At 38.8% G+C, this 72,089-nt stretch overlaps 1 protein-coding gene across 1 annotated transcript; it reads left to right on the forward strand.

Annotated features, from left to right (window-relative positions):
• Window positions 1–7,265: 7,265 nt before the first annotated feature.
• On the forward strand, window positions 7,266–21,805 carry LOC309799255 (ferritin light chain-like; the record flags this gene model as incomplete). The annotated part of the gene is made up of 2 exons (XM_082612229.1): window positions 7,266–7,344; window positions 21,129–21,805. 2 exons carry the CDS (start codon window positions 7,266–7,268, stop codon window positions 21,803–21,805), a joined length of 756 nt encoding a protein of 251 aa, XP_082468355.1.
• Between the last annotated feature and the right edge of the window lie 50,284 nt (window positions 21,806–72,089).

A 72,089-nucleotide genomic window follows, 5' to 3' on the forward strand; every position in this document is an offset into this window, starting at 1 on the left:
ATTTATGCTTTCCTTGAAATTATCTGTCAAGACCTTTATCAGTTAGGGGACATTATATTCTTAAAATTGACTTTGCTTTATGAAACTTTAATAATGTTGGAGTTCTCTGCTCTTGGTACCACCTTTGTGATGATGGGAAATACTGTGGATGATCAAGGACTATTTCAAGAGATCATGGAGAGAAACCGTCTGGATTCAATTTCATTATGAGGATGTCAAAATGTTAAACTACTTAAAATAAAACCCATACTGTTTTTATGCTAAGTTATATTCTACATGTAGCTGGAAAAATGTTAAAAATATTTTTAAAGAACTACACATCTGGGCTTCCCTGGTGGTGCAGTGGTTGAGAATCTGCCTGCCGATGCAGGGGACACTGGTTCGTGCCCCGATCCGGGAAGATCCCACATGCCGTGGAGTGGCTGGACCCATGAGCCATGGCCCTGGGCCTGCGTGTCCGAGCCTGTGCTCCGCAACGGGAGAGGCCACAACAGTGAGAGGCCTGCGTACCACAAAAAAAAAAAAAAAAAAATTAGAAGTATCTGAAATAAGCCTAAATTCAGAGTTAATCAGATTGGCCTGCTTTCTCAGGGGGACTGGAATTCACTGCTCTTTCCCCTCAACTCCCTGATGTCAGTGGCACTTTCCACAGATGAGGTGGCCTTCTCTGCCTACTGTGGAAGCTCAGTTCCCCCAGGCCCACTCCCTGTCTGAATCCCACACTTGAGGCCAGGTGCCACCCTTCCCAGAACATCTGTGGTCTCATTTCAGTTTTTGACCTGCTCAGATTGAGTCCCTGTAGACTCTTTCTCAGCTTGAAACCTGATCTTCAACCCCTTTCCCTGACCTCGATGGTTACCTTCCTACTTTAGGTCTCAGGTGCTTTAGCTATAAAATGATATAGTTGCCCTTAATTCTAAAGTCTTCTTTCTAAAGCTCTACAATGTGGTGGCTCCTTGAAAATGTTTCTCTTTGCTGGTTTTAATTTTGTAGAGAATTAAAACCACAGCTACTCTAAAAGACAGTATGTTACATTGGATAAGGAAAGTGTGTTTTTGTAGTTAGATTAACAGGGATGGAAGATGACTTAGTATGTTTTAAGACACTCATGATCCATTCCCGTGAGAGTCAGGGGAAGAAGGGGAAGGGAGTTAATAAAATACCAAACCATTGTGACAAATTAAGTTAACAAAGATGTAGCTGATTAGTTACTACTTGAATAAGCCACACATATCCAATTCAAGTTTTCCTTTATTTTTCTAAGGAGGGATCCCAGTGAGCTGAGTCCCATGTTCAGGAACTCCACGTTCAATGGCTTAGTCTTTAAAAACTGTTATGTTGCTGGAAGAAGAAATATTTCCCATCAAGTCCTAATTGATGTTTAGCTATCACGCACATTTGAAATAAATTTATTACTCTGTCTGATCTCAGTGTAATACATTCCAAAGGGGCAAAGAGCACACGAAAATTTATGGAGTCTCCATCTTCTACACTAAAGTGTGCAATAAATTACATAATATTGGGCCGTGAAATTCACAAGCCATAGAAACCACACCATTAGCAATGTATACAGTGGTAAACAGCAGGTAATGATAATCATATAAAACAAAATAGACTGTGAGTGTTGGCACTGCTGCCAATAAAGCAATCATTAAATGCATTCATATGCATCTACGCTAGGTAAGCTCTTTGAGGGCAATTGCTATGAATTCTACATACCTGTCAGGATATTATATAGAGCCCAGTTTCTATGGCCTTTATTCAGAGAGGCTGAGAAACGGTTACTGTGGGTAAATTCAGACCTTTTCTCAATATAGAATTTGGCCAACATGCATTCTGAACAGCAAAATTTCACATTGCTTTCAATTTTCCTACAGTACTTGCCACCTCAACAAATGCAGGATTAAGTATAATGGATTATAAGAAGTTAGAAAGGAAAGATGGAAGAAAAGAAGGAAGGTGGAAAAAAGTTGCGTATGGAGTACATCAACATTTACGTAAAGAGTGGACCTAAAACTAACCTGAGGTTACCCTAAACTATTAGCGTATGATATAGAAGCGTAAGTGAAAAAATAAAAAAAAACCAGCAAGGAAAACTCAAAGATTCTTTGTTTTTTCACTTTACTGCATATACACGTCCATCTTAAACAATCGATATGCTTATATCCAATAAGAGCATTGTTTTGCAAGGCTATTTGGGTTCTATCAGCATGTGAAGGTCGGACAACTCAACTTTAGCAGAGTTAGCCTTCAGGTGAATAATTGCTTCTTTCAGGTTGTGAGCATTTCAATTTTCCAGAAATGTTCCCCAAAAAATGAAAACTAAAAGAGTCCTAGGACAGCGTCCTTTAGAAGTTTTATAGTATCAAGGTTTTTGGAGGAAGAGTATCCTTGTCGATTATCAACACAATGATTCCAAGCAGGTCAATTTATGCTGAGAATATTATATAACAGACCCCACTTCACCTCCATTATACTGACAATGATCTTCCTTACTTCAACCTTGTGCTTCTTAGTAAAGTTGAAAATACTGAGCCAAGAACAGACAGTGACAATGCCAGAGACTCAGATGTACCTATAAGGTGCCTTCAGACAACATCAGCCACCCAGGCTAAAGTCCTGGTTTAAAACATCCCAACATGAATGAATCTCAAAAACCATATGCTGAGCAAGTGAAGCCAGATCAAAAGGGCACCTACTGTATTATTCAACTTACATGAAATTCTAAACTGGGCAAAATTCATCTCTAAAGATAAAAATCAGATCCGTGGTTGCCTTGGGGTGGGAGATGGGGATACTTTTGCAAAAGCCTAGGAGGAAACTTTCTAGGGTTTTAGAATTGTTATCGATCTTATGGGGGTGGTAGTTATACAAATGTGTACATTAATTAAAAGTCATTGAACCGTTGACTAAAAATGTCTGCATTTTATTGTGTGTAAATGATACCTTAATAAAGTTGATTACAAAATGAACCAAAAACAAAACAAAGAAGAAGAAAAACCTCTCAAGACCTCAAAGGAAATACACTGTTTTCTTCCAGCGTACCAGATTGGAAATGAGGCACTAGTCTGTTCTACCCTCAGATTATCCCGAGGATTATCTAGTCTATTTTAAAGCACTAGAGTCCCCTATCAGAAAAACTCACCCCATGTTTAATTACTTTGATTTCTTCTCTGCCTCTTCTCTCACACGGTGAAGTCATTTACGGAAGAAAAACCATCTTTTTCCAACTTTGCATCATCACATATTCTTTCCAAAGCTACTATTTATGAAACAAAATTTGGCTACACTTTGTAAAAATCTAGTTTTTTGAGCCTGACAAATCTTAACAGTTAACCTATTGCCTCCTTTGGAATTTGGAAAAAAAATTATTTTGAAAATGAATAGCTGAGATTTGACATTTTTGTTTTTTGTGATTTTCTCTTCCCCTAAGAGAGAAGTGAGTAGGAATGAGAAACACATACATAAAGAAAAAACAAGTTATCTTGCTGCCTTTGCACGGTTATAATTTATAGGAGGCCCTTTTCAACAATAATCTATTATCAGAATCAATAAAAATAATCTCCATGAAGGCCAGGCCAGGATATTTGTCTCTTTTTCAGCAGATTGCAATACAAACCACATTCATGGATATGCTTCTTCATGATCTTTGTAATACTGTAACAGCTGACCATTTCCTCATGCCTCTTCACCTTAACTTAAACCTGGTTTTTCATTAATGACCTCACATTTCCTTCTCTATCACTTGGTTGTCGGCCTCTTTTCCAACTCCAACTCCAACTCGCATTTCACTCTGGAACCAAAGGAAGACTCACACCTTCCTGCTTTTTAGTGGTACCTCAAGGTCATTACCATATTGTGATCACCCTGAAGAACAGCCAGACAATTGTTATTGCAGAGCCATCTGACAGTTTGTAGCTCTAAAAATTAACTAAGGACCGCATTTGTCAAAAATACCCTAGTTTAAGATTTTGGTAATATAGCAACAATAATTCCGAAGTCATTTATGACGATCAGTGTGGGAAGCACCTTCCTTTGGGAAGATCCTTTGCCATACAATACACTTACCCTGTCAGGTAATAAGGAAGCACGGCCGTGGAAATTAAACTTTTGTGGAAAGAAGTACTTGGCTTCGAGAAGGCTTGAAGTTCATACATTTTTCTTGAATTAGATTCCCCATTAATTACATTATCCACAGAGAGGTAATTATCAGAATTATGTAAGCAATTAAGGAGATGCTACTCCACATTCTTTCAGCTTGTTGACCTTTCTCACTTTATTTCATGTGGCTATCTGAAACATCAGTGATTTACATGTCTTTTTTTTTAACAGATTTCTCTGTGTGTGTGTGTGTGTGTGTCCCCATGATGAAAACATCATTAAAATAAAATATCATGAATAGCCTCTTAAGAAGCAGAGTCTACTTAAAGTCCTGGAAAATGTGAAAGCACTAATATTCATGGACAACTCTACACTCTGAACGCTACTCCAAATTTTATTGATCTCTATTTTGTCTAGGAGTTTTTCAAATTTTCTACCATGATCATTTGTTAGTTTTATAATTACATAATAAAGGCATTACATCATACAATCTTTTGTTATCCATTGCAGTTTTAAAACTATTCCTTTCCTTGTCCTCAGCAGATATGTCATAGATTATTAGTACACAAGCAAAGACTTTCAACGTAACAGTACTTTATAGTGAGAAGAACTATACTGAGCTATCTCTATCCTAAGACAATGCACTAGGAAAGCACTAGGAATTCTTAAGCACTAGGAATACAGAGACAATCAAGGGGCAAGTTCCTTGCCTTCGAGTATACATAATCATTATAGCAAATGCTTAAATAGCACTTAGTATATAACTCACCACAGCAGTCTTATTATACTCCTTTTAAATAGGTTAGCAGAGGAAGCCACAGGGAAGTCATAGGGTAAAGCCAGAATTTGAACCTAGGTAGACTAGTACACTGTCCACGGCTTTAACTACTATGATAAATATATATATATATATATATATATATATATATATATATATATGCCATATATATATATATATATATATGACTCCAAGTATTCCGAAGTTACAAAACACTTATCTACCAAAACTCAAAAAGGAGCACACAAAATTGCATAGAAAATAAACATGTAAAAGGTCATAAATAAACCACAATATAACCTGCTCCACATAATATACTGCCTGCAGTGTCCTGGGCCTCTCCCATCCTTAGGTAGCTGGAAATTACAACAAAATAATACTTTTCACTTTTGGAAGCCACACTATCTCTCATACCAACCAACCAATTACTTCCTTAGAGAGAATAGGAAATTAACCTGAATATCAGAAAAAATATATATATATATAGCATTACTGATGTAGAATCTTTATTTAAAGACAACAACTTCAATAGCAGAGGGAACTTTACCATTGCAGGCTTCAGATAACCTCTATATTTCTCAGGTTTTATGCTAAATCATAAAATGCCATATTGTGTCTGAAGCTATTTTTTCAATAGTCGATTTTCTTAAATGGACTAGCAAAGTAGTAAATACTGAGGAACATTTTGGCTCCCAAATCCTAAAGCCATTCTGATTATGCCTGGGTCATCATGGGGACATCATCGGAACTACCAGAGGACTGGCAGAAATACCAGTGGTCTGGCCAGCTTATAAATTAGAAATTATACAGAATCCAAGTTTATTTTTTTGTTAAGTAATTCCTATGAGGTTTTTGGGATGTCAATGTAAAGTCCTTTGATGTGTAATCTTTATCCATTAGATAGGGAACAATGCCAATCCCCATCATAAATACGTTCCCAATCTGACACTGAAAATCCACTGTAGGGCATAGGACCTGCAAATAGGATATGAATCACACACATCCATCCACTCAGAGAATCCACAAATATTCATTTTTAAGTCTACTATATGCCAATAATGTACCAGGCTCTAAGATGCTAAACCATGCTAAATGCTGAAACAGACATACTCAGTTCTGGCCCTCCTGGAACTTATGACCTACAGAAGTGCCTTCATTGTAAATGGTCAGGACTCAGCCAATGCTATTATCATCAGCAGGTGACCAAATGATAGAGCTTGCTTTCTAAACAAGCTCCACACTCTTTGCTTTCAACATTTTTGCTTTCCTTCAAGCCACATAATCCAGTGGTCAGTTTCTCCCAGTTAGTGAGGTTTGGGGAAAATGTACCCAGTGAACAATTCCTTGTGGCCTCACTCTTTCCTCACACTCTCCTCTGTGCTCTTGAGCTAAAGAGACCTGGATTCAAGTCACTTGCTCTAACCTTATTATTTTAAAATAGGGCTGCTCCTGCTTTGAGGATTTCCACGGGATCAACACAGTAGCAAAGCAGCACTGAATCAGAAGCAGGTACATTTCAAAATGACAGCTCTAAAAATATCCACTCTCCTTTTGTTCTCCTCCTATCCCTTTGCTCTGAACACCTCTGCTCTGAGGCTTTGCCTTTACCCTTCTCTGATTACTGCTCCAAAAGGGTTTCCAAGAACCGGGAGTATTTATGGTTTCACTTGCTCCCAAGTCCTTGGTGGAAAAGGATGCTTGCTTTCTGATTCTTACTAATTCCACACTCACATTGTTAACACAAAAATCATCACTTAAAAAAATTTCCTCAGCTTCATATTTCATCTGGGCCAACACTGAAAGAATATTTTCAAAGAAACAATATCCTCTCTCCTTTGCTCTTCTGAGTTTCACGTTTTTACCTCCAGTCTCATTTTCAACCCTTATTATGGGATGCATCACCAAAATAGAAGAAAGTTCTTTCTGCTTTCCCTGTACCAGCCAATTATTCTACTTTGTTCTGTCTCTAACGAACAGAATGCGAAATCAACACAAAGCCTGATTATGCGACCTCTTCCAAGGGAAAGGTCTGAGAGTTGTCTATTTACTAATGAAGCTCAGTGTGTATTAAGGGTTGACTGAAGCAATCATCAGGAATTTTCATCCCTTAAATTAGTGTTTTCCACCAGAGGCACATCGTTCATTTCAGATAATATAACTTTTAAGTTCAGGATACAACTGGACAAAAGAAAAGAAAAAAAAGTAACCAACACAACATTTGCAGTAATAACACAGTAACAGCTATCATCCTTCCCTGAGGAATTCAGCCTACTTTATGGACACAATTTAGTACAAACTCACAAGAAAGCTAACAAAGCCCAAAACCACTTCACAAGAGTGTAGAGAGGTAAAGGTCAAAACTTATTACTGCCAGGCCCAGCAGACAATGGCACCTACCGGAAAGAGCACAGGACGGGAAAACCTGGAAGCCTGTGTTCCAGTTTCGGTTATTCCTGTAAGCATTGGTATGATCTGAGTGAACTCAGCCTGCTCTGCTTTTTCCGTTTATAAAAACCTACATCATCCTCTCATTAGAATGAAATGCCGCATCTGAAAAGTTGCAGATCTCTTTAGGAAAGAAACAAAACTCATGTTTCTAACCAAAATGGAATAATTCAGTCAATGGAGACATAATAAAAATCTGCCATAAAGCAACTGTTTACTTGAAATCTATCTTTTGTGGTGTATTTATATGGGTAAGGAGTGTATGGATATCATAAGTAGAGTTACCAATTCTTCCAGAAATCAAGGTCATTGAGTTCAGATTCCAACTTTGACCTTGACCCAGGCTTACAGAGATGTAACATGTGCCAATACCTCATATCCACCATACATGGGAGAAACAAGGTATGCAGACAGATCTTCTTCTAAGTACCCCATATGTAGTGGTTTTAATACAGGGTCTCAGATTCGTTGCCATTCTTCACATCCAGACGTGGGCATTTCCCCTTGAATTTGGGCAGGCTTTCCATGGCTTCAAACAGTAGAGCAGGGGTCAGTAAATTATGGCTGGTGGGCCAAATCTAGGCCTCTACCGGCTTTTATAAATGAAGCTTGATTGGAACACAGCCATGTTCCTTAGTATATGTATTGTTTGTGTCTGTTTTCACATCACAGCAGCGGAGCTAAGTAGTTGCAAAAGAGACTGTATGGCGTGTAAAGCCTAAAATATTGACCGTCTGACACTTTATGGAAAAAGGTCTCCAACGCCTGCAATAGTATAAAGTGATGCTATGTAACATCTAAGACTAGGTCATAAAAGGTCATGCAGCTTTTGCATGATTCTCCTGGAATGCTTCAACCCTGAACGCTCATTCTTGGGATACTCTATCTTGAATCCTAACTACCACGTTATGAGAAGTCCAAGCCACATGGGCAGCCATCTATAGGCACTCCAGGCAACAGTCCTTGTTGGGCCCAGTCTTCAAGTCATCCCATCTCAAGGGCCAGACATGTGAATTAAAATTATCTAGATGATTGCAGCCCCAGCCATTTGAATCCTCATGAGCTGAGGTTTCAGACATCAGTCACAGAGTAGAGACAAGCCATCTCCTCTGCGTACTGTTTGAATTGCTGACCCACAGAATCTGGGCACATATTAAAATTTTTGTTTATTTCACCACTAAGTTTGGACTTCTTTTTTTTTTTTTTGCTGTATGCGGGCCTCTCACTGTTGTGGCCTCTCCCGTTGCGGAGCACAGGCTCCGGACGCGCAGGCCCAGCGGCCATGGCTCACGGGCCCAGCCGCTCCGCGGCATATGGGATCCTCCCAGACCGGGGCACGAACCCGTATCCCCTGCATCGGCAGGCGGACTCTCAACCACTGCGCCACCAGGGAGGCCCTAATCAGTTATACATATACATATGTTCCCATATCCCCTCCCTTTTGCGTCTCCCTCCCTCCCTCCCTATCCCACCCCTCCAGGCGGTCACAAAGCACCGAGCTGATCTCCCTGGAGCACATACTTTTAGATGTGAATGTTGACTGCTCAATTTCTAAGAAGAACGTATACACACATATAGGTACAAAACATTTATGTATATGTAAATATTAGACCTATATAAACTAATCTATATTATCCATAAAATGAGGGGCCCTTGATAATGGCTAACATTTCTTTTCAGTATTTATTGTGTTCCAAGAACTGATAAATTCTTGCATTGTATGAATTTTCTCTTTTAACCCTCATAGCAACTCGCTGAGAGAAGTAATGTTATCTCTATATTATAGATGAGAAAACTGAGGCAAAAACAGATAACATGCTCAAGAGTACTCAACAAGTAAATTTTAGAGTCAAGATTGGAACCCAAGTTCTCAAGGTTTAGATCCCTTACTCTTAGTCACCAAGCTATATACTGAGTAAGGAGATGAAAGCTGAAGCCATTACCTCATGCTCAAGAAGTTAGACAGAAACTTAGCAGGCATGGTTGAAAGAAAACAGGACTTGGAGTCGTAAGTCCAGAGCCTGAGTTATGAAATGAATTCTCCTCTCATCTAGATATAGGTTTGTTTTTAGAAAATGAAAAAGATCACTGCATATTTTGATGGTTAATTTCTGTACTTAATGATTACAAAAGAATGGAATTTTACCAGGGAGCTATTTTGTAATGACATAACTTATTGATTCAAAATCAAACCTTTATTATAAATTCTTGATTCAAAAGCAAATCTTTATTAAGTCTCCGTTGCATCAGAAGTCTTTCCCATTCTTCATTTCTTTTAAAACCCTTTCCTGTCTACTCTTGGCCAAAGCTTGAAGCCTAATTTAACATTTGGAAATAAAATAATGAAATAGTCACAACACAGCAATGCCAATGCCTACTGAAATGGAAGCTCTAAATAATTTTTCAGATAATTTAGGAAATTAAAAATATTTACATCATAGATGCAAAGAGAGAAGTTACTTGTGTAATAAAATAAATGGTGAGACAAAAAGTTTCCGGTCAAGTAGGTTTGTTTAAATATGAACACTAATTTGAGCTCTATCCCGGTGCTAAAACCCAGTGACAGGTTGCATACAGTTTCTAAAGGGATAGTTCAGTGCATTGGGTCAAATTCATGCCATAAAATGTGGTATTATTAGTAGTACTAGAAGACAGAGTGTGACTGTCTTCTTTGGGACATAGATAAAGACCCCAAGTTAGACAATATCAAGGACAAGTTATGTAGAATAAGATATTGTCTCAGTCCTTGGAACATGTCATCCAGGATTGAACAAGAGGTAGATTTATTATGAAGTACATGAAGCCAGAGACAGTAAGCAATGAGTGGTAGTTGGTTAAAATAGACAGGTTTTAGAAGTAGAGGCAGGGATGTAGAAAACAAACTTAGGGTTACCAGGGGATTGTGGTGGGGAGGCTAAATTGGGAGATTGGGGCTGAAATATACACACTGCTATACATAAAATAGATAACTAATAAGAACCTGCTCTTCTTATTAGCACAGGGAACTCCACTCAATACTCTGTAACGGGCTATTTGGAAGTGACTCTAAAAAAACATAAAAGTGGATATATGTATATGTATAACGGATTCACTTTGCTATACATGTGAAATTAACACAACACTGTAAATCAACTATATTCCAATAAAATTTTTTTAAAAAATAGGTTTTAAGAACCATAGTCAGGGAGCAGTGTGGATTGGAAAGACCTGGCAAGAAATATTTCTGCATCTTCAGACAATGTTCCCCAAGCTGGCTATTGCAAGGGTGAGCATTTAAGAGATCTTTGACCTAAGGAGGACAGGAGATTAACAATCAACCCCAATGTGCATGAATTATTCTCCTCTGTGTTATCAGAAATCAGATGTCATCCTAGAGCAAGGGTCAGCAGATCTTTTCTGTAAAGGGTCAGATAGTAAATATTTTGGATTTTGTGTACCATACCTCTCCGTTGCAACTGCCTATCTGCTGCTGTAGCACAGAAACAGCCATGCACCATACGTTAATGAATGGGTGTGGCTGTGTTCAAGCAAAATGTTATGTACAAAACCAGGAGTCAAGCGAGATCTGATCAGTGGGCCAGAGTTTGTGGACCCCAGTTCTGGGTCAGTGTTCACAGCTGAATGAGTCATGAGGCCTTAAGTTCCAGTTCTCATTGTACTACTTTCTACCTGGGTGAACTTGGGTTCATCCTTTTATTTATATGGGCCACTATATTAGTCAAGCTTCTCCAGAAAAACAGAACCAACAGCATGTGTATACAATGTGCCCATATATATTGATAGATCTAGATATCAATATTGATACCTAGATCTATATCCATATCTATATAAAGATAGAGAAAGAGAGAGAGAGATTTTAAACAATTGGTTCACACAATAATAGAGGCTTGGTCAATTCAAAATCTGCAGGTTAGGCTGTCTAGAGACTCTAGGAAGAGTTGCAGTTCAATTTCTGTAAGTCTTCTGGCAGAATTCCTTTTTGCGACAGGGAGGTCAGTCTCTGTTTTATTAAGAGCTTCAACTGATTGGATGAGGCACACCCATACTATGGAGGATAATCTGCTGTACTCAAAGTCCAACACCAATTTAAATATGAATTTCATCCAAAAACACCATCACAGAGACTACCCTTGTGGCGCAGTGGTTAAGAATCCGCCTGCAAATGCAGGGGACACAGGTTTGAGCCCTGGTCTGGGAAGATCCCATGTGCCGTGGAGGAAATAAGCCCGTGCACCACAGCTACTGAGCCCGTGCACCTAGAGCCCATGCTCTGCAACAAGAGAAGCCACCGCAATGAGAAGCCTGCACACCACAACAAAGAGTAGCCCTCGCTTGCTGCAAGTAGAGAAAGCCCACGTGTGACAACGAAGACCCAATGCAGCCAAAAATATAAATAAATAAATAAATAAATACAAATTGTAAAAAACACGAAAACACCATCACAGAAATATCCAGAATAATATCTGACCAAATAACCGGGCATGGTGGCCCAGACAAATTGACATAGAAAATTAACCACCTAAGACATAGTTTTGTGATCTTTTATTGAGAAATTTGACTTATCTGAACTATTTTGATAACTAGAAGATACCTTCTAGAGGTAACACCCTCAGGCTTTTACATGGTAGGCAGTAGAGGGAAAGAGCCCATTTGTCCAGTCAGATGACACCTAAAGGATAAAATTCTGTCTTCTCTTTCCAACCCACAAGGATGAATGCCAAAAATACATCACTTATATCTGCTTTAGCTAACATAGGATAGGCCTGGAACAGACCTATGCTCCCAGTAAGCCTCATGAAATGCTATTTCATTAAGGGGAGACTTTACTTGCTAAGATTAGAAGCAAAAGAGAGTGGTGGATGAAACACTGCCCAAGGATATAAGTTCATGCAAGGAAGCAGGAGAGAGAATGGGTATCCGAAGATGTGCACTCTAAGCCAACACTAATTCCAAAGCATCAGGTTATAATTCAGGGAGCACAACTGCTGGGGTTTTTTTCCCCCTCTTTTTTTCCCCCAAAGAGGGACAAATCAAGCATACTGACAAAGGAAGAGCATTAGTCACCACAGATAAATTCCTTTTTAGAGGTGATCTCGCAAATAATTTGGCTCAGTGTAGACTATGATTTGGTTCCAAAAACCATAAGCTAGAGCATTTCATTCCAGGTCCCTCCTCAAATATCCATGATAGGTAGAAATTTGGCATCAGTAGTTCTTGAAATCTCCCCAGGTGATTATAATATGCAACCAGGGCTGAGAATCTGGAGATGTAGAGAGAATTTAAATTCAACTTTAGTTAAACAGTAAAACGAGCTCTGACTCTACTGGCTGGAGCTAGAAAAGGGATATGCATTTACTGGGATGAGAAGATAAAGAAAACCAGGGAGTAAATCAAATGCTTTACACCTGTGCTTAGCTAATTGTTACTCAGATAATTCAGACAATCTTACAGCACCTGAACCCTGAAATTCCTTAGTTCTGTTTAAAAAAAAAAGAAACTCTTCAAGTAACTGAACTCTGAGAATCATGTAAATCATAAAGAAAAAGAAGAAATCTTATTTTTTGAATTAGTTGATTTCAATATATACTGTTTCACTTTCATGATATTAACTAGTTAGCTTTCTTTCCATTTTATGTTTGAGGAAAGTAAGGCTTTAAAAATCTCAGTAATTTTCTCAAGGTCACTTGTTAAGGGTGTGGTAGGCAGCATAATGGCTCCTAAAAATGCCCTCACCCTAATCCCTAGAACCTATTAATATGTTCCCTTACATGGTGAAGAGGACTTTGCAGATATGACTGAAGTTATAGACCTTGAGATAGAAAGATTATCCTGGATTACCTCATGGAACAAATCTAATTGCATGAGTCCTTAAAAGTAGAAAACCATTCCCAACTGTAGAAAGAGAAAGAGAGAGATGTCCTAATAGAAGCAGAATCAGAGATTCAACATTTTGGGTTTTGTAGGTGGAGAAAGGGGACTCTGAGTCAAGGACTACAAGTGACCACTGGAAGTGGATAAAGTACAGGGAACAGAAACACCCCTAAGAGCCTCCAGAAAAGAATGTAGCTCTGCCAACACTTTCTTTTTCTTTTTTAACCATCTATATTGGAGTATAACTGATTTACAATGGTGTGTTAGTTTCTGCTTCATAACAAAGTGAATCAGCTATACGTATACATATATCCCCATATCTCCTCCCTCTTGCATCTCCCTACCACCCTCCATTCCCGATCGCACCCCTGTAGGTGGACACAAGGCACAGAGCTGATCTCCCTGTGCTTTGCAGCTGCTTCCCACTAGCTATCAATTTTACATTTGGTAGTGTATATATGTCCATGCCACTCTCTCACTTCATCCCAGATTACCCTTCCCCCTCCCTGTGTCCACAAGTCCACTCTCTATGGCTACGTCTTTATTCCTGCCCTGCCCCCTAGGTTCTTCATAACCATTTTTTTCTTTTTTTTAGATTCCATATATATGTGTTAGCATACGGTATATGTTTTTCTCTTTCTGACTTACTTCACTCTGTATGACAGTCTCTAGGTCAATCCACCTCACTACAAATAACTCAATTTCATTTCTTTTTATGGCTAAGTAATATTCCATTGTATATATGTGCCACATCTTTATCATTCATCTGTCGATCCTGCCAACACTTTTACTTTACTCAATTGAGACCAATGTCAGATTTGTAAGGTAATCAATTGACATTGTTTTGAGTCACTATATTTGTGGTAATTTGCATGAAAGCAATAAAAAACTATTACAGGGGTCCTACAGGAGCAAGGCTATATATTTATACTTAAGTATTTCTGAAATGAATTTAACCTTGTGATTGACAGCAGCTTCCAAGGGATCCCACCACACACCTGAGGCAAATGCAGCCTAATACAAAGCAGTGACAGCAGCAGGTCACTGCCCCACACTTGGGGTAGAGGGGGACTCGATCTACTGTAGCAGCAGCATAGCCTGAATGGGAACCCATCCTCCTGTGGCACTAGTCCCATCAACATTAGTCTAATCTGCTAGCACCTGCTGCACCAACAGACCCAACATATACAAACCCTCCAACTCAGCAGCATTAAGTGAGCCAGACTCAGTGTTTCCTGAAACTCATATCCAATGGCACTGGAAAACCCAGATATCACCTAATGTTATGAAAACATAAAAAAAAACAATAACAGAAGACTGGGAACTTCAGAAAGAAAAGGGGAACAATGGAATGGGTGAAAACAAATGGGGTATATATAAGAGACTATCATTAGCCTCATGAGTTTCTTAAATACTATCTGATGGTCAAAGCAAATATTATGACACCATCTGATGTGGTTCTCAATGTAGAGAAAGGAAATACTACAGAAAATCATACTTTAAAACTGGGGAATAGTAAGAGACTAAATGGAAGTAAAATTTTGAAACTTCACTTAAAGTAATAAAACACTGATTCCCGTAGGCTATGGTAAGTTACATATGTATACTGTGATGCCAAAAGCAACCACTAAGAAAACTATACAAACAGTATACACAAATGATTATAAATAAATTAAATTAAAATGGACTTATTAAAAAATGTTTAAGTAACCCACCAGGCAAAATAAGAGAAACACAGGATTGAGAAACTAAGGTAAAAGACAAAACAAAAAATAAAATGGTAGACCTAATCTTTAACATAGCAATAATTACATTAACTGTACATGATCTAAATAACCAAGTCAAAGACAGAGATTGGAAGAGTAGATTAAAAATTCACAAGCATGGGGCTTCCCTGGTGGCGCAGTGGTTGAGAGTCCGCCTGCCGATGCAGGGGACACGGGTTCGTGCCCCGATCCCGGAAGATCCCACATGCCGCGGAGCGGCTGGGCCCGCGAGCCATGGCCGCGGAGCCTGTGTGTCCGGAGCCTGTGCTCCGCAACGGGAGAGGCCACAGCAGTGAGAGGCCCGCGTACAGCAAAAAAAAAAAAAAAAAAAAAAAAAAAAAAAAAAAATTCACAAGCATGATCCAACTATATACTGTCTATAAGAAGTTTACTTTAAACATCATGATATAGGTAGTTCAAAGTAAAAGGAAGATAATGATATATCATGTGAACGTTAATCAGAAAAAGTAGGAATGGCTATATTAATATCAGATAAAGTAGACTTCAGAGCAAAGGAAATTATTAGGGGCAAAGAGGGTCATTACATAAAGATAACAGGAATAATCCACCTAGATGACCTAATGATACTAAATGTGTGTGCACCAAACAACAGAACTTCAAAATACATGAAGCAAACACTGAAAAAGTAGTAAAAGGAGAAAATTTTAAATCCACAATTATTATTTGAGACTTCAGCACAGCAATTTATAGAACTACCAGAGAGAAAAATCAGCAAGAATATGGAAGAAATGAAAACATCATCAATCAATAGGATATAACTGACATTTAAAGAACACACTCAGTAACAGCAGAATACATATTCAAGTGTCCATGGAATATTCACTCATATACTATATACTGGGCAATAAAAAGAACCTTAGCAGATTTAAATTGTAATGTGCCTAAGTGTTGGATGCTAAGACTCAGAGGTTTTCTTATTTCTTTCATTTATATATTCATAAAAAAATTAGCAGATTTAAAAGAATTAAAATCATAGAGTATGTTCTCTAGCCATAATGGAATCAGACTAGAAATCAATAACAGAAAGACAACAGGAAAATCTTCAATCACGTGGAAACTAAACATCACAATTCCAAATAACTCATGGGTAAAAAAGACAGCACCAACGAAATATTTTTTAATGCATAGAAAAAAAGAAAATGGAGATATAACAGATCAAAGTTTGCAGAATGAAGTGAAAGCAATGCTGAAAGGGAAGTTTATAGCACTAAATTGGGAAAGAAAGTATTTCAAAGCAATAATCTAATTTTCTATATTACAACAGTAAAAAAGGAAGAGGAAAAGACACTAAACAAGCAGAAAGAAGGAAATAATAAAGATGAAATAGAAATCCATGAAACTGAGAACAGGAAAATAGGGGGGAAAAATCAATGAAACAAAAGGCTGGTCCTTGGAAATAAACAATCTAATCAATAAAGATCTAGCAAGACTGATAAAGATAAAAAGATGGATGGCACAAATCACAGATATCAGAAATGCAACCAGGGATACCATGACATATCCTGCAGGTTAATAAGGGACAAGTTGCTATGAACAAGTCTACACTATAAATTCAAAAATGTAGATGAAATGGGCCAATGCTTCTACACTCAAAACTACCAAAACTCAGCCAAGATGAAATAGATAATCTCAATTTTCCTGTAACTATTAGAAACACTGATTTTTCATTTAAAAACTCCCAAAAGGAATATTCAGGCTTAGATGTTTCACTTTTACCCAAGACATAAAGAATTAACACCAATTTTACATGATTTGATAAGAAAGAGAAGTAGAAGGAACAGTTCCTAATTAAATTTATGAAGCCAGTATTACCTTGATACCAAAACCGGACAGGGATAGGATAGAAAGAAGAAAACTACAGACCAATATTTTTTATGAAATTGGCTGTAAAAATCCTCTGCCAAATATTAGAAAATTAAATCCAGAAATATATAAAAAGAATAATATACCATGACCAAGTGGCATTTATTCTAGTTATGCGAAGTTGGTTAAATATTTGAAAATCAAACAATGTTATCCACCATATCCAATAGATTAAAGGGAAAAGTCATGTGATCCTATCCAATAAGGCAGAGAAAGCACTTGACAAAATCCAATCCCATTCATGATTGTAAGAAAAGAAGAAAAAAGAACTCCAAGCAAACTAGGAATAGAAAAGGAACATACTGAAACTCATAAAGATGATCTACAAACAACCTATACCGACATTATATTTAACTGTGAAAGACTGAATGTTTTCTCTGTAAGATCAGAAACAAGGCACGGATATCTGCTCTCACCACTTTTATTAAATATATTACTGGAGGTTCTAGTAAGAAAATAAGCAAAAATAAATAAATACATAAATTTAAATGTTAAAGTTTTAAAAAGTTCATTTAAAAGATAAAAGGACTACTCCTACTATGTTGAATAGGAAGGAATATATCCTACTGAATGTTGAAGAGTAATATATCCTATTATATTGCCTAAGGAAAAGTAAAACTGTCTGTGTCTGAAGAGGAGATGATAATCTAAATGGAGAAAATACCAAGGAATCCACAAAAAGCTTGAGAAATAATATTAGTTTGTAAATGTTTTAGAGTACAAGATCAACACAATTTTATCACATTATATATTAATAACAAATGTGTAGAAGCTTAAATTAAAATATGTGATGCCATTTACAACTGACCTAAATAAATACTTAAATACAAGCCCAATAAGACATTTATAGGACCTCTATACTGAAAATTACAAAATGCTGATGAAGAAAAATTTTAAAGTCCCAAACAAATAGGGAGACATACCTTGTTCATGGATTAGAAAACACAACATAATAAAGATGTCAATTCTCCCCAAGTTAAGAGGCTTAACACAATTACTCTTAAAATGCCCTCAAGGTTTTTGCGGATATAGACAAGCTTTTTCTAAGATTTGTATGGTAAGAAGAGGCTGAAGAATAGCTAAAACAATTTGTAAAGGAAGATTAAAATGGGAGGAATTAATCCACCCAATTTCAAGACTTCGCAGTAATTTTGGAGGGTAGATACATAGATCAATGGAATGGAAGAGAGAACCCAGAAATAGACTGACATAAATACATTTAACCTGTTTTTGACAGCAGTGCAAAAGCTATCAAGGAAGAGTAGACATTTCAAAACATGGTACTGAAACAGTTGGACATCCCTCGACAAAAACAAACAAAAAATGAACCTTAACCTAAACCTCCACACCTTACACAAAAATTAAATCAAAGTGGATCATAATCTTAAATGTAAAAGCAGGACATTTTTAGAAAAAGAAATAGGAGAAAATCTTTGGCATCTAGAACTAGGTGAATAATTCTTAGACTTGACACCGAAAGTATGATCAATAAAAGCAAAAACTGATAAATTGGATCTCATCAAAATGAGTTAAAAATGCTTCATAGAAGATCCTTTTAAGTGGATGAAAACTCAAATTACACAGTGGGAAAACATATTGGAAAATCCCATATGAGACAGATGACTTGTATCTATAATATACAAAGAACTCTCCAAACAACTTAAAAAAATCCAACTAGAAAATAGGCAGAAGACAGGAACAGACATTTCATGGAAGAGAATATACACATGGCAAAGAAGCACATGAAAAGATGCTCAACATCATTAGCATTAGGGAAATGCAAATTAAGACCATAATGAGATATCAGAGAATAACTAAAATTATAGTGACAACATCAAATGCCGGCGAGTACGTAGAAAAGTTATATCACGTCACTGGTGGAAAAATAAAATGGTTTAGCCACTCTGAGAAACAGCTTGACAGTCTCTTTTAATCCTAAAAGTAGATTCACCCTACAACGCAGTACTTGTACTCTTGAGCATTTATCCAAAAGAAACAAAAACTTAATTAAGTTCCCACAGAAACTTACACATAAATGTTCAGAGTAGTTTTATTTATAATAGCCCAAAACTGGCAACTACCCAAATGTCTTTCAATGGATGAATGTTGAAACAAATTGTGATAAAATCTTATGATAGAATACTACGGAGCAACGAAAAGGAACAAATTATTAATATATGCAAAAATTAAAATGAACTTCAAGGGAATGATGCTGAAGAAAAAAATTTTAAAAGCCAATCTCCGAAGATTAAGTAATTCATGATTATGTTTACATATTATTCTTAAAATAACAAAACTGTGGAGATGGAGAACAGATTAGAAGTTGCCAAGGGTTAGAGATGGGGGTAGAAGGTACAGTGGGGAAACTTTGTGAGGTTTTTGTGGTCCCAGTACAAATAATACAGCACTCTTGGTTTTAATCCCTAAAGATGTTTAAAAACAATTCCTAATAAGAATTGTCCAAATATTTAGCAATGGCAGCAGATTACAGGTATAGCTCCCCAACATGACAACTTCAAAAGAGATTGTACTAATTCAATGCATATGTTAATTTTTAAAAGGCCAGTCACAGTACTTAAATGGTATATATCTTAACGATATTATTCTAAGTATCTAGTTATACCAGATGGACTAGCAGGATTTTCTGTACATTCAATCTTATTTAAGACAGTAAATCTTATAATAAGACAGTTAAAAAAAGAAAAAGAAAAAAAAACAAACCTCAACTACAGTTGGATATTCTCATAGGAAGATGAGGTGAAAATATGTAGCAGTGGTTCAAAAGCTTAAGCAGTGGCACCTAAATTTGGCTGCATATTAGAATCATCTGAAGCACTTTTTAAAAACCCTCACACTGACTGTTGGTCATCCTAGACCAATAAAATAACTTTAAATCTGCTCAGACGATGCCAGTGTCTAGCCAGAACTGAGAACCAGCGGACTAAGCAGAAGGGGATGTTTCTACAAAGATTTCTTAACAATAAGTCCTTTCACCCAATCAGATTTACCTTCCCACAAAGGGGTAAAGAAGGCTAGATGTTGTCCATACTTGCTTAGCTTTAATTAGCACTTGTGACTTGCCCAAATCCTAGATCATGTTTCCCCTAAATTTCATGTTATTCCCTAAGTTTTTCAAACCCAGGGCTAAGGGGTTTGCCAGGATGAGATTTTAAGTGTTCACACAGGGGAAGTCCCTGGCAAACCAGGACAGCGGTCACTCTACATTGAATTGTAAAGCATCCTAAATAACCCTGCCACTGCTCCCAGATACTAGTCTGTGCCAACCAGTGGAGAAAAGGCATTCTCCATTACTACCACGGCAAATGCTGCTGTACTTGCCTTGGCTACTCCCTATCTTTTCCAGGCGTCACTCCCCTTCACCTGCTGGTGGACGCTTTGGCCAGCTGACAATGCAGATATTTTCAAACTTTAAGGTGAATAAAAATCATATGGAGGGCCTGTTATAACAGAGATCACTGAGCCCCACTAGAGTTGCTGATTCCATAGGGCTGGGATAGGGCCCTAAAACTTGAATATCTGACACATTATCAGGGGACGCTGGTAAAGCTGGTCAGGTTGTTACCGAATGCAGGTTCATGTGTCTGAAGCACAGTGAGGCCAAACAAACCTAAAGGTTGGAGTCTGGAGAAGAGAAAGGTTTATTGCAGGATCGAGCAAGGAGAGGGGTGGTCCGTGTTCCAAAACCCCTGAAATCTCCAAAGGATTTCAGCAAAGCATTTTTAAAGGCCAGGTGAGGGAGGGACATCCCAGGGCATGTGATCAGCTCGTGCACAATCCTCTGACTGGCTGATGTTGAGGCCACAAGACAGGTAACATTATCCATCCTTAGGTGCCAGAAGGTCTGGGGGCTACATGCTCATGATCATCAAAGAGTTCATTTCTTCCATTGGGTGGTGGTTTTTAGCATCTGAAAACTCAAGAAATATGCCTGAGATACTATTATCTGAGTACTTCAGAGAGAAACTACAATAGAGGATATGGGGGATGGGTCTGTCCTAGGAAGGCCCCATAGGGTACTGCTTGGTTACAAGGTGACCATACTTTGAGAACCACTGCTCTAGTGGCTTGGAATGTTAAGAAAGTAATGGAAGAATCCCTTCCCAGATCTAGATTCTAGTATCACCAGCTATTTTGGTGGGAGGAAGGGTAAGTTTTGTCCTTGCTTGGACTTCTTGTTCATTTATATCGAAGCCTATTTGAGGCAGTGCGTTCGGCAGTCCTGCAGATCTGTCTTTTGCTTCAACAGTGTTTGGAATGAACAGACCCAGGGACGCTCCTTGCTCCAGCCCCCGACCACCCTCCAACCTTTCTTCCTTTTGCAACCTTTGGAATCAGACACTCAGCTATCCTCAGCCTCCAGGACAGGCCAACACCAGTTTTTGAGCTTAGCTCCTTATCACTGATCAACCACGAGTTCCCAGGTTCGTCAGAATTATTCCACCGAGGTGGAAGCCGCCGCCCACCGCCTGTTCAACATGCATCTGTGGACACTTACCTCTCTCTGAGCATCTATTTCGACAGCAACAATGGGACTCTGGACAGTATGGGCCACATTTTTCGCCAACTGGCTGAGGAGAAGTGTGAGGGCGCCCAGCGCCTCTTGAAAATGCAAAACCAGTGCTGCGGCCGCGCCCTCTTCCAGGAGGCGCAGAAGCCTTCTCAGGATGAGTGGGGTAAAACCCAGGATGCTGTGGAAGCCGCCATTCTTAGGGAGAAGAATCTGAACCAGGCACTATCGGATCTGTGCGCCCTGGGTCCTGCCCGTGCAGACTCCCAGCTCTGTGACTTCTTGGAGAGCCGCTTCCTGGAGGAGCAGGTGAAACTCATCCAGAAGATGGGCGACCACCTGACCAACCTCCGCAGGCTGGCTGGTCCGCAGGCTGTGCTGGGCGAGTATCTCTTTGAAAGGCTCACCCTTGAGCCAAACAGGAGTCTCTGAAGTCCAGCCGCGTCTGAGGAGACCCTCTGGCGTCAGAGCTTCTGCCTGAAGCCCCGCTCTGCAGCCACTAGGCAGCTTTGTAACCGCCCTGGAGCCCTCTCCCAAGCCTTGGACCAAATGGAAACAGTAACGTTTTTTGCAGAAGGAAAAAAAAGCCTATTTGAAATACAAACACAACAAAGCGAAAAAAAGAAATATATACATATATTCACGTTCTTTTAACATATGAATTGCCCCACTTTATCTGTGTGAAATAAGTTTGTTCCCATTATTGGGCTGGTTCTCAAGCTTTGCTGCTCGTTTGAATTACCTAAAGAGCTTGGAAGAAAAACATTGGTGTCTGGGTCCCAGCCCCAGAGATTTTGATTCAGTAGGTCTAGGGAGGAGCCTGGGCACGGGGAGGTCTCAGAGTTCCCCAGGTGATTCTAATGTGCAGCAACTTTGTGAACCACCTCTTGGCTTCAATGCAGCTAGTCATCAGATATTAAATCTAAGACACATGGACTACTAGTGCGTGAGCTCTGTTGCTAGGTGTATTCCATTTTCTTCCTCCTGGAAGATTCGTGCCAGGGAAAATGATTGATAGTTGTGTTACTTCTCTGAAATGGATGGAAATTTCCAATTAGCGTGAACAGGGGAGGGTGAATGGGTGAATGCAATAAGGTGTATCATTTACGTATTGCCCTATGTGTATGGCTAGAAGCTTTTGCAACTGAGGTCTGCCCTACTTTTCATGCTAATGGTAATGCTTGTCCTCCTAATGCAGCTGTAAACTTTATAAGCCCATAGGTAGACAGCATCACAAAATATTTACCCCTCCCCACTGGCCCACTCTCAAGCTTCACTCCCGTTCCCCAATACACAAATGTGCATCAATGCGCTTGAGACCAATATCAACATACTGACCTTCAATTCTTCTACTTTGCAGCTTCCCTCTTATCAGGAGATGTCAGCATTTAGTGCAAGGACAAATGCTTGCCTCTTGAGGAGTAATGTAGACAAAGCCTCCAAGAGACAAATAGCCCTCAGGGAGGGGGAAAAAGTCTTTCAAAAAGGTTGATGCCCAGAGGAGGCATTTTCAGTCATCTCAGCTTAGAGGTCAAATATCCAAAATTAAAAAGGTTAAAAAAAAAGAAGAAGAAAGCAAGGAAGAAAAGAAGGAAACAATTTTCTTATCTCATAGTAATAAGGCAGTTTTCCTTAAAAAAAAAGACTTAAGACTTAAATTCTCTTTCCTAATCAAAATGTGCTTTTCCATCTTTAGACTATTCCTCTTATATCCTGTATTATTCATGATGTTTAATTCTTGAAATAGCACATGGCTGAAAACAGAAGCTAACCTCTTGTTCACTATGAATTAAATCTTCTTTTCCTAGGACCCGTCTACAATGTACAATTTGGGGTTGGCCAACATTATTTTCTCTGAAATACGTTACAGCATTTTGCCTTTTCAATATATAGTTATACAATACATTGTTAACACAACATATTTAATATAGTCAATATAGTAAATACAACTATAACACACATGATATGATGCCACTTTGGTGGTTTTCTTCATCCATGTAATTCTGAAATTTGACAGTATAGTTTTCATATTCTAATGAGCTGAGTATTACCTTTGCAAGGATAGAAAAATAAAATAAATTCATAATATTCTTGTGTGGTTTGCCCCTGGGGTGGATTACCCTAATGGGGGGATATTTGAGCCTTTCCCCAAGTCATTAAAAATCCTCCAGCGAGCAGCCCCTTGTCCTCTCCAGGGAGTGGGGGGAAAGGATCTTTAATCATAATAATCCTGGGGGGAGAAATCTCGCAAATAAGACATCTGCTTCTGTGCCTTGTTGTTTTGCAGAATAGCAATGATTGCCTTAGCAGCTTCTATTGCCATATGTATACAATAAGTAAATGAACAGAAAATTGAATGAACGCATAAAAGAAGGATAAACCCACCCAGCTTAACAAACCCACTCTCTCACCTGCTGTGCCCTGAAACATGAAAGAAAGAATCACGGGATCATAAGGATTAATAAAATAACAGTCTCTGTTAACAATATTGACAGGAGGTATAAGGATAATTTGTCTGATGTGGGACCAACAGCTTAACTAACTGCTTGATTCTTTTTTTTTAAGGGCAATTCATTCATTTATTGTTTAAAGATTGCAAGACAACATCTGAATTTTTGTAGCACAATTTAAATGTTTTACTTTTTTGATAAAGCAGAGTATAATAGCAAAAACAATTAGTTTCCAGTAATATCTATATCTCTATTCAGAATTAAGTCTTCCACAGACATGTAACCTGGAAACAAAAGCCTGTTACAATAAGCAAAGCTTCAACCGAGTGGCTACTTTTCAGGCCAGGGAAAGGTTCATCCCTATAGGAGGATGATGTGCTATGTAAAATGGCTGCAAGGTCACAACCTTGAGGGCGTTGGAAGTCTAGTATCCTATTCCACATTAAGTAGTTCAGGGAACTTCAAACGTCCGTTCATCTGCAACCAAGCTGGCAACCTTTAACTGCTATTTCAAGCAGGTAAGAAATAAATGAAAAGAAATCCCTACATTGATGTTCCTTGATTTACACTGTTAAATGGTTCATTAACATGTAATTCTGGCTAAGAATTACATTTGAGACTCCTTGCCCAGATTTTGGTTAACAGTACAAATCTTTCAGAAATTCATGTTTTTATTAATCAATAATTTGTCAGCTAGGATACGTTCAGGCATCAGCTGCAACTTCAAAATAGGTGCACTGCCTCAGCGCTTTGGAAAGACATAATCTAAAACACTAATAGCAGACAAAATATCTGTTACTAGACAGCATGTGTGCAGGACAGCAAGACAGAAACATATTCATATGTGCCGTGGACCAGCCTCAGAAAGAGGATTTCACCGCCCAGGGTCAGAAGGGACGGGGTAAGGAACTGAAGTAGCACCGACGAATGGGGTCAGAAGGACCAAGACAACTGATGGTTGCAAGGCAAGTTTTATTATGCTACAGTTGCAGATTATATAGACTAGAAAAGGGAAGGTTGCCAGACGGTGGTTTATATTATCTAATGACTGTCTCGGCTCAAGGTTAACTTCCCTGGGAGAAAACCCATAAACCCAGAATCATCCAAAATAACCTGCACGTGCAGGGTGGAGACAGATTTGCTTGTCTCATTTTCCATTCTTTCTGATTTCTGGGCCCTGGTGATTTATCTCCCGTGGAATGGAACAAGGAGGGGAACAAGTAGGGACAGTCCCTTCGAGCAGCGGCGGCATGCCTGGCATGTCTGTAGCCTGCTCTCAAGGCTGACTGCTTCCCACAGGTCCCCCTTTTTTATTTTTTAATTTTTGCTGCAAAATAATTCCATGAACCTTAGTGCCGAGAGTAGTATACTGTTGCATGAGGATACGAAACAGACATGAGAAGATTATTATCAATAATAGGCAAATTATGGCCAGGGTAATAAATCCTGACAACCCTCTAGTAATCCACGACTAAGGGTTTAACCACTTTAAATGATCCAGTAAAGTTTGAATTACATCTTCTGGTGAAATATCATCAAGATGTGCATTTTGTATATCCTGAATTTCAGCATTTAATTTCTTAAGATCAAGACTAATATTATCTGACCAAACACTCAGCAGATGCATTTTTACTTCTTCCCATTCCCAAACACAGTCATTGTACTTGTAAGAAATAACACAAATCCACGTATACTTTGCATGACAAGCTAAACGCATCCTCAATTTTAATGCTGCCATCTGATCTCCAATCCTCAAAATTGCGTTTTTAAATTCATCTAACTTGTTATTAATCTGTAAATCTATGTGACTTTGTAAAGATTAAGCAAGACTGGTATTTTGAGATAATTGATTAGCAAAGTGAGCATGATTAATACTCTGTGAAAGAGCAAGACGGGCAGTAGCCGCGGTAGCAGACAGAGCAGCCAAGGCAAGTAAACTTATTATTAGCCACCCAATAAAGCGTCTCCTTCTCTGCAAGGCTTTAGAGAGTTCCACCCATGCCTGTACTCCAGTATCTTCATACCAAGGTTCTCTCAGATGTACAGGCACCATAACATATATGGGTTGCCTTAGTATAAGCACAGATTGTGTTCCTGCAGAAGGGAACATACAACTGCTAAAAATACAATGAACACAGCTAATATTATATCCTCCTTTGGAAGAATTACCAATGTTAATAGAACCAATTAAAAGTGTATATGGAGGAGCAACACAAGTTATAACAGGTGTATTGGAATAAGTTAGAGCTAGTTTCCATATATCCCAGTTCTTTTGAAATGTGATAAACCTATCTATGATGGGAATAGAAGAGAGAAGAATTGACCCCTTGGTATGATCTGTAGTACACCATATTTGGTTATTATTCCAAGATGCATTGCAACATTCAAAATTGGATCCAGCAAAGTTAATGGTCATAAAAGGAGGAAATTGAGGTTTTGATTTTCTGTTAAGAATAGTAACCTTATATCCAACTATAAGTATCCCTTGTCCTCCAAGTAAATGCTTCATACAGAAATAATTTCCTGAATCTTCACCTGGAACCTTGGCTATAGTAATAGCGGAATCCCGAAGTGGTGAGGCATATGAGATTCGACCTCTAATATTAATAGCTTGCCCATTTTTATACCAAATGATGGTATCCTTAAGATCCTCTCGTCGGCTGGTAGCCGGGCCTGTAAGAGTAATGTTGGTTCCTGTAAAATGAAGGTTCATGAAAGCAAAACAGTGTAATAAATGAGTGATAACATGTTTAGTAGCTTCTCGGGTCTGTGCTGTAGCACAGAGGAAACCAGAATAAGTATCAATAGTGACATGAACAAATTGTAATTTCCCAAAAGACGGGATATGAGTAACATCCATTTGCCATAAATGACTAGGTGATAATCCACGAGGATTAACACCATAATGTGGAACAGGAAGGTGAGGTAAGCACTGTGGGCATTGCTTAACAATTTGTCGGGCGGCTTCACGAGTAAGGGAAAATTCTTTGCGTAACGTAGCCGCCGACTGATGGTGTAAAGCATGCGATTGCTGTGCTGCTTGTGAAGCAGTTTGATCATAACTTACCATGATATGAGGGTGTCCAGGACATGGACCATGAGTATCAACAGTATGAAGATAATGAATGCAATACCTTAGCCATTCTTGACAGCATGACGAACGGAAAGGAGGAGGACGGTAAATTGGGATATGTCCTGCTTTAGGGAAAAGAGATTGAGGAGGAAGAGGAACTTTAACTTTATTTTTGGGAGGCAAACGCACAGGATAAAGATCACGTGTAGATCGAGTTAAAACATCTGCAGTTGCATTAAGTTTAGACAATGGACCAGTCAAGTTAGAATGAGCACGGATATGCAGAGCTGCAACACGACCATCGTGGGAACGAATAAGCTGTTGAAGCAAACGAAAAGAGGATGATAATTCAGGGTCATTAGTATGTCCTCTGGTCGCAGTCTCCAGAAGAAATAATAAGCTGATAACATAGTTACTATCAGAAAACAAATTAAAAGATATAGAAGGCAAATGTTTAAAAGCCATAATGACAGCATACAGTTCAACACGTTGAGCTGAAGTCAAGGAAGTTTGTTTAATGAGTTTGGTTCCGTCGTCAATGATTACAGTAGCCACTCCTGAAGAAGAACCGTCTGTAAAAACCAAAGGTACATGAGGAATAGGCTGTTGCCTAATTATAGAAGGAAAGATATAACAGTTAAGTTTGTCGAATTGGATCAATTTATCAGCAGGGTAATGGCATTCCAAGGTACCTGAAAATCCTGCAAGAGCAAGACCCCATTCATTACTATGTTGAAAAAGCCAATTTTGTTGACTAACTGAATAAGGGATAATAATTTGAGAAGGTTCTATACCCAGAAGTTGTAAGCATCTAGTTCTACCTTGCATTATTAGCTTACTACTAAGTTCAAAATAAGGGTTAATAACCTTAGAGGATGTAGTTTTCATATGAATCCATTCAATAATTCCAACAGTTTGCCATAAGATGGCAGTAGGCACATGAGGTGTTGGACAAGCAATTAAAGAAATTGGCAGGTGAGTATGCATTCGAGTTAATTGTGCAGAGCTGATAGCTCTATTAACTATTTGTAAAGCTTGAAGTGCTTCTGGAGTCATAGAGCATGAAGTAGAAGGATCTGAGTCACCTTTAAGAATATCAAACAAAGTCTCTAATTGAGCAGTAGTAAGTTTTAAGGAAGGCCTTGGCCAATTAATATCTCCAAGTAATTTTTGAAAATCCTTTAATGTTTTTAAATTATCAACTCGAATTTGCAGTTTTTGAGGCCTAATGGTAGTGTTATCAATATATTTTCCCAAATAGAAAAATGGAGATTGTCTTTGAATTTTTTCTGAGGCAATGACCAAGCCAAATGATTGTAAGGATTGTTGTAAAAATTGAAAAGCAGTCTCTAATAAAGAAATATTATCTGTGGCTAAAAGTATATCATCCATATAATGTATGAGATATAACGTTGGAAACCTTTTTCTCACAGGAGTTAAGGCCTGAGCCACATAGTTTTGGCATAATGTAGGACTATTTGCCATGCCCTGAGGCAATACTTTCTATTGAAATCTCCTCCTGGGTTCCTTAAAATTTAAGGAAGGCAAGCTAAAAGCAAAATGTTTTCTATCTTCAGGAAACAAAGGAATAGTGAAAAAAACAATCTTTTAAATCTATAACTAAAAGATGATAATTGTGTGGTATGGCTGTTGGAGAGGGTAGGCCTGCTTGAGGAGCTCCCATTATTAGCATAGTTTTATTAACAGCTCTTAGATCCGGTAATAACCTATATTTTCCAGATTTTTTCTTGGTAATAAAAATAGGAGTATTCCAAGGACTATTGGAAATTTCTAAATGCCCTAATTGTTCCAGTACTAATTGTTCTGCAGCTTCTAATTTCTCCTTTGTGAGGGGCCATTGGCCCACCCATACAGGGTCATCACTCAGCCAAGTAATTGGATCAGCAGTGAGTGGAGGAGAATCCAAGGCCCCTAAGAAAAACACAAACCTTGTCTATCATTTTTTATTTTCACATCAATAGGATAGACAGTTCCTTGTTGATTTGTTCCCAGCCCTTTTGTGGGAAGAAATCCTTGATCCAACATCATATTAGAGACTTGAGAATTTGGACTATAAAGTAATACTCCCATTTCTTTTAATATATCTCGGCCCCAGAGGTTTAAAGGCAGCCTAGGCAAAACATAAGGCTGGAAGTATCCTGAATGGCCCTCACTATCTTGCCATAATAATAACTGACTACTTTGCATAGGAGAAGAACTCTGTCCTATTCCTTGAAGTTCTGTAATAGTAGGACTAACGGGCCAATGTTTATGCCAGTGAATCTGTGTCATAACAGAGACATCAGCTCCAGTGTCTAACAAACCTGAAAAAACCTTTCCATTAATGGTTCATTTCCTTTCTGGACGTTCTTTCCCTACCTTCTGAATCCAGTAGGCAGCATTAGATGATCCAAAAGCCTTTGTGTCTCTCTTTTGATGTTGTAAAATTTGTCCATGAGGTACAAAGGGCAAAAGTAGCAATTGTGCAATTTTATCCCCAGGAGAAATCATTATTATATTTTTAATAGTTTGTGCCATGATTTTTATTTCTCCTTCGTAGTCACAATCTATGACTCCTGGCATAATAGTTAAACCCTTCATGGTGACACTACTTCTTCCCAATAATAGTCCCATCAAACCCTTGGGTAAAGGTCCATAGATGCCCGTAGAGAAGGCCTGAGGACCCATTTCAGGAGTTAATACATATCGGGCAGAGGTACTGTGGTCCAGTCCTGCACTTCCTGCTGTTTCTCTGGAGAGCAAATATATGGAATGTTTTTGTTTTTGGTTAATGTCTGATTGATAGTTTGAGGAGGATACACAGACATTGCCCCTATTATCTGTTGGGGCCAGGGAAGGCCCCGGGAGGAGTTTCCCGACAGTGGTGTTCCATCCTTGTGGGCCACTGAGCGACAATCTCATGCCCAACGTTTTCCCCTATTGCATTTAGGGCATAAACCAGGGATTTTCTGACCATCTGGAGGGTTTTGAGTAGGGAAGGAAGGACCAGGGTTACAGTGAAAAGATCTACATTCTCCAGCAAAATGACCTGCCTTTCCGCATTTAAAACTAGTCTTTGTTCTCTTTGGATTGTTTTTAAACCCCACTTTAGTTAATGCTGCAGCCATAGCAGCACCCTGTATATAAGCAGGCCCAATGTCTGCACAAAGGTGAATATAATCCTCCAGTGTTCCCCGTTTTCTCCAAGGTCGAATCGCAGCCTGACATGCATTATTAGCGTTTTCAAAAGCAAGTTGCTTAACTACAATTGTACCAGTGAGTCCATCCACAATGAGCCTCCCCACCGGCTGTAACAATCTATCTACAAAATCAGTATATGGTTCATCAGGTCCCTGTCTAATTTTTGAAAGATCCTCAGTTTTGTGTGTAGAAGATAACTTCCTCCAGGCTTGTAATGCCAAATGATTTATTTGAGGATAAGCAACAAAGGGATAAGTTAATCGATCTTGTAAAGAAATATATGGTCCTTCCCCAATCAGCAGATGATAATCAACTGGAATATCATGGGTAGCATTCTTTTCTGCTTGTTCAGCAGCCCGTTCATAAAAATCAAACTTCCAGGGCTTCCCTGGTGGCGCAGTGGTTGAGAGTCCGCCTGCCGATGCAGGGGACACGGGTTCGTGCCCCGATCCCGGAAGATCCCATATGCCGCGGAGCGGCTGGGCCCGCGAGCCATGGCCGCGGAGCCTGTGTGTCCGGAGCCTGTGCTCCGCAACGGGAGAGGCCACAGCAGTGAGAGGCCCGCGTACAGCAAAAAAAAAAAAAAAAAAAAAAAAAAAAATCAAACTTCCATATTAAATAATCTCCACCATTTAAACAAGCTCGTGCAATAGACTGCCAATCAGCAGGGGGAAGAGCTTCTCCTGTAATAGTGTCAACCATAGCAGTAGTAAAAGGAGCAGTGGGCCCATATTGAGCACAAGCAGATTTTAAATCTTTCAAAACTTTAAAAGGAAGAGCCTGATGCTCCCTAATAGCCTGTTGAGGATTATTAGGATCAGGTCTTTCCGTGACAGGACAACAGAAAATAGGATCTTCTCCTCGTTTTATTGCTGCTTGTACAGCACGTTGCAAGGGACTGAGCATTTTTAAAGATGGAGAATTTTGAGGAAGACAGTCCTTACTAATCTGCAGCTTTTTTTTTTTTTTTTTTTTTTCCGTACGCGGGCCTCTCACTGCTGTGGCCTCTCCCGCTGCGGAGCACAGGCTCCGGATGCGCAGGCCCAGCGGCCATGGCTCACGGGCCCAGCCGCTCCGCGGCACACGGGATCCTCCCAGACCGGGGCACGAACCCGCATCCCCTGCATCGGCAGGCGGACTCCCAACCACTGCGCCACCAGGGAGGCCCTAATCTGCAGCTTTTGCACTGACTTATCTATTATAGCCATTAGAAAATCATCCTCAGGATATTTCTCTCTTTTATGTTTAAAAGCCTCATCTGTTAAGTCAAAATATTCCTCTTCATCTGAAATATTTAAATTGATTAGCTCTTTCGGTTTAGGAAGTGGCCACACAGTAGCTGATAATACAGTCTTTTCTTCTGTCAGAGGCTTATGTTTTTCTAACTTTACATTCAAATCAACACTATCATGAGAAGAACCTAAACATATTTTTATCAGATTCCACAAACTAAATGTAACAACGGCAGTATGAGTAGGCCCTCGAGACTCATAATAACTTTTTAAATCTTCTCCAACTTTCTGCCAGATTTCTATGTCACAGAGCCGCCATCAGGAAACCAGGGAGATACATCATGGATATGCTGCAAAAATTCAGTCAACTGTGAGGTAGAAACTTTATTACCCCGAGCTTGAAGCATCAAAAGTAAAACCGGAGCAAATAATTCACGCTCCTTTGAGCCCTTTTGCCCCATCTTATTTTACTTCTGACTGTTGCCTTATGCCTCTATTAGTTTCACTTTTACTCGTGTCCACACATATTTTGCATAAGGTTCTCTTACCTGCACTTTCTTTCTCTTTTCATTGGCTTCACGCTTCAGGTCCCTGTTCGGGCGCCACTTGCCACGGACCAGCCTCAGAAAGAGGATTTCACCGCCCAGGGTCAGAAGGGACGGGGTAAGGAACTGAAGTAGCACCGACGAATGGGGTCAGAAGGACCAAGACAACTGATGGTTGCAAGGCAAGTTTTATTATGCTACAGTTGCAGATTATATAGACTAGAAAAGGGAAGGTTGCCAGACGGTGGTTTACATTATCTAATGACTGTCTCGGCTCAAGGTTAACTTCCCTGGGAGAAAACCCATAAACCCAGAATCATCCAAAATAACCTGCACGTGCAGGGTGGAGACAGATTGGCTTGTCTCATTTTCCATTCTTTCTGATTTCTGGGCCCTGGTGATTTATCTCCCGTGGAATGGAACAAGGAGGGGAACAAGTAGGGACAGTCCCTTCGAGCAGCGGCGGCATGCCTGGCATGTCCATAGCCTGCTCTCAAGGCTGACTGCTTCCCACACATATGTTGGCTTGTTTAAGCCTCAAGCCCTCGATCCTTTGATGAAATACAATAATTTCATTCCTATGGTTTTCAATACCAAAAACTCAACCTCCAGGAGGGCTAAAGTCTAATTTGTACTCCAAACCAAGTAGCAGTGCAGTTCGCTACTACTGAGGCTGAATCCATAAAGACTTCAAGACCACGACCAGAAGACAAGTTATTATATATAATACCCTAGAAGGCCTGAAACATAATTATCATATACATAGCTGGTCCTTCAGAGCTTTTCACCTATAACATGTTTTTTGATGAAAGTTATTTAATGTACTGGAGATAACTGTGACTTACTGATCAAATATTTGAATACTTATACTTACCTGGGATTTCATTTCTGCTGAAAGAAAAAGGAAGAACAGGACTCACCTAAAAAAAAACAATCTTTAGAAATGAAAGTAAAAATCTTATCACACACTCTCACTTTTGGAAGCAGCATAGAGGGGCAGTCAACGGTAAAACACTGGTGAAATAGGTCAAAACTCTAGGCCAAAAATCCATTATTATTATCGTCAGTGACAGTACCACAACTCTGCCCTTCATAATTAATAAGCACTCCTAAGAATCTTCATTTGGCACCAGATGATGTGTTGAAGAGAAACACTCTGGGAGGTTGTGAATCACACTTGGTATTTTGTTAGCCAAGTTACAGGAGAATTTTTAAAGTGGGGGGAAGGGAAGAAGGAAACGGACCAGAAAAAGAATTGAAGCCATCATCTACAGACCAACAAAGCACTGAGAGTTCCAAACATTATGTCAGACACTAAAGTGACTGATAGAGGCTCAAGTGGTTTATAAAACCTATAAAAAGACTACACCAGCAAAGTCCCCATTTATCGGTAGAGTTCAGAAACTAAAACAAGGAATATTTTAGCTTAAAACCTTATCTCAAGAGAATCATATACACTTCACATGAATAAAAATACCTGAAACCAAACATTTTTAAAAGCTCCAATACCCAAAATATAAAGAAAAAAAATTAATTCAGAAGACTCAATCAATCCGTGATAATCACAAAACGGCTGGGCAATCTCTATCTCCCTTCCACACTAACCATCCATCCCCTGGGAGACCAAGGGAGATCAGACCTTCCAGACTTACCTTCCAGACCCTCCAGACACCTGGCTGCTGCAAAATTCGATGGAGACTCCTTGTGGAACAGCAGTTTCGCATCTCTTGGGTCTCTCCCTATCGTGATCATGCAGGAAGCAAGTCTGGCTGTGCTATTTCTTATCATTGTCTGTCACCCATCTGCACCATGATATGGAAAAAGTAGTTCCCTTTCCCCCAGAAGGTTGAGGCTCAGCTACAGGGGTAATTCTCCTGGGCACACAGTCATTATTTAGGCCGACTCAGTGACTTCAACAGGCTTAATCATGTGATCAGGTTTGTTGCCAGCTGCATAATGCTCCCACATGTGTAGATAGAGCCGCTCTAGTTCCATTGTGTATTGTTTGGTGTTGAACAGAGGGCTAGATGTTCTCTGCTTCCAGACTTTGCCACGAATTTTCTTCAGGTATTCGAGATCAGTTCCCAGTTTCACAGCTATCTCTTCATATTCTTGCCTATTTTTAGCAATCAACTCAAGACAGCCTAAACAAGTGAGCTGGGAACCTGCAACTCGGGAAGCAAGAGTCTCTCCTGGCATAGTCACCATGGGGGTCCCTGCCCAAAGGACATCCATCCCTGTGGTGTGGCCATTACAGAGTGGAGTGTCCAAGCAGACATCAGCCAGCTGGCCTCTCCGAACATGTTCCTCTTTAGGAGCAACAGGGGAAAAAATGATACGGTTCGGGGGAAGGCCCATATTTTGTGTGTACTGTTGAATATTAGCTTCTCCTGCTGCTGGAAAATGCAACAGCCACAGTACACTATTGGGAAGAGTTGTATTACTGCTGTCTGCGTTGTCTTCTCCATCAGGACATTTCATCTTGACTATTTGCACATCTGATAGACTATCAAGAAATGCTTGGAGGCCGATGCCATTCAGCACAATCCGATTGTCATAAATGTGCCCATTGGACTTAAAATCGATGACGGCTTTTTTCTTCAGGTGAGGGAACATATTAGCATGATCACCAATAAAGAACGTATGGGGCATATAAGCCAGTTTCTCAGAATACTGCTCAGCAACTTCAGCAGGTGACGTTTCCTGATCAGTGATGATATAATCCATGAAAAGCATGCCACTAGTACCAGGGTACCCCATCCACATTGCCTGAATAGGAGCTGGCCTGAGAGCAAAGAGTTCATTTCGAGCACACCTGCTATAACCATTCATATTTACAAGGATGTGTATACCATCTTGATGGATGCGATCAGCTGCTTTCCCATTGCATGGAATCTGAGAAAGATCAGTGAAATGATTGGCTTCTGCCATCACCTTCGCTTGGAAGTTTGTGCCATCATGTGGGCTCAGGGCATAACAGAATATCTCAAATTTATCAGAATTGTGCATGCCTGGAATAGACTGCATAAGGTGAGAAGTAGGATGGTTCCCAAAGTCAGAACTCACGTATCCTACATGCAGTCGACCGTCACTGAGCTTCAAGTCTTTTGGATGTTCATACGGTGGTTTATGAAGGGCACTTATATTAGCCAAGCAGAGGTTCCCATGTCTCTCAGCAATAGCCTTTCTGAAGCCATGAGGAAGAGGATAGAGCATACTATGATGAGGCTGCACAGAAGGCAACCTATTCTTCTCCAACTGGTCAGCCACAATGCTGACCAACTTCTTCATTCGCTCATCATAGTCTGTCCAATCACAGACAACCTGCAGGCAATGAGCCAAATTACAATAAGCGTCAGGAAAATCAGGTTGAAGCTTCAGAACAGTGCGATAAGAAGCAATTGCTTCTGGAATATTCCCTGAATCCTGGTGAATGGAAGCCAGATTGCTGTGGGCATCCGCAAATGCAGGGTTGATCTGAACGGCACGAGTATAACACTGCAAGGCTCCCTGAACATCCTGCATCTCCCATAGAGTGTTTCCCATATTACAGTACTCATCAGCAAAGGTAGGACTGATCCGAATAGCCTCCTTATAATGCATCAGAGCTTCGTGCAGTTTTCCCTGCTGCTTCAATACACTTGCTAAATTTGAATGGGCATCAGCAAAGTCTGGGCAGAGCTCTAATGCTTTACGATACAAGCGAGCTGCCTCTTCACTGTTTCCCTGTTCTCCTTTGATATTGGCTAGGTTATTCAGAGAGTCTGCATGGGTGGGACACAGCCGGAGAGCTGTATGATAACAATCTTCTGCTCCAGCAACACTGCCCTTCTCTTTGAGAGCGTTGGCTAGGTTGCAGTAAGCATCAGGGAAATGTGGTTGCAATTCAATAGCTCGCCTGTAGGTGTCTATTGCCAGATCCATCAGGCCTTGCTCATAGTATACACAAGCCAGGTTGCCATGTACCACTGCATGATTTGGACTCAAGCTTAGGGCACGAAGGTAAGCTGCCACAGCTCTGTCAAAAATCCGTGCCTCATTGAAGACATTTCCTAAATTGATATAAGCATCCAGAAAATTGGGGTCAAGGGTGACAGCCTTTTCAAAGTGATGAATTGCAAGCCAAATCTCCCCTTGTGCATTGAAAACACAGCCAAGATTACTCCAAGCTACTGCAAAGTTCGGTTGCATCTCAATTGCTTTCAAATAACATGCCTTGGCTTCTTCTAAGCCACCCAGGGCTTTGAGCAGGTTCCCCAGGTCACTGCGAACACAGTACAAAGAAGGATTGTACTGAAGAGCAGAGACATAAGCTTGTACTGCCCCTTCCATGTCACCTGCTGCTACCAAAGTGGCTGCCAGGTTAATATAACCATCGATGAAATCTGGTTTGAGATGCAATGCATGCCGGTAATGCTCAGTTGCTTCCTGCAACTGCCCTCTTTCCTTGTACACATTCCCCAAATTCGAATAGGCTTCTGCCAGAAGAGGGTTCTGTTTAATTGCCAGAGTACTAAAGTGGGCAGATCTGTCCAGCCTTCGACACTGGAAGTGTATAGATGAAAGTAATAAAAGTACACCAGTATTGCCTGGCTCTTGTCTCCAGAGCTGCATGCAGTGTCTCTCAGATGTCTCAAAATCTCCTGCCTGATATTCTCGATGTGCCAGCTCAGCTAACCCTTGGAAGGAAAGCATACGTTTCGTTGGTTCTGTGCTGTCGGCCACGTTGCCCACGGAAGACGCCATCTGGAGCTTCTGGAGAGAGTGAAAAAAGGGGGTAATGGAGTCCCGCTGCCGCCACTACTGGCAAGAATGTTTCTAATGGTAGCAAACACGAGCGCAGCAGCCGTACCACTGCTTTGGCACGCGTAAGCGGCGGCAACAGTTACAGGCACCGAACCTTAGGAACTATGGTTGGCCATCTACCTCTCATGCTCTTGAAATCTTAATTCTTAACCCTGCCCTCTTCCACCATTTTTCTCCTAATCAGGGAATAAAAATTACCTATCCATTTGCCTTAGAAGAAATCAAAAGTCAGTAGGCCAAACACTTTTTAAAATATTGTTTTCTGTCCAGTTGGAAATGAAATACATGATTGACTTTTCTTCATCATTCATATAGTCAACGTGGAAAACATTAGGGCCGTGAATTTCAATACAGTAAGATGAGAAAATTTTAAATTGGCCTTCCCAAACCACTAATAAGTAACCGATGTTGTATAGAATGCTAAAATCTTAGAGACTGAGTTTGATATTTTAAAAGTTCTGCAAACATTAGCTAATTTCTCCTCATCAAACTTCTCATGCCTCAAACCTGAGTATTACTTTTTAAAAGATAAATTTATTTATTTTTATTTATTTATTTTTATCTTGGTTGCGTTGGGTCTTCAGTGCTGCGTGAAGGCTTTCTCTAGTTGCGGTGAGCGGGGGCTACTCCTTGTTGCGGTGCCCGGGCTTCTCATCACAGTAGCTACTATTGTTGTTCCACAACTCTATGGGTTCCTTTTGAGGTCCTACGAAGAACCCTAGAAATTAGTTCATGTAATTATAGGTTTTTGCAAAATTGTCAAAAGTGAGATATTTTAATTTCCATCAGGTAAGTCCAGCGTCTATTTCTTTGTCAATTTTCCTTCTATCATATTCTGCTATGTTGGATCATATTGGATTGGTCACAGGCTTTTTTGAAATCTGGATAAGGAGATGTTTTAAGTGAGGCTATTATGTGATTTTCAGACACCACCATATGTAATTGACTATATAATATCCCATTACAGGAATAACTTTCAGTACTCTTACTGACTACTCTACTGACTTAACTAGCACAAGACACAGAAGCATAAGGACAAAAACCACCTTACAATATAGCCATGTCTTGCACTTCACAGCTCTCAAAGCATGTGCGTGTGAAGAAGAAAAAAGAACTGAAAAGTATAAAACCAGAAGTTATTCTGTGGAAAATTATTTCAATCATCAGGCATGTGAAAGATAAGTCAAAGATTCAGTTTTCTTCAATGCTTAGTCAAAACGGAAATTTCCTTCTGTCAAGAATATACTCCAGGGCTTCCCTGGTGGTGTAGTGGTTGAGAGTCTGCCTGCCGATGCAGGGGACATGGGTTCGTGCCCCAGTCTGGGAAGATCCCAAATGCCACGTAGCGGCTAGGCCCGTGAGCCATGGCCACTGAGCCTGCATGTCCGGAGCCTTTGCCCCACAACGGGGAGAGGCCACAACAGTGAGAGGCCAGCATACTGCAAAAAAAAAAAAAACCCCAATATACTCCAGGGGCTTCCCTGATGGCACAGTGGTTAGGAAGCCACCTGCCAATGCAGGGGACACGGGTTCGAGCCCTGGTCCGGGAAGATCCCACATGGTGCAGAGCAACTAAGACCGTGTGCCACGACTATAGAGCCTTTGCTCTAGAGCCCGTGAGCCACAACTACTGAGCCTGCGAGCCACAACTACTGAAGCTTGTGTGCCTAGAGCCTGTGCTTTGCAACAAGAGAAGCCACCGCAATAAGAAGGCTGCACACCGCAACAAAGAGTATCCCCCGGTCGCTGCGCACAGCAACGAAGACACAACACAGTCAAAAATAAATAAAGAAAGAAATAAAAGAATATACCCCATCAATAATGTGTGTAATGGAATGGTGTCAATGAGTAGTTTATCAGAATTCCTGTAATGCACAAACCTATAGCAGTACTGAAATCAGTAATGCATTTATAATAGTAAATACTTATGAGGAAGTAATCCATAGAGGTTTTCTCAAAGTTAACATTGAACATTAATGCGACATTATCAATAATAAATTGTGACGCTGAAATAAACTTTTCTAAACTATTAATAACTAAAAGCAAACTCTAATCAACCATGTGAAAAGAAATCTATGTCTATAAACTACAAAGTTTATTTCTTAAAATTTTATTTCTAAAACACATAAACTGTCATATGAGGAGGCAGTTAAAGAATATATAGCTACAAGAGTGGGGAAAAAGTTTTATAGAGACACATCTGGCAGTAGTTAATTTTCAAATGTCATTTTTCTAGATTTTGTGACACCTATAGTATTGATATTTGAAAGCATTTAAAAAATTGTACTTTGAAGATTTGCTACTTCCAGGTAGAGTAAAATATTTTGAAGCAAAACAACATTTCCACTGAGAAAAATTTAAAAAGCCAAATAAAATAGTCAGCATTCAATCAAAAAGTTCTAGACATACCAAGAGATAGAATCATATGACTAAAATTCTAAGAAAAGAACAGATAATACACAAATATTTATATAAGATATTGTGTATATTTATCAGGAAAAGTCTTTATCAAGAAAAGACTTTAAAATCATCAGAATTAATATTACATTTTATTTATTTGTATATTTTATTTATATATAGATATTTATATATTTATATAAAGAACTTAAAGATAAAGCCCTAGTTAAGGCAGTGACAAAAGCAGTAGCAGTGGCAGTGAAAAGAAATGGTTATATTCAAGGATATTTTGTCAGTAAAAGTCCAAGATCAAATGTCTGACTGCATACATGGGATGGATAGACGGAGTGGGAAAAATCAAAGTTAACTATAGAGGTTCTAGTGAAGATGGGGTTGCCATCACCCAACCCAAGGGGTTGCGATCATCCCCAAGGTCTAGGAGACTGAAAGGGAAGGTCATGGTCGAGGAAAAGTTAATTGCTGGGAAAATAACACTCCCAGTCTCTCCATCTCCTTATACTAGTTTTTTTTTAAACATCTTTATTGGAGTATAATTGCTTTACAATGGTGTGTTAGTTTCCGCTTTAAAACAAAGTAAATCAGTTATACATATACATATGTCCCCATATCTCTTCCCTCTTGCATCTCCCTCCCTCCCACCCTCCCTATGTCACCCCTCTAGGTGGTCACAAAGCACAGAGCTGATCTTCCTGGGCTATGTGGCTGCTTCCCACTAGCTATCTATTCCTTATACCAGTTTTGTTTTTCTGCTCATATACGTAGCAGCATTTCATTCAAGGGGAAAGTCATTGATCTGACTGGTCAAATTAAACACCATAGTTCAAGGCACATTTACAGTGGTTAGTTCCTCCACAATTTAGAAAGTAACGTTCACAGTTTCCCTCTTCCTACACTGTGGAACACATTGGCCATTCCTCCAAAGTTTCCACTCCATAGAGTGGACCAGAGATGACGTTAGCCCAGAACTGAGAGCTTGGCATGAGATGGTGTCAACCCCACCTAGAGCTCTGGCCTAAGTTATGACCCAACCCAGCTCTACAGAGAGTTCTGCATGGAATCTTGTCTCAGCCATAATAATGTGATTCTGTTTTTCATTTGGTTTTCTTCTTTGCTTAACTTTCCCTGGCCACTCTGACAAACAAAATTTCAGGCAATCCTGGGCCACTCACTAACTTTATTCCATCTAATGTTATCCAGATTCCCAAGAAAATGACTAACAATAAAGGGGGAAATTTGGAACATGGTGAGTTTTAGGTGCCTGAAATATACAGGTAACTGAATCCAGTTAAGTAGCAAATTATTTGGATCTCAAATATGCCAGTAGAAGAGCAGACTAAGCTCAATTTAATGTACTCTTACTGGAGACACATGTAAATTCTGGGTCAGTTTTGAAAATGTTAAAAGCACATAGCTGAGATTAAAAGAAAGAAAGGAACACCTGCATGTTTCAGAAAGTAACAGAGAAATTAAATCCAGAGAAATAAGAGCAGACTGATGTGTATGGGTTCCGTTCCTTAGTATAGGCCTTATGTACATAGGGGCTGGAGCTAGAAATCTAACATTACCTTGAGGCCAGGAATTTAGACTCAGGATGGAACAATATGGAGAAGTTAGTACAGATATCCTACAGAACTTTCATGAGGAACTGCTTAGTCCATTAAGAGGGCCAAGGGAGGTGGTGAGGAAGATTGATATTTCTTGAAATCCTTCAGGTACAGAAAACATCAACACCTCTGAAAAGTAGGCCTGTCCTTCCCAGAGTTGTGATGGCCAGGTTGTCACTAACCTGTAAGGCCCTGTATGAATCAGAAACTGCAAGGAGAGTAATTCAAAGAAAACCAGATGCAGGATGGGTGTGGCAATAAATCCTAGGACCCTATCAGAAACAAAATTAAAACCACTCTAGAGGGAAATTTTAACAAACCAGGGCAGAGAGTATCCTAACCAGAACAAAATAATAATTCTGAGGAAGTTACTTTACTTATTTAAGTAAGATTCAATGCATTCCCATGGCCAGGCCCTTTTGAAGAATTCTAAAACATATACAAACAATTCATTTACATCTTATATATCCCACCATCCAGAGCAAAATTCACTTAAGAACTGTACTGGTGGAAATTGGGCAGCACTATGGAGAAAATAAAATGTGTTTACCATCAAAAAACATGAAGGTAAGAAAGATAATGTCTAATTTTTTAATTATCTTGTGGTTTCTTGAAATCTTTTGGAAACCCAAACTAGAGAAACCTAGGAGGAAATGAAGATTTAAATATTTAGAGATTTATCAACTCATCTATAAAAGCTTTATTAATCTCTTCTTTTAATAACATTCCTGAGAGGTATAAATGTGTCCAGTGATAGGGTTGAATAAGCCTGAGAGAATTTCAATTGTTTACTATTCTTGGTCAGCTCTTAAGACCTTTCAGGAGCATTTTGATTTTCATGGCCTCATCCAACAAAAGCAGGATATTTTACAGAAAGTCCTGGGCCACTTTTCGGCTTGCTTTTGTGTTTATGCTTTTGGTTTTTTCACATCAGGCGGTACATTAGGCTACCTATTGCATACTCCCTCATTCATGCATGCATTCATTCAAACAATATTGACTGAGTTGAGACATTTAATTAACACTCAATAAATGATGTTTAGATGAATGAATGCGCTTTCTATCAAAGTAAGTGTAAGTACTGAGAAAAATTACAGAATGTATGATCCCAGCCCCACAAAAGCTTATAACTGTGTTGAGGATATAACATATGCGGATGAAATAACTAATATATCATATTGGACAGTGTCTAAGTTCAAAAATGAGTTTTTATAAATAATCAGAGCCTAAGGAGCACAAAGAAGGGACAGTTCATTATGGGTTGAATCTATCAATAAATGTACATTTCAGATGAGGTTTGAGATTGACCTCAAAGAAGAGGACTTAGATATATGAACAGAGAACAAAAAAGGCATGGTGATAGCATGTGCATAGATAGTGTGGCCAATATTTATATTCTTCATTAAAGATAGTCAGAGATAACCCAAATGTAACTGTTTCCATGGGTCCATTCTCAGTATCCAAAGAAAACGGCAAACCCTATCTTAGTAAAACTAATGAAAAACACAGTCTTTAACAAAGAGATTGTGAAGGAAAGGGGGAGAGAAAGGCTTGCATCCCACACCACACAACAAAACTTATTGAATTATTTGTTTATCTCCCTCTGAAAATTTCCTCTCCCTCTCTCTGTATGCGTCTCTTCTCCCACATCTGGCCACACTCTACCAGCCATCTTTCCAGATCTTTCCAGAACTCTCCATCCTAGTTTCATTAGGCCACAATTTAAACATCTCACAGGTCTCCAGGATGCATCCCCATCACTTATTCCACAAAGACAAACAAAGGACACTTCTCAGGATCACGTTTCTTTGAAGGAAGAGGTCATGAGGAGTGATTATAAATAATATAAGGTGGAGAGCAGTGACTTAAAATACCATTTTTCACCTTAGAATGTGAATACAGGGAACTTTGGGAAACTAGAAAATCTAGAAAGGATTCACTGATAATTATTTATGTTCAATGAATAATATAAAATGTAATAATATGGCTAAACTCTGACAGATTCACTTTTTCAAAAGTTGCTTTCACACACCTTCACTATTGGGATGTTTGATAAACACACCTTTCCTTCTTTACTTTCTTCTTTCTTTGCAGATACTGGCACCAAACTTTCAAACAATAACAACCTTCCCATAAGTCCCTTGCCAGGCAAGATTAAAGTATAACAATCCAAACAAAGTTTTGAAGAAGATAACTGCTTGAAAGCACAGGAAAAGAGCTGGGTTTCTCTTATTCAACAGTCACATAATGAGTAATGTGCGAATTGGTTTCAAAAGTCTCTCTGCATGAGGGGCTAAGGTTAAGATTAGAACTTCTGAGGCCAGAAGAGCAAAATGACCAACAATCCACATATTTTCAAGAGCTGCCCTTTGGATGTGAGGCATTGATTTTTCCCACTATTTTTTCAGCAACCCAACTGGTGTCTTTATTAAACGACATAAGAGAATACAGTGTGGCCAAGAAGGTTTAGATTTCCTTAGCCCCAAGTCAGATATTCTCCAGTGACTGTCCACTCAAATGAAAAAGAGAGATTTACAAGAGGAAACTGGATACAACTGAGTGTACTTTAATTTTACCTGAATTATTTGTTTTGTTTTCAATTCTCCGCTGAAGTGCCTACATTAATATATTTTTAAGAACATTTCCTTAAGTTGAAGTATTCATTCAGTATATTCATTGACTATAATTTAGAAAAGCCAAACGATTTAGGCAAATTCATTTCTATATTGCCACAACAGTGTATTGTATTGTATAATGACACCTGGCAGTTCTTTACGCAGATACTAACTCAATTAGAAGGCAGAACAAGGATACCTACCCATTCAGGGAAGGAAAGGTCACTTAGCCTCTGTAGCTCTCTTAGGTCTCTTATCATCACAGTAACAAATTGAAGACTAAAAACCATATGATCATCTCAATAGATGAAGAAAAAGCTTTTGAAAAAAATTCAATATCCATTCATGGTAAACACTCTCCAGAAAGTGGGCATAGAGGGAACATACCTCAACATAATAAAGGCCATATACGACAAGCTCATAGCTAACATACTCAATGGTGAAAAGCTGAAAGCATTTCCCCTAAGTTCACGAACAAGACAAGGATGCCCACTCTCACCACTTTTATTGAAGGTGCTTTTGGAAGTCCTAGCCACAGCAACCAGACAAGAAAAGTCAATAAATAAAAGGACTCCAAAATGGAAAGGAAAAAGTAAAACTGTCACTGTTTGCAGATGGCATGATACATAGAAAATCTGAAAGACACCATCCAAAAATTATTAGAGCTCAAAAATGAACTTGGTAAATTTGCAGGATACAAAATTTATATCTAGAAATCTACTGTATTTCTATACACTAACAGTGAACTATCAGAAAGAGAAATTAAGGAAACAATCCCATTTACAATCGCGTAAAAAAGAATAAAATACAGAAGAATAAATCTGCCTAAGGAGGTAAAAGACCTGTACCCAGGGAACTATATGACACTGATACAAGAAATTAAAGATGACACAAACAGCTGGAAAGATATACCATGGTCACGGATTGGAAGAATTAATATTGTTAAAGTGACCATCATACCCAAGGAAATCGACGGATTCAATGCAGTCTGTATCAACATATCAAGGGCATTTTCCACAGACCTAGAACAAATAATTTTAAAGTTTGTATGGAAACACAAAAGATCCTGAATAGTTAAAACAGTCTTGAGAAAGAAGAACACAACTGGAGGAATCACGCTCCCTGGCTTCAGACTGTGCTACAAATCTACAGTAATCAAAACAGTATGGTACTGGCACAAAAACATCGATCACTGGAACAGAATAGAGAGCCCAGAAAGAAACCCATGCACTTATGGTCAATGAATCTATGACAAAGGAGGCCAGAATATGCAGTGGAGAAGTGTCTGGGCTTCCTTAGGGATGGTTTCATCAATTAATTTGTTTTCTTAAATGGACCATACTTTTCCATGTCTTTGTATACCTTGTGATTTTTTTGGTTGAAAATTTGTCTTTCAAATATTATAATGTGGTATCTATGGAAATCAGATTCTCCCACTTTCCCAGGGTTTCCTGGGCTTTTGATTGTTGGAGGCTGTAGTAGTCTGTTTGTTTAGGGACCTTTCCAAACAATTTTTGCAATGACTGTTTTCCTTATCGTATGTACGCACTGAAGTCTCTGTTCCTTTAGTTCATGTTTAGCTAATGTTTTGACAGAGATTTCCTTGAATTCCTGCACCTAAAACAAACAAAAATAAATACACACAAGCACATCCACATGCACACTCAAAACCACACACCCCTGCCCATTGTGCAGACTGCTGGATCACTCCTTCAACATTTAGCTGACCTGCATTGAGTTCAGGGCTCAGCCCATGGTAAAAGCTTAGAGACTCCTCTGGTGTTTTCAGAACATGCATCTTATCTCGAGTATGCGTGTGGCTTTCCTAATTTCTCTGGACACATGTGTACTTCTTGTAGGTTCTAATTTCCCAAAGAATCTCCCCCAACTTTGTCTCCTGCATCTTCTGTGGTCTATTGTATTTCAATGCACAGTCTTCTGCCCCAGCCATCTGTGCTTTGTTAGTTCACCTTGCACTTTTTTTGAGCATTGACCACTGCTTTTCCAGACTGTGTTCCAAGTTAGCTAAGACAGAGATAAGCATCTTGTGTCAGTCCTTCAGGTAGCTCCCAGACAGGTTAGAACAGATACACATAATAATCTGAGAGTACGGTCTCTTCTGCTCCCTCCTGAAGCAGGATTGAGGGTCCCATACTAGGAATGGTCTGCTGTTACTTTAAGACTATCACTGCATTAAGACTCCACCACTTTAACACCATCACTACACTAACAGTGGATGGGGCAAGGGCAAGTAAAAATGCCACAAAGCTTTCCTGCCATTTTCAAATTGCCTCTTCCCTGGTTCACTATGTGTTTGGTTGCTATAAATCTTTGGCTGATTTCAGGACTAAGAGAAACTCAAAGAACCCCACAGCAAAAACCAGTATAATCAAACTCTCAGAAGCCAAACGACACAGAAAGAATCTTTTCTCCCAAAGGAGAAAGAAAAAAGAAATTTGTTACAAAGCAGGGATCCTCAAAAAGATTAGAGCTAAGTTCCTATATGAAACCATGGAAGCAAGAGGCCAGACATATTTAAAGTGCTGAAAGAAAAAAAATTGTCCACCAAGAATTCTATATTTGGCCAAACTGGTTTCAAAATGTAGGGAGAAATTAACGCATTCCCAGATGAACAAAGGCTGAGGGCATTTATTTTACAACTTCCTACCACTGCCCTATGAGAAATGCTAAATTGAACCTTCAGGTTGAAATGAAAGGACACTAGACAGCATCTCGAAGCTGTAGAAAGAAATAGAAATCTCCAGTAAAGATAAATACATGGGCAAATACTAAAGCCAGTATTGTGTTATTGGCTTGTAGCTCTACTTTTTATTTCTTACATGATTGAAAAAACAAACGTATAAAATGATCATAAATCCATGTTATTGGGCTCACAAAGTAAAAAGGTGTAATTTGTGACAATAATAATGTAAAGAGGAGGAACGGAACTGTAGAGGAACAGAGTTTCTGTGTGCTACTGAAGTTGGTTTCAATTGAAATTATATTGCTTTAACTTTAGAATGGTAAATGTCATCTTCTTGATAACCACAAAGAAAATATCAATAGACCATATGCAAAAAGAAATGAAAAGGGAATCAAGAGTTCACCACAAGAAAATCGGCTAAGCACAGAAGTCAGTAATGGAGTAAATGAGGGGCAAAAAATGCATAAGACATACAGAAAACAAGCAGGAAATAGACAGAATTAAGTTCTTCCTCATCAGTAATTTTTGAAAAAGTAAGTGGATTAAGCTCTCCAATGAAAAGATAAACATTGGCAGAATGGACTTTAAAAACAACCATAATCCAAGTATATGCTGTCCGCAAAAATCTCACTTGATTTCAAAAGACACAAGTTGCTTGAAAGTTAAAGCATAGAATAAAATATCCCATGCAAATAGTAACAAAAAAGAAGGAAAGAGAGACAGAAAAAGAAAGGAAGGAAGGAAGGAAGGAAGATAGATCTGGGATGGCTATGTTACTATCACACAAAATAAACTTTAAATCAAAAACTATCACAAGAGGAAAAGGAGGCCACTATATGTTGATAACAAGTTCAATCTATCAAGAAGATAGAACACCTATAAACATATATGTACCAAACAACCCCCAAATATGTGAAGCAAACATTGACAGAATTGAAGGAAGAAATAGATAGTTCTAAAATAATAGTTGGAGATCAATACCTTGCTTTCAATAGTGGAAAACATATCTAGACAGAAGATCAGTAGAGAGGTAGGGGGACCAAATAACACATTTAACCAACTAAACCTAACAGCCGTATATAGATCACTCCACTCAACAACAGCAGGATACACATTTTTCTCAAGTACACATGGAACACTCTCTGGGAAAGACCATATGTTAGGCCACAATACAAGTACCAATACATTTTTAAGAAATTGAAATCATACAAAGTATCCTCTTTAGCCACAGTGAAATGAAGGTAGAAATCAATAACAGAATCATTGATAGCCATTTCCCATCATGCCTGCCACACATGATATAAAGCAATGAAGGGAAAAACATAATTTCCCACTTAGAAAAGTGGGAAGGAGGACATACCATTGACACAGAGTGTGTGCTGTTTCCATTGTCAGGGATAGAAAGAAATTAGCATCATTTATTCATTAGTGTGTTAATTTCTTGGTCAATCATTGGGCAGCCAGTGTTTCTGCCTGATGGGAAGATTTCCTATACTCAGTGTTGAGTGGAGCCAACCTTGAAAGGGACATTTTAAAGGATTATACTGTGATGGGCTTCGCAGTACCCTTCCTCCTATGCCAGTATTTAGGCTGGGGTATTTCCATGGAGTGTGTACAATCGTAGGCCCCAGCTCACCAGAATTTAGTTTGACTCGTTCGGTTAATACATTCCCTCAGTACTTTGTCTTTTGTATCCTTTTGCATTTACTTCATTCTTTATTATCACTGCGAAACAACTTTGTTTCCTGTTCAGATGCCAAAAAGTGGATATCAATACCTCCTGAGTTTTACACATCACAGATCAGTTTTGGATATCAGGGACAGAGACAACAGCTATTTCCAATGACTTTGAGACATACTTTGAACATGTGATTAACATGTTGAGTGTTGAAATGTGTGTCGAGCTCATTATACGTGCTCTAAAAGGTTTCAAACTGCAAATAGTTAAAAATCTCTATCTTTGAATAGTTTTCCTGTGCTGTCCCTTTGTGTCAGACTGTTAATGTGCAGTCTGGCACCTTCAAATAATGTGGCTTTGTAACCAATTATTTACATGTTGTTTTATCCACGGAGAATCTTTTTTTAAAATAAATTTATTTATTATTTATTTTTGGCCATGTTGGGTCTTTGTTGCTGCACACAGGCTGTCTCTAGTTGGGGTGAGCGGGGGCTACTCTTCATTGTGGTGTGCAGGCTCCTCATTGCTGTGGCTTCTCTTGTTGCGGAGCACGGGCTCTAGGCGCTGGGGCTTCAGTAGTTGTGGCACGCGGGCTTCAGTAGTTGTGGCTCATGGGCCCAAGAGCACAGGCTCAGTAGTTGTGGCACACAGGCTTATTTGCTCCGTGGCATGTGGGATCTTCCCGGACCAGGGCTCGAACCCATGTCCCCTGCACTGGCAGGCGGATTCCCAACCACTGTGGGAAGTCCCCACACAGAGACTCTTAAGGTCAAAACATACAACTCGATTAACTACACTTCCTCCTGTTCACATTTCCCTCATCTTTTCTTCATCTTCTGTCTATGTTTCCTTGGCCCTGTTTATATTAAGTGCTTTTGCCATTATATTTGATTGTATGTATTCCGGTGAGTTACCACAATGCTTTATGGGACATGCTAGGATATAAATGCATTTAAGTTATATATATATAGATCTATATATATATATATCTATATATATATATAGATACACACACACACACACACACACACACACATATATATGTAGTTTGCTTGAGTGCAGTGTTTTTTGTTTTCTGTACTGAATTCATTAGCATGGGTCGGTATAATATTTAGCATAGGTCGATATGTAATTTGTGAACTAATAAAGTCTTAAAAGTGAGGAAATAAGTCTTTCAAATTTAATTATTTATTTTAAAGAGTAGAATAGCATACATAAACAGGTGCCTAATGAAAACTTGTATTCTAATTTGGAACTCTCATGAACACCTATTTTTTTGTTCTTCTAATGGTATGATCGTAGGCCAGTTGATTATTTTTATTTTTATGGCTTTAACTTTGGAATAATGAAATATTCGTAAATTTTAAAAAGTATTTTTCTTTATTTGATGGGGGTGGGATACTGGAGAAATGAAAGGTCAAACACCTATTGAGGAATCCATACTTGTCTATATAGTGTGTACTTTTATTTCAATAACTGATTTAAAATTCCTAAAAGGATGGTATAATAAGTTATTATGCCATTTTACAGACTGAATTAAGTGAATTTCAGGGAGGTATGAAACTTGCCTAAGGCTATCCAGCTGCCAAGTGGTAGAAGTGAGAATTAAATCCAGGTATACCTATCGCCAAAGTTTCTGCTCATCTCTTTACATCATCCACTTTAAATAGCCAATGCTTTTCTGCTTACAAATATGACTGAGGTTTCCAGACAGTCAACATTGCTTTTTAATCAGATAGAAAAATTACTGTTGCTTCTCTAAAGACATATTCCTTTTCCATTAAGTGACTTTAGTTGTTCAGATAATACTTCCAGACAGTAGTCATCATACAGTTGGAGACTAAGAACAGAACTCAGGGATGTGTCTAGCACTCAGTAAAGACCAACTGGGCTCACTGATGGTACTTACGGTCATTTCCTCTAGACTAACATAATCTTATTAATAAGACCCTAATAATTCACAGTACTGCCTTTGCCTGATTATTTGTTCTTCTCCCTCTATCACTCTCTCTTTCCCCATATGATTATTATTTTTGACAATTTTTGGTGAATTAAATTCAGGGATTAGTATTCAGGAGCGCTAGTCACAAAAGCAGAGAATCTTAGCTCACACCAAAGGAAGAAAATAGAGAAAAAGTATAAATTATATGAATACACACATATCACACATGTATCAACTATATGTTGCACTTCTCCAAAATCTATTCAGTATCTGCACATTTATTGTATCTTAGCAGTAAGACAAGAAGTGAGCGTAACGCTCTGTTTACAAGATACAGAAAACAGACCCAAATATGGAAATTACTAGCGATGAGAATGAGGAAGAAAGACTACAACAAGGAATGTAGATGATAGTTTTGTTTCTTAGCTATGATGCCAAATATTGAACTTTCAACTTGAGACAAGGAGGCCATAAAAAGTTGTATTAGTTTCCTAGAGCTGCCATGACAAAGTCCCAGAGACTGAGGAGGTTAAACAACAGAAATTTACTCACTCACGGGTGTAGAGGCTAGAAATCTGAGATAAGGTGTCAACAGGATTGATTTCTTCTGAGGTATCTCTTCTTGGTTTGTAGATGCCATGTTTTCCTTTGGTCTTCACATGGTCTTCTCTCTGTGCATGTCTGTGTCCTAATATGTTCTTTTTATAAGGACACCAGTCATATTGAATTAGAGCCCACCCATTTGACCTCATTTGACCTCAGTTACCTATTTAAGGGCCTTATCTCCAAATACAGTCAGATTACGAGGTATTGGGGGTTAAGACTTCCACATATTAACTTGAGCAGGACACAGTTCAGGTGATAATAGAAGATAAGAGTCATTTAAGCAAGTAAGTAACTATTGTTTACAGTGAGTTGCTTAAGGATGTGTATTTACTCAAGAAAAACAAGAAGAAATTACATAACACTGTGTGTTATACAAAGATATTAAATTAATCATCATAACATCCTGTGAGATGGGCATTAAATTAGACTAAGCAAGAGTAAGCAACTTATCCAGAATTGTGTAGTTGGTACTTTCCAGAATTTAAACCAGGTATTTTCCCAGTTCCATTCTACGTTATATATTCATTTCACTATTTGAAATGAATTTTGAGTCTTCATTTTGCTTAGTTCCTGAAGTTATATGGGGATAGAATGGAGTTGGATATTTTCAGTGACATTCACACATGGGGAAGGAAATTGAGTCCAGAAGCTTCAGCAATGTTTCCATGGAGAACGCTAACAACAGAACCAGAAACACCGTTATCCTTTTGGTTCAGTGATCTTTCCTATAGCACTACAAGAATCAATTTTAAGAAGCCCCATGTTTTCCAAACTTTCACCAATGGGCTCTGTAGGGTCCTCTAACAATATCTAAGAGACTAACTAGTTTCACATTCCAAGCCACTTAAGACAAGGAGTTCTGATTGTTCTCTGTGAGGAAATCAAGTGACAATCATACATAGCTGGTAATTTAGGATAGTTTCTTCAGGGCCCAGGCAAAACCCAATACACAAGTGATAACCATTGTTAAGTGCATCTTTGACAAGGACTCATCAAGTATCAAAGAGGTCTATAAATTGGGAGAAATTATGATCAAAGACAAACATAGACCACAGATATTTAATTAATGCCCAATTATTTATGAGTTTAACTTTGGTTAACCTCATTTTCCTTCTTCTAGACAATTTCCAATTCATCTCCACAAAGAGACCAGAATACTTACCTTCCAAAACAAGATTTATTGTGTTCCTTTAATTCAAAGCATACAGTGACTTCTACATTCACTCTACCAAGTTTTGCTAGGAGAGAAAAGGAGACATTATATTTTGTCTTGAATTACATATGCCACCATACTTGACTTAGCTCATCCTACTGGAAGCACTTTGACGGCAGATTCTACAGTCTTGTCTGACATCCTCTACGGAATCAAGCCAAGGGAATCACACATAGTTACAGCTGGAAAAACGTTTGTTCTGGGTTGATACTTTTAGCCTTTACCACCAAGACTTTATCACCAAGATCTATCTTGACAGTCTCTAAACAGGAGACCTTCTTGCCTTCCGTTTTCATATTGACAAGGAAGGTAAAGGGAAGAACTGAGAAGTACCCAAAGTCAGCTAGCAGCCAGCACAGATAAATCATCTGTGGAGATATTGTTTCTTTCAAAAGATATGAACATAAGAGGAAGTCCTAGTGTTTGAAACAATTGTGCATAATAAAAAATTCTATGAAAACCTAGAAATCCAGATGCAGATCAGTAACATATTGGCTAAATAAGCTGTTATGTTCATGCCATGGACAAGTGTACAGACATTAAGAAGAACGAGATACTCTTTTCTATGAGATTCTCTTTTCACTGAACTCATCAGTGCTGCAAAAACAATGTTACATAATACTTTTTCTTTAACATTATATCAGGCATCCTCATCTTGTCCTGCATTTATTGCCAGTGTTACTAAAGTTTATCATTTACCTCTTTCTCTTGTAGACATATAATTTTTTCTTATTTTGGAAGCACTCATCAATCCCTATTTTACTCTTTCTTTTAAATTACAAATGAATATTGAATTTTATAAACTATCTTTTGCGGGATATTTCAAGTGATTGTATAGTATTGCTCTCCTTGGACCTTGTTATATGGTAAATTATATTTTGTTATTTTATATATGCTATTTATTATATATCGTATTATGTTTACTAATTACATTTATTATATTATAATTACATTATAATTGAGGTAGCATTTTGTTTTAGATAGACAAAACAACCAGTGGAATAGGAAGCATCTTAAAATTAGATGCAAGAGCATAAGGGAATTGAGTTTAAAATAAAATTCACATTTTGGATCAGTAGCAAAAATTATTCAACAAAAGTGGGAAAATATGGCTATCATTAGTAAATTCTAGATACAGCAAGTAGTTAAAAGTTAAAAAATAATGAAACTGTAAAAGTATCAGAAACCTGGGAGACATGAAATAAAGTATTCATGAGGAATACCTTTCTCAGATACAAAGAAAAAAGGATACATTTAATTATATAAGAAATAAAATTTGCCTCATGGCAAAATGCACTACAAAGGTCAGAAAACAAGCAAAAGAAATTGGGAAATATATTAAGAAATGGATATGCTTTCTTTACAACTTTTGAGGAAGCACATGTTTCTTTTTCCTTTAACCTGTTATGGGGGTATTAATCTATAATGTAAGTGCATGGTTCCTTTCCTTTAACCTGTAATGTGAGACTTAATCTATATGGTAAGTGCATGGTTCCTTTCCTTTCATCTGTAATGTGAGTGTCAACATGGGGCGCTGTTTCCAAGCACAGACTTTGGATGTTCCTGTACTGGTCCCATCACTGACCATCCACAAAAACTTACAAATGTTGCTTCACTTTCCTGGGGGTTAGAGTCTTAGCTAAGAAATGGAAGCAAAATAGAACTTTCCCGCAGGGACGATAGAAGGTTTAAAGGAGTAAATATGTGACTTAGCACAGTGCCTAGTACAAGAGAGATCAATATAAGTACTTATCATTTTTTAAAGAGACAGATGAAAGAAATAAAATGTGGTGTTTTCAATCTATTGATATATATCCTTGACATTAAACTACCTTTTCATTCATTGGATTACCTAACTTGCTCATGCTTTTTCTTACTCTAGTGAACTTGGGTAGCTAATATCATAGTTTAACATTTTTGCTTTTATATTTACAAGTAAGTTTGACCTGTAAGTTTCTTTTTCCTTACAGTCCTAATCTATTTTCAGTATTAGGATTATATAGACTTCATAAGATGAATAAAGGAGCATTCTTCCTTCGCTATCTCTAGAACTTTTTCTTTGTTCATATTGATGTTATCTGTTTAATAGAAGTCCCATAGAATTCACCTCCCAAATAATCTGGCTGGGTCTGGTATTTTCTTGGTGAAAGATCGTAAACTATTGACATAATTCCTTTACTGGTGAAAGAGCTCCAGCTATAAATTTCCTCTTGTGTCAGTTTTGGTAAACTTTAGGAGCTAGGAAATTGTCCACTTTACAGAAATGTTCAAATTTACGGGCATTTCATATATTCTCTGCTCTAACATTGTCCTGATTCTTTCTGTATATTATTTACTTATGTTTTTGTTTTGCTTAATCAAAGTGTGTTTTTTAAATCTTTTCAAAGAATATTCTTTTGACTTACTAAATCACCTCAATTTTATACTTTTTTCTGTTTTATTAAGTTCTGCTCATATATTTATTATCTATTTTTCTATGTTCTCAGGGTTTATTGTTTTACTCTTCTGATGTCAATTAAAACACTTGGTTATTAATTTTAAGAAATCTTTTTAGTTATAAATAGTTGAACTTTTTGAAGATTCCAGCTTAGTTGTAAGTATCTAAGGGTCAGCTCGTCCACACTGTTGCTAGCCTAAGGCTTAGTTCACCCTACCGCAATGGATATATTGACATTTTTTCCCCTCGACTTTCTGTGTTTTGCTACTTCTCACTTTTCTTTGGAGAGAAGCCCTTTGAAATAACCTTAACTTATTTTACAGCCAATAAGTCTTTAAAATAATGTGTATTTTTTAAAGCTAAATCTACTTATATAATTAGGCAGAAAATCTGACCTGCCATATTTTTAAAAACAGCATAAATTCACACTTCTCCATGATTAATCTGCTGTATTACACAACCTTCGAGTTTTTAGCTTTATCAATGACATGTACTTGAAAAATGTTTTAAAGATCCTACCCAGTCTTTTAAAACATCCTTGTTCCTTGTTTCAGTTCTAGTTTTATGTGTATTTTCTGCCTTGCATCTGATTATTCCAACATCTGATGGATGGCCTTGGGAATATAATTCTGGTATTGATTGTTTTTTTGCTGATTCTCTCCACTTCTAGCTGATTTCTTCATTATTGTGTAAATTTAGATCATGAGCTCATGTTTAGCTAAACTTTCTCTGTGGGAATGCTATAGGCCTGTGTTGAAGGTCTACCTCTCCAGAAAGGGTTTAGTTTTGTGTTTGGAATACCACCGATTTGGGAGCATTTTAAGTTAATTTCTTAGCTTCTGTTTGCAAGACCGCACATAAATTTGCAACCCAAACACTGGGAACACAGATCTGGGGTTCAGAATTCTCAAGATTTCCTACCTGTTTCCTACCCAGAGCAGAGGCCAAGAGAATTTGGTCTTAGTCTCCCTTTGCCAGCAGATATTTTTTCTCCTGGCACACCCTTTCATTGAAGGTGAAGCTAGGGAGAGATAGGTTTAGTTCTAACTTCCCATCTAGTAGGGATGGAGTCTTACCTCCTGCCTCTCACGTGGTTATGGCCATTTATAAACAAGTCTCTATGTCAGGTGTGTCATTAAACTATGGCCTGTATTACAAATCCAGACAGATGCCTATTTCTATGGCCTGTGAGCTATGAATAATTTTCACATTTTAACTGGTAACATTTTAAATGGTTACCTAAGTACCTAAATAATATCCTCAATTTTGCTCTTTGGTCTACAAAGCCTAAAATATTTGCCACTTGGCTCCATAAAAACAGGATTTCCAGCTTCTGTTCTAAGCTATCAAGATCTTCAATCCACTCCTAATATAGCTATAACTCTCATACATGTACCACCCTTCTTTCATGGGTCCTGGAAATTTCTACTGCATACTTCAAAAATCAACCACGCACTTAAAAATAAGTTGTGTACATTTAACCTAGCATACCTAACCTTTTTCCTTTAGGAGAGTTTTTCAAGTAATCTTGCCCACCGTATTCTTTAGAGCTTCATTAATAATGGCAAAAAATTAAAACAACTTAACATTCAACAAATGGGAATTGTTCATAACAATTATAGAAGCACATACAGTAGAAAACTATAAACTCTTATTGAAACAGTGAGACATAACTAGTTTTATTCTTAGAGAACTATGTTTATTTAGGTCCCTTTTGTTTAAATAAGTATATTTCTGTGTATGTATGTATATAGTCATGTATTTATATACACATACATTATTTGTATGATATAGTTATATAAACATACGAAATACATACCTATACACATACCTTTGATTTATATTTGTATACATACACAGGAATATAGTTATATAAATTATATAGTTATATACATTGAACTGAAAACTGGTAGTATACATATATATCGTGTATAAATGTGTGTCGTCTATGTGCATGTGTAGAAAAGCAGGTTGAGAGATATGGAAGCATGAGTTAGACAGGGTTCATGATTATAAAAGTAGTTATGTGTAGGTAGTGAGGTTAAGGCCCATTTGATTGAAAATATTGCATATTTTTACATCAATTGTTAGGATGAACAGATTCCTATGTAAATAAAATTATAAATAGCTATACATACTTGTATGTGTAATGTATAATTAAAATATATATAGTTTTATAGATGTATTATATTTATATTACATAATATAATTGTCTTATACTCATACATTATGTATTGTGTTATATAGAATATATTAACTATAGTGTATTATATCAGATAATAATAATTATATATTTATAATATATATAAATATATATATTTATAATTTATATATTATGATATAATTGTTTTATAATCAATATTACAGGATATATCCTATTAATATTACGAACATATTAACCATATAAATACATTTCATTACCCATATATTTTGTATATAATATATGCTAGGCAAAAATATATATTAATATAATACATAATTGTTATACATTAATATAAATATTAGTATATTAAATTTATATATCAATATAATATTTAATATTGGTATATTTATATTATATCTAATATATACATAGCTAATGCTCTTTAAAGCCATCTGCTACAAGTAGAATAAGACCAGGAGTATGGCCAAAGCAAATTCTAAAAATATTAGATTACTTATATTCATTTATATGTCATTTTCCTGGAATCTGCATCTGGCTATTAGAGAGGACACACAGCAAAATCAACACAAAGTGCCCAGGAGGACATAGGATCCTTTATTTATCGGAGACTCAAAGGAAACACAGTGCTATCCAGTCCCCCATCAAAGAGCCAAGAGCAAACCTTGAAGCACCCAGTAAAAGCCCATTCAAACAAAAAAGCTTTCCCACTTAAACTGGAAAAAGTTAAGTTCCCAAGAGACGCCCTACACCAACCACCGAAGCTCATTTGGCAGTAAAAACAAAAATGTTCACCGAACAACAAGAAACCCAAAACAATAGTTGTTTTAGCACAAACAAAAAAAAGCAGCTAATTAGTGTCTCTCTTGTTTGAAAGAAGGGGGTGGGAAGTGGGCAGAAGACCTGATAGGAAAGATAAAAAGAAAAGGAAAAGGAAAATAAGTTTCCAGTTTGACACTCAAGCTGTCTTCTGCATCCATTTTGTCAAGACCACCAAGTCAATGTGGAGGCTTTTTCCTCTTTCCCTTTTCTTTTCATGAGACTGATCACAACCAGCACTGCTGATCACAACCAGGAATGCTGTTGCCTACATGTGTGAATGAGCTGTGAGTAAAGTACTGAAGTAGAGGACACCTGAAGTGAAACGTCTTCATGAATGTCCATGTGGCTGAGCAGGAAGTTAACCTTTCACAGATGTGCTAAAGAAGAAGAGTTGGCTTTTATTTTATTTACTTTTCCCTGCACTGTGTTGAATGACTATCATCTACAAGTTCAGGCTACTTCTTGCTGAGGATTAATGCACTGGGAGAGCTGAGAGAGAACTGAACAGTAGAGCTGTCTTTTTCTTGACCAGTTCACCTTACTTTCCCAAACTCTAAGTCTTTCCCTAATTCTTTCTCCTTCTTATTGTAGCAAAATGAACAGAACACAAAATTCACCATTTTGATCATTTTACAGTTCACTGTACCATTCAGTGGAATTTAGTACTGTCACAATGTTGTGCAACTATCACCGCTGTCCAGCTGAAAAACATTTTCATCACCCCAAGAGGAAACCTACACCGATTTTAAGGAGTCATTCCCTATTTCCCTCTGTTCCAAACCCCTGGCAACCACTAATGTATAATATTTGCCATGTGTATGGATCTGTCACTGCTGGACATCTGGCATAAATGGAACCTGAGAAGTTGTGCAGTGGTAGGAAAAACTAAAATGCGATGTACTGTATGATGTATGTTTTACTGAAGTGGCTTGGTCAGATTATAATGATTTAGGATAAAATCACGTAAAGCAAGCATCACAATTCTCCAGGAATGGTCTGAAGAATACTAATGTTAATTATGAATATGTGAATCCCAAATCTTTCATTTGTATTGACCTTATCTCATTAATTCTTCTCCCAACACTGCTATAACTAGAGTTGAGTTCTAAAATGTACCTTCCTCTTTTCCCATAGAAATTGTCCCACAATTTCAAAAAGTTCTCAAAGGTGAAAAAGTGCACACGACGTTTATCACGTTTGCAAATGCCAATGGAAATGCTAAGCTAACACTGTCCAAAATGCAATATTCTTCTGTGAGAGCACCCAACTTTAAACAAATACACATATTCTAAATACAGCTTAGATCTGTGACATGTTTTGGCCACTGAAGTATGAGCAGACATGATGGCCTTAAAAGAGCAGAAGAGGCCTTAAATGGGCTTGTGCGGTTGGGCTCACCTCTTATGTTTCAGTGAACTTTTAGAGAAGACAGGGCCTGGGAGCTGCGGCCTCACAGTTGGGCTCTAGACGAAGAGGTGTGTGACAGACCTCAAACTGACCCAAAACACGGAGCAAAACTAGCCATCTAGAGGTCTAAAAGAGAGCCACTGCAGCTAGCCCATAGGTCCAAGAGAAATAAATTCTTGTTTATGTAACTGACTTTGGTGTGATTTGTTCCAAAGCATTATCACAGCAAGAGCTGACTAACACAACATCCTCCAAATCATTGTTATGTAAATGCATGCTACCATGCCTACATTTAAGGCAACTGTGTACTCAAATTGTGAGAATTCTTGAACTCTTGGTGCCTCTCCAACACAATGTACATGGCTAAATTTCCAGAAATAAGTTCACTAATATACCACAAAGATCTCTCTAAACTTTTATGAAATGTAATGCAAAGTTCTTTCTTTTCATTTTCTGCTTCTCCATAGTTAAAATGCTGTTTATCAATGTAAAACGGTTCTTGCCGTTTGGCCTCTGTCGTTAGAGTCTTTTGAACTCTTTGGCTTTTCAGCTCCTAGGCTGTAACATTTGAATCAGCAAATGCCCCAAGGAGAAAAGCTGCACCAAGTGTCAAGCTTGCGTCTGTGTTTCCCTTCTCTCCACAACTTGGCCCACATGTCTTGGTGTCTCTCTAACATTCAGACACCAGTGAAGAGAAGTTTTCCTACTCTATCCAGCTTTTCTAAAATTTCTTTAGACTTCGCCTGATCTTATGTTATTATTCAACTATCATCTCAATTACCCCTAGGAAGAAAATTTACAATTTTTAGAGAAAATGGAACCCTGGTACACTGTTGGTCGGAATGTAAACTGGTGCAGCCACTGTGGACAACAGTATGGAGGGTTCTCAAAAACTAAAAATAGAACTACCATATGACCTCGCAACTCCACTCCTGGGTATAAATCCAAAAAGAACAAAAACACGTGTTTTCAAAGACATGTATTTGAAAAGATACGTGCACCCCAATGTTCGGAGCATCAGTATTTACAATTACCAAGATATGGAAGCAACCTAAGTGTCATCAACTGATGAATGGATAAAGAAGATGCGGTACATATAACCAATGGCATACTACTCAGCCTTAAAAAAGAAAGAAATGTTGCCATTTGCGGCAACATAGATGGACTTGGAGGACATTGTGGTAAGTGAAATAAGTCAAACAAAAACAAACACTGTAGGATATCACCTATATATGGAATCTAAAAAATACAGCAATCTACCGAATATAACAAAAAGAAGGAGAGACACAGATATAGAGAACAAACTAATGGTTGCCAGTGTGGAGGGGGAGGAGGGGGCAATACGGGGTGGGGAAGTGAGAGATGTAAACTACTGGGTGTTCGATAGGCTCAAGGATGTATTGTACAACACAGGGAATATAGCCAATATTTTGTAATAACAGTAAACGTAAAGTGACCTTTAGAAAGTATATAAAAATATTTTAAAACAGAAATCATACTGAAAATTGGAAACAATTTAAATGTCCATCAACAGGAAAATGCACATATAAATTATTGTACCTCCCTACATGGGAATCCTACAGTGTGAGGAAAGTACATGAACTAGACAGATCTTTACGTGTCAGCATGGATGAACCTAGCAAAGATAACACTAAAAAAAGCAAGTAAGAAGAGAAAACATAGTAGAATACTATATGAGGTTGAAGAATACTTAAAAATGTAGCCTAAATAGAAAGACATCCATGCAGTGATGGAGACCAAGTTCAGAAGAGTGGTTACCCAGGGTCAGCTGGGGAGTGGCTGTGTTTGGGAAAGTGGTCACAGCAGGCTCTTCAACAGGAATGGAAATGTTTCAGTTCACACGCTGGCTGGAGGACGGAGGAGTGTCTGCGATATTATAATGTGAGCATGCTGCATGTGAAAGCCATTGCTGACCACATCTAGGGGATCTGATACGCGGGAGCTGGTAGTGGGTGGAGGCATCCAGAAGGTGGTGGTAGAAGAGGAACGTTGTATGCATAACGCCTAAGGCCTGACCAGAGGACGACCACTGTTCTAGAAACTGGACACAAATCCAACTTCTAGGACCAATGTTAAAAGACAAACTGAGGCATATTTAAAATAAGACTTTACGTGAGCAAAAATAGATTCAATTCAGGCACCACCAAAGCAGAAATGGTGAGGAGCACTCCAGCCACAGGAGCTGCAGAGATGTTTATTTTAAAAGGGCAGAAGCAAAGCAAGGTAATGACTGACTTGTTATAACTTTAAAGCCTAGTTGGTGATTTGTGACTCGTTGTCCTCAGCAGTGTTCGCCACCCTGAGGCGTTGACAGGCTTAGATTTTTGTTGGTTTATGTAGGCGGCCGCATCACTAGAGCCACCGCAGGCTAACGGCCTCCTTGCAGGGTTCATTTACTAACACCAGTTGTCTGAGTCCTTACTCTTACTCAGTCACTTCACTTCCTACGCCTCAGTTTCTCTTCTGTAAAGTGGACATTCAGTAGTAAATTCTCTGTGGAGGTGTCAGTGCAAAACAAAGTGATTATTAGTAACCACGATCATGTCCTGAATGCATGGAACACGTCACCATTTGCCAACTACCGTGTCAAATTAGCAGAAACTACAGAAATTAAGAGCTCTCCGCATAAATTCACACACCCGTGCACCAGGTAAGGGACCACAGGCAGACGTTCACTCAGCCTTTCGTGTGTCCCTCACGGAGTGCACGCTCTCTCCTGGGTGGGGGGAGCACAGACACTTACGGGAGTTTACTTTTAAAATGCGTTGATACAACCAGGTCTCAGTTTTGTTTGGATGAGTCAGCAAACGCTTTTTGGAAACCCCAAAGTCTCCACACCTCGTAGGTTTCGCGCTGCCTTAGTCTCAGAGCTCAAGCCCCTACTCTTCAGGCCGCGTCACCATGGGAGACAGGGCTGCGTGCGGACGCACGGCGAGCGTGCTGACGTCCTCGAGCCCCGCCCCAACGGTCCCGCCCGCTGTCGTAAACCCCAGCTCCGTGGCATGGAGGCCCTAGATGCCTGCGCCAACACCAGGCCGCGCGGGGTCTCTGGAGCGCGGCTTGGGGGGGTCGGTGTAGCTGGGGCCCGTGGCCCTATGTCTTCTGGCTGCGACGTCGGTCCTGCGCAGGCTGCGGGGCCGCAGCCGCCAGGCGGTGGGCGCCCGAGGGGCCGGGGCCCCCAGGCGGGTGTGGCCATCGTGTCCGCAGCCAGCGTTCCCGAGGCCGTGCTTGGGCCATGATCACTCGGTGAAGCTGTGCCGGGACAGCGCGGCCGACTTCTTTCCGCGCTCTGAGGACCTGTGCGCGCTGCAGGACGTGGTGCCTCTGCCCTCTGTGCGCGCTTCCCTGCGGGATGCTCCGCTGGACTTAAGGCCGACCGCCTCCGCGGGGTGCACTTGGCGCCGCTCCTGAGCACCCGCTGCCCCTGATGTGTATCCAGAGCTTCTTCCAGCCACGGCTTGTCGAGACAGGTTTGTACTTCCCGCTTCCAGGGCCCCTCGTGTTGGCGCTGAGAAGCGGGGTTTTTGATGGTGCAAGGTGGAGGGTGGGCACTAGAACCAGTGCCCAGTGCCCGGGTGTGCGTGCACTAGACGGGGCGTGTGGCCTAGGACTCCTGCCAGCTCGGTGACCCCGGCCGAGTGCCTTAAGGCTTCTAGGTCTCAGTGTTCTCATCTGTAGCGTGGGCTTAACAGGTCCCAGTCTCTGTGGTGGTTACAAGGATGCACTGTGTTAATGCTTCTAGACTCTACAAAGTAGAACACTTAGCACAGTTTGGAGCATCGTTAATTGTTGCACAGATGTTTCCTGGTCTGTTGAATGCCTTTGCCTGGTACACACCAAAGCGATTAGGAAATGGATATATCCCAGCTTCATTTCCTTTCCATTAAAACAGGGTTCAGGAAAAAAAATTTTTTTTCAATAGTCGTATCATATAGTGCAAAGATCACTGGTGTGAAGGCAGCTTAGGGTTTGAATTCCAGGGCTTATGCTGTCTGTGGCCTGGGCAGGTTTCTTATGGACTACAATCCCCACACTTGTAAAATGACATTAATAACCACTCTTTCTGTGGGTTCTTAGAATTAATTAAGCAGGTTATGTGTGTAAAGTAGCCTGGCACTTGAATGAGTTGTCAGAACCAAGGGCTGCTGGAGACGATGCTTCTGCCCTAGGTAATCTCCCCTTCTACTGGGCGGCAGGTAAACACAAACACAGTAGTCAGTGCTCTGGAAGAAGTGAGTTCTGGTGCTACAGAGCATAGAATCTTTTTTTAAATTTAATTATTATTTTATATTGGAGGTTAGTTGATGTACAATATTGTGTTAGTTTCAGGTGTACAGCAAAGTGATTTAGTTATTCATGTATCCATTCTTTTTCAGATTCTTTTCCTGTAAAGTTTGTTACAGGATATAGAGTAGAGTTCCCTGTGCTATGCAGTAGGTCCTTGTTGATTATCTGTTTTATATAGAGTCGTGTGTCTATGTTAATGCCAAACTCCTAATGTATCCCTCCCCCCGATCTTTCCCCTTTGCAGAGCACAGAATCTTGGAAGGGAAAGTTCAGGGTAGGCTTCTTGGAGGAGGTGGCATCCTTTCTAAGGATATGTAGAAGCTCCTGGGGTGGCAGGAGAGAGCAGTGCGTGTTGATGTTTGAGAAATATAAGAAAATATGGCAAAACTAATGTACAGGACTGGAACTCAGGGTTTGGGAAAGAAATGAGAGTTGATACTGGAAACTTAGTGGGGCCCAAGAGAAGGGGGCCTTGTTTGTCCTGTCAGAAGTTTGGGTGTTTATCCTGAAGGCTGTGGGAAACACCAAAGAAGAGTGAGATGGACTTGTGGTTCAGAGGCTCACTCGGACCTCCATGTGGAAGGCAGTTGATTTGGTGCAGGCTGAGTTGTAATCTGAGGGTCCCACTTAAGTTATAAAAGGTGGGACTGGATTTTGCAGATCTGAGAGAGAATGGGTGAGGCCTGGTGACCCGTTAGAAAAGGGAGGGCAGCAAGCGTGGGTGACAGTTTACAGCTGCATCTTTTTGAGAGATACAGAGCACAGTAGAAAGGGATTGGGGGTGGCGAGAGGATCTTACTTCATCTTCAGTGCTTTAGAGGGGCCTGGTAGACGGGTCTGGACCCAAGGTACAGATCTGGGCTTTTTGGGAGGACAGGTGTTTGAAGGCATGGGAGAGACTTAGGTTACCCACAAGAAGATCCAAAGAATCATAGGTCTTAATCATAGACTTAATAACTAACAGTTGCAGCCTCTTCCAGGGATGTGACTTTAACCAGTTACTCTGGAATTACCTGGTTAGTTCCAGTGAGATAATCTGCCTCATAGACAGGTGACATCCCCCCCAAAAAGGTGACCTTGCTTGAAATAATACTTTGTTAGAAACTTCTTTTTGCCCCCTTCTGTGTATAAAAGCCTTCCATTTTGTACAGCTCCTCAGAGCTCCTTTCTGCTTGCTAGATGGGATGCTGCCCAATTCATGAATCATTGAATAAAGCCAATTACATCTTCAAATTTACTCCATCAAATAATGTTTTTTAACACAAGAATTAATATTGAAAATGTAATCATGTTGGTCAAAGCTATTTGTGAGTATATGAAAATATAACATTTACATCTAATGCTTATACTTATAAATTATAGTAAGTCCCCTACATATGAATGAGTTCCATTCTGAGAGCTCATTCATAAGTCCAATTTGCTCGTAAGTCCATCAAAGTTAGCCTAGGTACCCAACTAATACAACAGCTATATACCATTGCTTTTACGCTTGCTTCCAAACATCCTGGGCTTGAAATAAAGATACTGTATTATTATACTGTATACAGTACTGTACAGTAAAATACACAAAAGCACAACCACTTGTAGAGGACGCATGCACGTGACAATGTAAGCCAGTCACGTGAAGTAACTTACATGATTGGACATGTGAACGCACGTTTGCATCTTTGAAAGTTTGCAACTTGAAGGTTCATATGTAGGGGGCTTACTGTATTGCAGAAGTAAAGTAAAAACTATGTCAGGATAAAATATTGGAATTAAAGACTTCTGGATTTATTATATAATTTGGAAAGTAATAATTAACATTTTAACATGTACTATTTTATAAAGTAGCCATTGTAAGATAAAAACAGTATATAATATCTAAAATAGTGTGACCAAAACTGCAAGAACTGATCAATTAATTTAGCAAGGTAGCATGATACAGGGTTAACATACAGAAATCTGTTGCATTTCTTTACACTAATAATGAAATATCAGAAAGGGAAAGTTAAAAAAAAATCTCTTTGAAAATCATATAAAAAGAAAAATACTTAGGAATAAACCTGACCACGGAGGTGAAAGACCTATATACTGAGAACTGTAAAGGAATTTGAAGATCATTCAAAGAAATGAAAAGATATGCCATGTTTTTGGATTGGAAGAACTAATATTGTTAAAATGGCCATACTGCCCAAAGCAATCTACAGATTTGATGCAGGCCCTATCAAATTACCAATGGCATTTTTCACAGAACCAGAACAAATAATCCTAAAATTTATATGGAACCATGAAAGACCCAGAATCGCCAAAGCAATCCTAAGGAAAAACAACAAAGCGGGAGGCGTAACTCTCCCAGACTTCAGACAATACTACAAAGCTACAGTAAACAAAACGGTGTGGTGTTGGCACAAAAACAGACATATGGGTCAGTGGAACAGAATAGAGAGCCCAGAAATAAACCCACACACCTATAGTCAATTAATCTCTGACAAAGGAGGCGAGAATATAAAATGGGAAAGGACAGTCTCTCTGCAAGTGGTGTTGGGGAAGTTTGACAGCTGCATGTAAATCAATAAAGTTAGAACACACCCTCACACCCTACACCAAAATAAATTCAAAATGGTTTAAAGACTTAAATATAAGACATCACAGAATAAAACTCCTTGAAGAGAACTTAGGCAAAATATTTTCTGACATAAATTATACCAATGTTTTCTTAGGTCAGTCTCCCAAGGCAATAGAAATAAAAGCACAAACAAACAAACAGAACACAATCAAACTTATAAGTTTTGCTCAGCAAAGGAAAACATAAACAAAATGAAAAGACAACCTATGGAATGGGAGGACATATTTGCAAAGAATTCGGCTGACAAGGGATTACTTTCCAAAATACACAAACAGCTCGTACAATGCATAACAACAACAACAACAACAACAAATCCAAAAATGGGCAGAAGACCTAAATAGACATTTCTCCAAAGAAGACATACAGAGAGCCAAAAGGCACATGACAAGATGCTCAGCTTCACCAATTATCAGAGAAATGCAAATCAAAACTACAATGAGATATCACCTCACACCAGTCAGAATGGCCATCATCAAAAAATTCTACAAATAACAAATGTTAGAGAGGGTATGAAGAAAAGGGCACCCTCCTACACTGTTGGTGAGAATATAAATTGGTGCAGCCACTATGGAAACTTGTACGGAGTTTCCTTAAAAAATAAACAATAGAACTATCATATGACCAGCAATCCCACTCCTGGGCATGTAGCTGGAGGAAACTCTATTTGAAAAGATACATGCACTTCTGTGTTCATAGCAGCACTATTCACAATAGCCAAGACATGGAAGCAACCTAAATGTCCATTGACAGATGAATGGATAAAGAAGATGTACATATATACAATAAAATACTACTCAGCCACAAAAAAGAATGAAATAATTCCATTTGCAGCAACATGGGTGGACCTAGAGATGATCATACTAAGTGAAGTAAGCCAGACAGAAAAAGACAAATATCATATGATATCGCTTATTTGTGAAGTCTGAAAAAAAAATGATACAAACTAACTTATCTACAAAACAAATAGACCTACAGACCTAGAAAACAAACTTATGGTTACCATAAGGGATAACAGGGAGAGGAGTGGAGGGATAAATGAGGAATTTGAGATTAACATATACACACTACTATATATAAAATAGATAATCAACAAGGACACATTGTGTACCACAGGGAACTGTATTCAATATCTTGTAATAAACGATAATGGAAAAGAATATTAAAAAGAATATATACATATATATATATATATATATATATAACCAAATCACATTGTCAGAAAATAACACATTATAAATCAACTATACTTCAATCAAAAAAAAAAATAAAATAGTTGTGTGAAATGGAATTAGAGTAGTATATAAGTGAAATCAATCCAAAATTGAAAAGTTACACTAAAACACACACACACACACACACACACACACACACACACACACACCCAAGTATATGCACCTACATGCTAACCAACAAAACAAATGTTGAAAATCAGATAAATAGAAAACATTAAATAAGTAAAATAAGATTGTAAGAATGAATCAATATATATGAAATTAAATGTGCCAAAGAAATAATCCAGGTTAAAAAAAATCAATAAGTCAATTTAAAAATAAAGTTATATGCTTTTTTGCAAGGGGATAAGTTTTAGGCCCTAAGTAAATTAAAAAAAAAAACCCAAAAAACTTAGAATTTGAAATTAAAAGAGCATAAATTTATAAGCAAACCAAATATTTAAAATATCAATGATGTATTTGTGTTCATGTCAAACAAACAATACGTTAAATAGTAGTATTAAAGTCATCAGGATGATAAAAATCATACTGAGTATAAATTATAAATATGTATGCATCTAATAATAGCACCACATATATACAAATGTAACAATGTAGAAATGCTAAGAAGAAAACAAAACTTAAATCCAAGCCAGGAATATTAACAAGATGTTAAGAATTGATAAAGATATAGAAGATTTAAACTAAACAAGATCTTGATATAATGAGTATAGATAGAACATGACACCTAACAAATGTAGAATGCATATCATTTTCAAGCAAACATAGCATATCCATAAAAATTAATCAGCTACAAGGTAATAAAGCAAGTTTTATTATATTCCCAGAACCAGTATCCTAAAGAACACATTCTTGACCAGAACGCAATTAAGCTGGTATTTGATATAAAGGGATTACTAAGGAACAACCACATCTGAAGTTAGGGAGAAATAAACTTACTCTTGTAAGTAACCCTTAGATGAAAGAAGAAAGAATAAAGTTTAAAATAATATGACTAAATAGTAACAAAAATACGGCAGAGTGAAACTTCTCTGTTGAAGCTGAAGGGGTACTTTGCACAAAATAAAATACACTTAATTTAAAAATAAAGATAGTGACAGAAAATGCTGCAAAAAGAAGAAAGTGTTATAGCCGACAAGCCTACAAGTACAGGAAGGAAAATAAAAATCTTATTTATTGTCTAACCATCAGCGAGTGTGTGGAAGCCAGGAGAAATCTGGCTCCTTTCCCAGCTGAATATAAATGAAATGAAAGGAATTACAAGGCACAGGTTACTGATCACCAATAGACTTGCGTGCAGTATCAATCACATGAGAAGATGTATAATTGCTCCTACTGGGATGCAAAATTATTCCAACCAACATGTTCCTGCTCTCAAAGATGAGAATTATGAAGAAAAATGGAAGAAGTTAAGCTAGCTCTCATGAGAAATAGAATGGTAGTCACTTAACTGAAGTTTTAAACCCAGCAGGAATCAACAAAATTCCTCCAAGTGAACTGCTTATACTTGTAAAATGGACTCACAAACCAGATGAAATGTTACCAAAATGTTCATTCAAGATTAACGGGTTTATAAATCAAGGGAAACACATTATTTTGCCATGGTACCCTTTATTTTACTAAGTCTATTTCTTAATTTTTTATCATGCTTTTATCTAATGGATTTGAGCTCATTTACTAGGTTACCATATAATACAATTAGGGAATCACATAAAACAGTTTGACGTGCAAACATTGGAACGGGTGTTACAAGTCACCTGGATTGAGCGATTTATTATTATTGGGCTCTAAATTTGATTTATATCTTCATGGCACTAGAGTGTGGGCACCTTGAAGGCAGAACCAATGTAACATAACCTGTAGTTATTTTCCTAATTAGTAAAATATTTTCTTAAAGGAGTATTTAGTCCTTAATATGAATATTAGTCATACTATTCTTCCTCCTTACCTTTCTCACAGCCAAAAGTAACAAATAAAAATATTTGAATTACTGATTTTTGAAAATAAAATAAATGTCTTCATGATAAAAGTAAGAGTAACTGATAAAAAGACTGACAAATTGGAAATATACTTGCAATATGTGGCAAAAATATTAATTTCTGTGAGGAGAAAAACCGAATTTATAGGACACTAAGAATACAACTGGACATTAGACATGAAAACTTAACTTTGTTTATAATAAGATTAAATCTTACATTTTAAATGATTTTATCTAGAAAAGTGTGGGGAGGAAGAGTAGAAATGGGTGGAGATTGTAATAGGGGCGGGGCAGGCGTGAACCTACCCCCCCCCCCCCCGTCCCTGCCTCGGCGACCTAATGGCAGCAGCGGTCCCCATGGGTCGTGGTGCACAGAGGCCTCAGCACCTGCAGTACACGGACACTGTCATCCAGGTAAGAGCTTCAACCGGCTTCAGACTCTCTGCTCAAGTTTCAAAACTTGGTCCAGCTTTGATCAGTTGTCCACCCCAGGAAGAGGCCAGAGGTCAAGGTTCAGCTGCAAGGACTTTGCACATCATTACTTCAGGTCCGCCTCTGTGGTTGGGCTGTTCTCGTCAAAGGGCAGTTGTTGGCAGCTGGGAATTCACCTGACTGGTATTTGCTACAAATGATTCTCTCCAGTTTAAAGGAAAAGCCTGAGGGCGGGCAGGGTCCTGGGCGCCTGGCTCCCTCAGTGATGAAGGCTGGGCAGGGTCTGGGGACCTGGCCTGGAGGGCACCGCCACCTGAGATCTGCTTCTTCAAGCAGGCCTGGGCACTGGTGGGAGAACCCAGACTGGTTGATGGACGGACACTCCCGGGCAGGGTAACCAGCCTGCACACAGACCCCCTCCTCTTGGCCAGGACCTGGACCCTGGAGAGCAAGAGTTGAGCCTCGGGACCTTGCCCTTTCTTGTCAGTACAGAGAGTAACATTTGTTTTGGTGGAGGCTTACAGGAACATCGTGACCTGACCATGACCTGACCTCAAGAAAAGAGGATCTGACCTTAGAAGTTTGAAGCAACTAACCACACCCCTCCCTTACCTTTCCCATGAAAGGGCTTTGCTGAAAGCTTTTGGGGAGTTCAGGGTTTTCTAAGGCATGAGCCGCCCATCTCCTCACATGGCCCTGCAGTAAACCTTTCTCTGCTCCAATGCTCCAAGCTCGACATGTTGGTATTGTTTGGCCTCACTGTTTGTCAGGCACATGGACTTGCGTTCAGCAACAGGATGATATTTCCGTCAAGAATAGAACCTCTTTTTATTCTCAACGTGTTACCTTTGTCCATCTTCACCCTGAAATGTGCACTATCAACTGTATTTGGGGGGGCAGATCATTTTCTCCCATATAAATTATTTTCTTTTTTTTTTCTTTTTTTTTTATTAGTTTCTGCTTTATAACATAGTGAATCAGTCATACATATACATCTGTTCCCACATCCCTTCCCTCATGCATCTCCCTCCCTCCCACCCTCCCCATCCCACCCCTCCAGGCGGTCACAAAGCACCGAGCTGATCTCCCTGTGCTCTGCGGCTGCTTCCCACTATCTATCTACCTTACGTTTGGTAGTGTATATATGTCCATGCCTCTCTTTCGCTTTGTCACAGCTTACCCTTCCCCCTCCCCATATCCTCAAGTCCATTCTCAAGTAGGTCTGTGTCTTTATTCCCGTTTTACCCCTAGGTTCTTCATGACTTTTTTTTTTTTTAAATTCCGTATATATGTGTTAGCATACAGTATTTGTCTTTCTCTTTCTGACTTACTTCACTCTGTATGACAGACTCTAGGTCTATCCACCTCATTACAAATAGCTCAGTTTCGTTTCTTTTTATGGCTGAGTAATATTCCATTGTATATATGTGCCACATCTTCTTTATCCATTCATCTGATGATGGACACTTAGGTTGTTTCCAGCTCCGGGCTATTGTGAATAGAGCTGCAATGAACATTTTGGTACATGTCTCTTTTTGAATTATGGTTTTCTCAGGGTATATGCCTAGTAGTGGGATTGCTGGGTCATATGGTAGTTCTATTTTTAGTTTTTAAAGGAACCTCCATACTGTTCTCCATAGTGACTGTACCAATTCACATTCCCACCAGCAGTGCAAGAGTGTTCCCTTTTCTCCACACCCTCTCCAGCATTTATTGTTTCTAGATTTCTTGATGATGGCCATTCTGACTGGTGTGAGATGATATCTCATTGTAGTTTTGATTTGCATTTCTCTAATGATTAATGATGTTGAGCATTCTTTCATGTGTTTGTTGGCAGTCTGTATATCTTCTTTGGAGAAATGCCTATTTAAGTCTTCTGCCCATTTTTGGATTGGGTTGTTTGTTTTTTTGCTATTGAGCTGCATGAGCTGTTTATAAATTTTGGAGATTAATCCTTTGTCAGTTGCTTCATTTGCAAATATTTTCTCCCATTCTGAGGGTTGTCTTTTGGTCTTGTTTATGGTTTCCTTTGCTGCTCAAAAGTTTTAAGTTTCATTAGGTCCCATTTGTTTATCTGTGTTTTTATTTCCATTTCTCTAGGAGGTGGGTCCAAAAGGATCTTGCTGTGATTGATGTCATAGAGTGTTCTACCTATGTTTTCCTCTAAGAGTTTGATAGTTTCTGGCCTTACATTTAAGTCTTTAATCCATTTTGAGCTTATTTTTGTGTATGGTGTTAGGGGATGATCTAATCTCAAACTTTTACATGTCCCTGTCCAGTTTTCCCAGCACCACTTATTGAAGAGGCTGTCCTTTCTCCACTGTACATTCCTGCCTCCTTTATCAAAGATAAGTTGGCCATATGTGCGTGGGTTTATCTCTGGGCTTTCTATCCTGATCCACTGATCTATCTTTCTGTTTTTATGCCAGTACCACACTGTCTTCATTACTGTAGCTTTGTAGTATAGTCTGAAGTCAGGGAGCCTGATTCCTCCAGCTCCGTTTTTCGTTCTCAAGATTGCTTTGGCTATTCGGGGTCTTTTGTTTTTCCAAACAAATTGTGAAATTTTTTGTTCTAGTTCTGTGAAAAATGCCAGTGGTAGTTTGATAGGGATTGCATTGAATCTGTAGATTGCTTTGGGTAGTACAGTCATTTTCACAATATTGATTCTTCCAATCCAGGAGCATGGTATATCTCTCCATCTATTTGTATCATCTTTAATTTCTTTCATCAGTGTCCTATAATTTTCTGCATACAGGTCTTTTGTCTCCTTAGGTAGGTTTATTCCTAGATATTTTATTCTTTTTGTTGCAATGGTAAATGGGAGTGTTTTCTTGATTTCATTTTCAGATTTTTCATCATTAGTGTACAGGAATGCCAGAGATTTCTGTACATTAATTTTGTATCCTGCTACTTTACCAAATTCATTGATTAGCTCTAGTAGTTTTCTGGTAGCATCTTTAGGATTCTCTATGTATAGTATCATGTCATCTGCAAACAGTGACAGCTTTACTTCTTCTTTTCCAATTTGGATTCCTTTTATTTCCTTTTCTTCTCTGATTGCTCTGGCTAAAACTTCCAAAACTATGTTGAATAAGAGTGGTGAGAGTGGGCAACCTTGTCTTGTTCCTGATCTTAGTGGAAATGGTTTCAGTTTTTCACCATTGAGGACAATGTTGGCTGTGGGTTTGTCATATATGGCCTTTATTATGTTGAGGAAAGATCCCTCTATGCCTACTTTCTG

This window comes from Mesoplodon mirus (assembly GCF_964341445.2).
Source record: "Mesoplodon mirus genome assembly, chromosome: 3".
Lineage (NCBI taxonomy): Eukaryota > Metazoa > Chordata > Mammalia > Artiodactyla > Ziphiidae > Mesoplodon > Mesoplodon mirus.